Source organism: Diceros bicornis, chromosome 13, assembly GCF_020826845.1.
Source record: "Diceros bicornis minor isolate mBicDic1 chromosome 13, mDicBic1.mat.cur, whole genome shotgun sequence".
Lineage (NCBI taxonomy): Eukaryota > Metazoa > Chordata > Mammalia > Perissodactyla > Rhinocerotidae > Diceros > Diceros bicornis.
In genome coordinates, this window is record NC_080752.1 from 39,807,989 (window position 1) to 39,868,936 (window position 60,948).

Genomic DNA, 60,948 nt, shown 5'->3' on the forward strand with positions numbered 1-60,948 from the left:
AATGCAAATATAATCTTTTAAGGATTTGAGCACAAAACAAAAATGGGCACTTCGTACAATTCAATGCAAATTCCAGCTTAACTGCTGAGAAGAGGAACCGCTCCATATTGACTGGAACAATCCTACCTTCTCCAAAATATTGAGAACCATTCCAAATGGGGGAAAGATTTTTTGAATCTCAGAATAAAAAAGCTGTCTACCTTTACTAATATGGAACAATTGGTTTTAAAATACCTAATAGAGCCTTTTTTCAAAACAGACATCTCACTTACCTTTTCAGTGTATTTCCTAAAAACATTAAATACAGACGTAAGGCTTAGCTGGTAATTTCCATGAACTCAGTTCTTTTCCTCTGACTGTAGTGGAGTTGACACGACAAAAGCAGGTTTTGGGAATGCTAGAAATGAATTCCTACTTCCCCTTGCATTCTTCAGATTCATTTTCCCCCAAATTTCTGCACTGGTTGGCTTCCATTTCAGCATCAGTCACGAAATCTTGAAGGTCAGACACAGTAAACAGGGAAGGACATAAAATTAAGTGATACGGGCGTAGTTTTGAGTCTCACAACTTTAAAAAGGATGAGTCATACCTTAAAGTATGTGGAAATGAATTACACGTCCTGTTTCTTAATGAAATTCAGCTCTTAGTCAAGATTACCTAAAGGTATTAGTTTGCTATAGCCTAAAATTTTGTTTGTTCCTTTAATAAACATTGGGTGAAAAAAAGATGTAATTTCCATGAAGACCAAACACAAGTTGATCAATTTAGTCTGAGTCTGCATCCCTGATTTATTTTGTAGTATAAACGTGTAAAAGAAAAATAACTAACAAAAGGAATCAAAAATACAGTCATGAGCCACATAATGACGTTTTGGTCAATGATGGACCGCACATACGATGGTGGTCTCATGAGATCAGTACCACAGAGCCATGGGTGTAGCAGGCTATACCTTCTAGGTGTGTATAAGAACACTCTATGATGTTTGCACGACGAAATCGCCTGACGACGCATTTCTCAGAACCTATCCCCGTCGTTAAGCGACGCATGACTGTACTGGCAAATTGTTCTAAGTGATTTTCTCATTTGTCAAATGTGAAATGGATATTTTATTTACATACCACTTACATCCGAAAAAAGTGAACTTGATCTGAATATCATTAGTACAAACTTGAAAAGATAAGACTTATTCCATTCAATTGCTTTCTCAGTTACTATAGGAAATTAGCATTAAAATTAACTTAGTAAGAGAGAGAAAAAATAGTGAATAATTCATGTGGAATTAACAACCAGGAAATGTCTTTATGCTTTGCAAAATAAACTGAAAACCTAAATTTTCTACACTTTAAGTAGTTAGCAAACAAAATTCTTTTTATTTGCTTCCTATAAATCATTAAGTAGGTTTGCTGTACTCACACACTGACACCTCAATTCCCTTTCACACCCAAAGTGACAGAACTAGGTCTGGAAAGGAGAGTAGCTAGATCAGGGGCACTCTGAGGCTGATAAAACTTGCATTTTAGGGGAATGGAAGAGAAAGCTATTGGTATGCCATCAGAGTCTGAGCATTCTGACCATACATCAGGCAGTTATCCTTGCTGAATGGTTCTGGAGTCCAAGTGACACATTCTTCCTCAATGTACTCATTCCATCACTGGCCGGCAGTCCGCCCTGGAGACCATTTACAAACGTGCAGTGTGCAATAACCATTATCTATCTTAGCAGCTAGAAAGGCAAAACAAAAGTTAGCATACAAAACTACCTTTAGGGACTATGGTAGAATACTAATTCATGAATGATAAACATAATGACTAGAAGCAATTTTTTTGCAAATACAATGAACATATCTGGTCCTGAGGAGTCTGTTTTTATGAAGAAAAAAAACCTCAAAATATCTGTCATTCAAAGAATGGTCAAAGTACTGTCTTTCTTCTCCACAACTTCTACTTTTGGATTGTCATTCCAGAAGTGTAAGAATATAAAATATTGTGGTTAGATGTTCACTAAACAGGAAGGAGAGCCTGTGAATTTACTGATACTGCCCAATTAAATAATCAACATTGAACTCAATATGCCTTCAAATAAAATACTGTTTGTTGCAAGGTTGAGATGCATCCTGGACTACATTTGCTAAACTAAGAGCCAGGAGTTGGCAACAACAGACTTCTGCTCTCCGATATCCAAATTTGTAATATTTTGTTGTTGTAACAGCCAACAACAATTCTTATTTACAAACCTTAAATTTCAAGGTTTGTATTTTGAAACTGATCATTCTTCAGTCTTGCATTACGAATTTTCATAGTAAATCTTACCTTTAAGGTCAGTGGTAACATCTATACTATGAACCACTTCTACTGTTGGTACTTCAAATCCTCTAATATAGTCTAATATACTTAATCATAGCTTCAGTGACATCTCAATTGTCCCTATAGACTCAAAAGAGGAGGGGGGAAACTGAGAAATCATTATGCCTGTTTCACTATACCAGTTGAAGAGATCTGGAGAATTAACTATTTTTGTTTTTCTTCATGCCAGGTTTATAAGAAGCTGACCACTGGACATGAAAAAAAGTGGAAGTTCCAGCACCAAGTCTTCACAGGTATTTTCATCATTCATTTGAAGTAAATTCCAAGGATATCAGCTGTCCCACATATAAAGGGGCATATAATCTCTCACTTCAAAGTTAACTTACTCTGAGTTATTCATATTTGTGTTCTTCTCTAACGGCGTAAATAATCAAGAACCACGACTTATGCCCTCATGATAATAACCATGTCTCTGGCCTACAATTCCAGCTACATTTTTAAGTGCTTGCATGGTTCTTTAAAATATTCATTTCAAACATATAAAATGAGTAACATTATTGTTTTATTTAGACAAAATATTCAGTGTCTCCTCACTAAGGTGGGCTCAATAACCCATCTTTCAAAAAAAAAAAAAAAAAAAAAAAACTTGACTCATACATATTTTGAGTATAGCTGCTGGCTTTGTCTCAACACTTCTGCTCAGTTCTTGTGCCTCAGTTCCCAATTCAGGGACAAAGCCAAGGGCAAAAGTGAACTTGTAGGCTAGGCCTTGTTAACAGTGAGGCAAAATGGGCACCAACTTTAAAGAGGCAATCTCTCCCAATTTGGGGATGCGCTGGGCACAAGAGTAAACAAAGGGTCAAGTGTAAACTGTGCCCACCAAATGGAGATTTCTGCATCCACAGCTCATGAAAATACATTTAAAAAGATTATAATAATGTGTTAAGATGATTTTAGTTGTGAAATATTAACTATACCAAGTTATATAAGGAACTAGAGAAAAAAAGTCTTGAGCATAATTTCAACTTTTCTATATATACATTCCCAACAACCTAAAGCCATCAAAATGCCTTTCATGAAGCCTTATCCTATCCATTGGCTGATGATGGTGAAGATGATCAGACTCATTATTCCTTTGGAGATGCTGTTGCTCTGGACTGAATGCTGTTAGAGCCATTTCTGCTACCTGGATACAGAGCACCCGCTGTAAATTTGTGCCTCCGGGCTGGCTTCCCATTCTTCCCCAACTGCATGCTTTAAGGAATGAAACACTCATTTCATGTTAGTTGTAAGTAAACCACACAGGAAGCAAATCAGACTACAAATTACTTAATACTTATTTATATCATCTCCTACCTCCCTAACGCTGACCTCCCACTCCATTCCCTGCAACTTCTTCTGTTTTCTTTTTTTTAATTTGCGAAAAACTTTTTCTCTGCATCACGCTCTCCTCCCAACGTTTGTGGGTTTTTTTTTTTCCTCCCACTTGCTTTGAAAAAGACATTGAGCTAAGCTCCTGGAAATTTCGGGAAAAAAATCAGTGTTGAAACTAGAGGCACATCTGTAGTCAAAGTAAATATTACTCTTCACATAAATTATCACCTAAAGGGTCAAGGAACTGCAGACAGTTTATCTGATAGGCACTCTCTTCCCTTTCTTCTTGCCCTTGGTTCCAAGAGTGAACCTTAGAAATCCTGGTCACTGGCAGACTGTCAGGGACAAAGAGAGCGGCGGCTACATGTGAAAAGGAGGACTCCACCTGCCCCTCAGGTAGAGATGCGGAGCAGAGACTGGAGCTGAGGCAGCTTCATGAGCCAAAGGCTATAAACTTCTAACCCAAACTTCAAAGAAAAAGAAATCCTACATGTATCACTCTCTCTTAATCACTGGCAAATCAGTTACTGCGCTCTCTCCTTTCATGAAAATACTAACACATTAAGTACTCTAATACCATCATACACAGCTCCACTAATCACTCATTTTCCAATCTAAATTGAACTTTCAGGCAACTTTTAAAAAAATGCTAACACAAAGAAGGAAAGTTAAAAAATCTGGATTTCAATGAACTTTGCCAGTGACTGTTACACAACCTAGAGTGTCAGTTTTAAAAACATATGGACATAATATTTTCAAATGTCAGTAGCCACACTCGTATCATTTAGCTTCTCTCTGCTTTATGAAATAAATCAATTCCTGAAAATCCACTGAGTAAACATAAAACTTTTACATACCAGATGAATTTCCTACTGACAACAAACTAGTTTCAAAGATGCCTTACAATCTTTATTTCTGATTGCTCTCAACCAGCAACTTCTCCTTCCCTCCACTAGCTTTTTTTTTCAAGTCAATTCTTTAAAGGACTAATGGTTCTACCTGATACCTTCGGTGAAAATCCCAATTTGATCTTGCTAAACTAGGTTACTATAAATGAGAAGTAAAAAGTGGAATTTGGGGGATGTGTTCTTGTTCTCAATCTTTCCTAGACTGCCATCAGAGCTTTGTTCTTAATGATTTGATTATCAAGACAAAATAGGAAAAGAGAGTATGTATTATGCATATGCAGAAACTCATTTTCTCACTGATTTTGCAGAAGAACCTAGTCCTCTTCAATCATTCACTACAAAGTTCTACTCCCAGTAAATGGGCTTTAAGTAAACTTCAAGTAACTCCAAGTAAAAATAATATTGCAGATATCTAATTTTCAAAGAACACTTGTTTAACTGAAAAATTAACGTTAACATTTTTGGTGTCACTAAATTAACTTTAAAATTTAAAAATGTGTGGCACATCTTGTTTATATATTAAAATAAAGGATATTTTAAAACAACTTTATGAAGGAGATAAAGAAATACGTCACTTCCAAGGTTTTTTTGTCTTCTACAACTTCTAGTCATAGAAAAGAACTTACAAGGACACGCAGGGTTCACCTTGGCACACTTGTTTCAGATATGTGAGAGACGTGATATGGGATTTAAATCCAATGAGGGTGCTGGGAAAATAAGAAAGCATTTGGGACAAAGCAGCAGTAAGGCCTGATTCTGATATATCTAAAATGTGTTTTACATAAATATTTGTTATTCACTTTATAATTAAGTAATTCAAGTCTTCTGCATAAAATTTCACACAAAGGGGAGATACTTTAAGGTCTTCAATATTTCCTAACGTAACATGAGACTACCTTTTTTGACCTTAAAGATTAAGAGAACTGATGCTACGTTTATAAAAATAAGAGAGAATCAAAACATCTATAATCGTTTTGGCAAAATCTATACCACTTAAATTGTTTTGTAAATAATTTTCAGATTGAACGTGGCAAGTATGCAACTAAACAAGGAAAAAGATTTCGTAACCCTAATGTTAGAAAATGTTCCATATGATACTTTTTACCTATGTCCTTCGTCAAGTCTGAGTGCTCCAATACATGCTAGTGAAAAAAAAGATCAAAATTAGCATTAGCACAAGGATTTTCAGTTAATACTGCAAATAGAACCACCAGGGAAAAAAAGGCCAGAATAAAGAAAACCCAAGTATGTGACTGTAAGAGAAACCCTTGAGATATAAAAATCAAACTAGATTACTTACCAAACCTCTATACTATCTCCTGATAAATACCCAGGAAAAAATGTGGGAGATCTAAAACGTATTATACATGGGCAGAGAGAACACTTTAACAGCCCTCTCCCTAAATAACATAATTCAAAACGAAAGATTTTAAGACAAGACATAGGTCAATGAAGTATAATTATTGTGAAGTTTTCTATAAAAATTTTAAACTTATGAATATATTTCCAGACTTTTCTGCTCCTAAGGATGCTAAAATCCTTTGAAAAGCAATAAAAGCAAAAAGAAAAACAAAAGCAAAACTTAAATATGGGGGGGGGGGAATCCAACACAGAACATGAGGTAGAGGGAAGCTGAGGGGAGGAAAGGGAGAGAGAAAACACCAAAATTGAAAAACTAAATAAAAACCCATTCTTTACAATACTCTGGGGCTCTATTTTTGAACAGACCAGTTATTTACTATTTAAATCACAGCTCAACTACAAAACATTCCTGCATCTCAGTGTCCTCATCTGTAAAGTGAAGTTGTGAAGAAGATTCAAGAACACCTGAAAAGCACTTTGAACAGTACTTGACACATAGTAACTACTTTACAAATGCTGGCTATTAGCATTAAACACCAAGCACATATTCACTTAAATATTTATCAGCTATTATTTTAATTTTTCAAGGGCAAAAGCAGGGATCTCCCTGGCGGGCTCCCTGAATACAGGCTGGAATTTGAGTCCAGATTTTGACAAAAGTATCATACTTAACTTTCAGAATAGCTTCAGGTAAATTCTTTAAAACGCTGTCTTTACACACAAAGTAGCCAACTAAAATATAAGGTAGCACCCTCTTCTTACCTGGCATCAATGATCACTACTGATATTAGGAGGAAATGGAAGGCAGTATGCTCTTATGTACACAGTGTGTCTGCATCCTAAATGATGGTGAATTGAATGATCAAATTTACTGTGGGGATAATTAAAGCCAACAGGCTATACTTATAAGTATAAAACCAACTTAACTTCTTTTATTCCTTTCCTCTACAAAACTAAAGCTATTGTATATATAAAGAAGCAAACATTTATCAATCACAAAATGTGGAAAAGAAAATATTCTATGATGCTAAGGGCAGGGCAATAGAAGCATACAATAGCAAATTAAGTTTTACAAATTTAAACATTATATTCTAGAATAAACCTTTTGCTCTTTTTAGTTTGTAATTCAAAACTTCCCACAATAAATCTAACCTAAGAAAATGCTTTGTCTCTAGCTCTTAGAAAGCTAAATATATATTTCTGGAGAAAGATAAAAATGAAAAAAAGTAGAAAGGTAAGTTCTTAGTTCTCATACTTGCTTTATCACAAACTAGCTGTACAACCCTGGCTATATTATTCAACCTCTCTGGGCCTCAGTTTTCTTACTGGTAAAACAGGGATACAACTGCCCAACTCAGGGGTTACTGTGAATATTAAAGATAACAAAACGCACTTAGATTCATGTGTCTGGCACACAGTAAGAACTCAATGAATGGGAGCTATTCCTTGAATAACCTGAGAGGAGTTAGACTAGGTATCAAGTCCAAGGCAAAATATCAAGAAGCCTTCTTTTGTACTTTAGTTTCCTCAGGAAGAGACAGCTAGAGCATAGAGGTCATAAAGAGGCATGTCTAACAGATTTTGTCTAAGGGAGCTTATTACCATGATTAAAGCAAAGAACTCTTTAAACATTTTCACCCATAGTATGGATGACTACAGCAATATGGACATACACTGCAAAAATATTACGGTACTTTTGCTTTCAGAAAACACAACAGCATGTGAAAATCTATGTATTCACTTGTGTAATTTTTAGGCCAGGACTCGCCAAGTGGACTGTTTTAATACCGTCTGCTCTGTGTACTTGCAAGTAGAATTCTCACAACTGTGAAGCTGGAGATTGCTCCGTTAACAGTTAAGAGCGGAAAGTCTTCCCAAGTTTCCTTTGAGTCATTAGGTTCAGTCTCAAAACCTGACTGAAAACTCATATCCAAATGATCAATTTTGACCCTTCTGCATTTTCTACTTACAGATTTTGTTATCCACAGCATCTAAATAAAGTTCATTACAAATTTGCCAAACTGCCACTTAAAGTGATTTCAAATGCTCCTTGAAGTGGGCCACTAGTAGGAGTCTAAAAATCATTTTGTATATAGCAATTTTGATAGCTCAACCATATATTCCTGTTATTTCGTGAATGATGCCACATCCCAATCCATGTCTCTTAGGAAAACGGAATAATCTCCAAAGTAATTGCTATGAAGTAATGGGTTAATGCAAGGTAGACAAAGGCAGTGTAACTTTCCTAAGGCTAACAGTAAAGGTTTAAGTACAATCACAGTTAGACAATCACAGTTAAGTACAATCATAGTTAGGAATACAAGGTTTGAAAGGAAAGATAAAATAGGAAGTATATGCAAAGTCTCAAAAGAGAAATATACGAAAGGTCTCAAATTTCAAGAATTTAGATTTGACATCATGATGTAATGGAAATGTTGGTGTTTGTGTGATAATTATTACGGCAATTCTGTAGGACAAATAAGAGAAGTAAGAGAGATTAGGCAGGAAAATTAGGAATAAATACAGGAATTAACTTGTAGGGCACACAGCAATACTTCCTAACCTATAAGTCTTGGATTGGGGGGTACATTAAACAGGCCAAATATGAATTTTCTCCCTAAATAGAACATTAGGTCCATAACAGGAGAAGACTGTCTTTAATCCACTGCTATGTCTTCAGTACCTACAACATTATCTAGCATAAAGGTGGCTCTCTAAAATCAGTCTAAATCTGAATGTGAATGCTGTTGTAATTAATAAAACATAATTCTCTTAAAAAGTATTGCTGAATTTCTAGAATCTTTTAATTCAAGTGTTCCAGTCAACTGAAATACTAAAGTACAGCTATTAGTTCTCTTGGCTGGTCTTTTTTTCTACACTGGTTCCAAGTCATTCTCCTATAAGATTAAGAACTGCCAGGGCCGGCCCTGTGGCATAAGTACACGTGCTCTGCCGCTGGCGGCCCGGGTTCAGATCCTGGGTGCGCACCGACGCACTTGTCAGGCCATGCTGTGGCGGTGTCCCATATAAAAGTGGAGGAAGATGGGCACAGATGTTAGCCCAGGGCCAATCTTCCTCACCAAAAAGAGGAGGTTTGGCAGATCTTAGCTGAGGGCTGATCTTCCTCACACACACACACAAAAAAAGATTAAGAACTGCCACTCTAGGATAGTAAATTAACGACTAGAGAAATTAAGGAAAAGACATCATAGAAGAATCAGCATGACTAGATTAAAAGAAAACCCAACAGAAGCACTATTAGGATTGCAACCTGTAGGATCAAGAGATGCTCCCAAAACATATAATTCTTTCAAGGCTATGTCTATAAGGTTTAGTTCCCTTTGCCAGACGTTCCCTCTGTATCCCCAGGGCCAGCACAGTGCCAGGAACACAGGTACTCACTAAACGTTTGTTAAATGAACACATGCTGGTGACTGTTTTTCAACACCATCAAGTTTCATGTGATCTGGAAGCACATAGGAGATTAGAGAGTGAAAGATCAGAGTTAAGAGAGATGATTTGGGAGAATATAAAATCCAGTAGTCCTCACAGTGGTTGAAGTTCCTAAAGAGGGACAAAAGACACAAGAAGGAGGCATTACAGGGGACAAGAAAATATACGGAATTGTGGATCAAACAGAGCCAAGAAAGCTAGACGAGTTTTCAATGTTTACTCAATTGTGTCAAAAATAACAAAAAGATCAAGGATAATGATCAGGAGGAAAAAAGCAACCCAAATGGCCTGAAGATCACTGCTGCCATTAGCAGGCTGGCTTTGACTAAAGAGCAATTAAAATGATCTGTAATTAAGAATCTCCTAGGCATAACACAGCTAGATGGAACCCCAAAGCAAGCAAGGGCACCTTGGTTCATCAAATATCTATTTGGAATTCTGAAGCTGGTCTTGCAGCTGAGTATAACTAGAGCCAGCCTTTAATACCGTCTAGGCCGTTAAGTCCCAGTTCTGATATTGCGCAACTGTTTATTTACCAGCCATGTATGTGTGTGTGTGTGTATACATATATATATATATATACACACACACACACACATAGGCTGTTACTATCAGAGAACAGAGTTTTCCAAAGTTAATAGGCAATTAGGATGCCATTCAAATTTGCTTATGCATACTACAGGCTTCTTTGTCCAGGAATCAAGGTGACTGGAAAACTATCAGGAAATAAGTTCGGGTTCCACTCTATTTTTATTCTATGACCCTAACCTAGGTAAATCACGTGAGTTATAAAGTGAAATGGAAACAATAATGCCCCACTTCCAAAACACACACAAACAGAAAGATAACAATCGGGGGTAATCAGAAAAGTATACATATTAAAAAAAAAAAAAGAAAAGAAAATCAACACTACACAAAGCCATCGTTATGTATGCAACCAGCATACCTCATGACATTCCAGCAGCCACTTCAAAGACATAAAAGAAAACCAAGGAAGGTACAAAACAGGGCAACTAAGAAGTGCTTATAAAAAATAAAGTGGCTTTTACCTTCAAAGGGTAAAAACTCCAATCTGGAAAGAAAGTTAAGATGATAAAATTGAATCCCATGTAAAATCATAATGGTTGCAGATGAGATAACACAGCCTGGCTCCATTTTATTAAAAGTAATTTAAAACAAATCCTGAAACACTCTAATTAGATGTTATAAAACTGGTAAAATCTCAAATCACAAGATGTTTAGTAAACTTGTGGCAGAAGAGTACAAAAGAGTACTACTACAAAAAAAAGAGTAGTTTGAAAAACTGTAAATAGGTTTCAGAAGGACATTGTTCAATTAATGGAGGCTGCACTGATAGCACATTTATATACAAAATGGAAGTTGCTGAGCTGTTCAAAGGCTATCATTAATCTTACTATCACAACACAAAATTCTTATCCTCTTATTTCTATAAAACTAGTCCTCGGCCCCACCTACAGTTCTGAGCTGGGGAAACCACTAGTCTAACCAACTAGTTAGTAGTATCCCAGTTATTCAATATTTCAAAGCAGCCTAATGACATTTACCTGATAAGACTGCATGGAGCAAGTAAAATCCAGAAGGCAGTACAAAGTGATGGTTAAAATGCGAGCTCTGGTATCAGACCCAACTGAGTTCAATAACGGATTGGCCAATTCTAGTTAGGGGGCCTTGGATCAACAAATCTGTGTTTTGGTTTCCACATTTATACTTTACAGGGTTGTAAATAAGTATAAATAACTTAAGACAATGACAGCTCATTGGAAATATCCAGTATTAGCTCTTTTGTCAAGTTTATTTTTGACTGAAATTATAACCAGTTCAATGTGTTAACCTCAGTTCTTTCCTCCTGCCTGACTAAAAGTTTTAGCTGGCAGTTATAGGCCTTAGAACTTTTTCAAAAAGAAAATGTTCATGGGTGAAAAATAATAGACTGAGAGCTGAAAAGGATGGCAAGTCACTGGGTTAAAACACATATTCTTATGAGACATATAGTCCTGAGATTTTCCAAAAAGGAGCTATTATCGTCTATCTTTTCTTTCTAAATCACCTCAGCAGTCACTCCTGTCAAATGTCTTAATGTCCTATAACACTGCTAACAATAAAATATATTATCAGACACTAGATGAACCAGTTTCACAAGACATAATGGAGTAGGAAACAACCTGATCTCATAAGGAAACTTATGAGTTAGAAGGAATGGAGAAAAACGTTATTTTTAGTAAATCTATTCGGTTTGAACGAAGCAACATCTCTGTGTCTGTTTATCTTCAGGGAGGAAAAAAACGTTTCAAAGAACTGCTCACTAAATCCAACAATGACCAGGGATTTCTCACTTAAAAGCTTAAAGTTTTCAGTAATGGAAAAATAGATAAAAATATAATGAAACCTACCTCCACATTTGTTCTTTCAGATTCATACACACTCAATCACTCAATCTCCCTCTATACATATGTTTTTTTTTTTTGGTGAGGAAGATCGGCCCTGAGCTAACATCCATTGCCAATCTTCCTCTTTTGGCTGAGGAAGATTAGCCCTGAGCTAACATCTGTGCCCATCTTCCTCTATTTTGTATATGGCACACCGCCACAGCATGGCTTGATGAGCGGTACGTAGGTCTATGTCTGGGATCTGAACCTATGAACCCCGGGCCCCCGAAGTGGAGCACTCTAACTTAACCACTACACTACCAGGCCAGCCCCTCAATCTTTATATTTTCTTTAATTAAAATTTGAACTGTACAGGTGAAAATTATTAAAATCAAGTTACTTTGCTCACATCCAGTAGACTCTAATTTTAGTTAGCTAAAAAAACCCCAAAACCCATGATATATGTATCTTACAAACTCTTTTGCTCTCTAGGAGTAATCTAAATCATACACATTATTCATGTATTCCAATTACAAGCTGAATATCTTATTAAGAGCACAGAACACCTTTTGAACTTCCAATGGTGTTTCTGGAAGATTTGTTTTGATGATTATCACTACTATTTATAAATCTGTCATTGCCTCCTGGAATCTTCTCTAAATTCTTTTGAGAATAATAAACAAAAAATTTAAAAAAAAATTAAAAAAATTTAATGATCACGACTTACTAATTTTGTCTTCCTAACTCCTGACACAAAACACTCAAGGGTTGTGAAATGAATGGATGACATCAGTGCTAGGTACAGACTAGACTTAACCTTTTCAATAAATAGCTGACTTTTAGCTGACTATCTAAATCTGGTTAATGATGTACAAGATCAATCCATTTAATGATATCCCTTCATGGGCATTAACAGGTTGATCAAGATGTGACTGTACTTTCTGAAAAGAAAAAAAAGTTTAATTACCTTTATAATACTTCTCAAGGACAAATCCAAAATGGGAATTTTTGGTAATTCCTACTGTCATAAAAAAAGCTCACACTGCAGAAAAATAAACTAGCAATTGTCATTTTTTTTTGCAATCCTCTTTTTAAGATGAAAAACATGTTACACTAATAAAAACAAGATTAAAGTTAAGAATTTTCAACACCACAAGACAGAATAAAGCCTCAATTTGGGTTTGCTATCTTATTAGAATTATTTAAACATTTTTCTCAAATGTTTATTGATAAGCAGGATCACATAAATCATACACTGAGAATCCACATAAGTGTTCAGCTGCTGGAGTACAGATACTCAAACTTCTTTCTTCAAGGCTATTACACTATACATCTAAAGACACAAATATTCTACCCTAGAATCTTTGGGTAAATTCTAAGAAGCACTTATCATTGCTTTGACTCATTTTCCAGATTAAAATATAAAGCAACACAAAAACTGTGATATGTGTTATTTTTTTAGATTTTTAATTTTTTTTATTGCACTAACAGTGGAAAAATACAGAACGCTTCACGAATTTGCGTGTCATCCTTGCACAGGGGCTGTGCTAAGCTTCTGTGTATCATTCCAATTTTAGTATATGTGCTGCCAAAGCGACCACTACAAATGTTATTAAGAGAGTAATGATAGTGACTTTTCAGAAAATATGGGCCAGATCTTTTATTAATGTAATATTTCACATCATTAATAATCTTCCTCTGGCAGACATTTATTTTTTTTTGTGAGGAAGATTAGCCCTGAGCTAACATCCTTGCCAATCCTCCTCTTTTTATTTATTTATTTAATTTTTTTTGCTGAGGAAGACTGGCCCTGGGCTAACATCTGTGCCCATCTTCCTCCACTTTATATGGGACACCACCACAGCATGGCCTGACAAGCAGTGCATCGGTGTGCACCTGGGATCCAAACCCGGGCCGCCAGCAGCGGAGCGTGCGCACTTAACCGCTAGGCCATGGGGCCAGCCCCTCTGGCAGACATTTAGACTACACCAAACAAAACTAACCTGAAAATTTTGTTAAAGAGAGCTAGTTTTCTTAGAGCCAGATCAACTGATCAGTTATAAACTCAAAGAAATGACTTGAGAGCTTAGGCAGTGAACAATAAGCCTTCAGCTCTTCCCTAATATAGCATGACATTACTGTCATGGTGACCTTAAATTCAAGACTAGTGAGTACTGAGAATCCCTGATTCTACTCTGAAAAACCCAACTACTTTAAGCAATGGACCAAATTACACAGAATTCTAGAAGCAAGATGTTACAATCCTTAAGAATTAAAAGGTTTTTAACAAAAATACTGATATCGGTTGACCTATATATTGTTTTCCAAATGGCTCAGATTTTCATCCAACAGAACAGCAGAAAATACCCTGAATAATCTAAAGCCATGATTATTGCATTTTAAAAAAATGTTTTAAGACCACCTTTCTTTCTGTTTCAGGTAAGATAACATTTTCTGTAAGAGTGCATAAGGAAAGTAGGTTCTCCATACTACCAATTTTAGGGCTAAGTATACCGGCTTCTTTTATGTGTAATTCCGTATGTTGCGCGCGCGCACACACACAAACACTCAGGTCTGAAAAGTGAAGCCCTTTAACAAACTCGTCCACTATGTCCTTGAAAAATGTAGAAGGACTGAAATCAAATATTAGATGATGGGGATGGTTTAATATACCAATACTTTAATAATTTTTAAACACTAGATAGAACTAGATAGATAGAACTCAGGTATGAAAATAAATTTGGATTCGGTGAATAAAATATGCAGAAGTGAAATTTTAAATTTTTAAGTCACTTGGAAAGTGGCACCTCTTTTCAAATCAAGTATAAGCTTGCCTAGGTAAAAAAATGGCTTTGAGACCAAAATTCAATGATATTCTGGCCGAAATTTTTATAAATGAATGATGGAAGAAAAGCAAAACAAACGACAACTGAACTGTCAACATAACACACAGACATATATAACACCTCAGTGATACACTTTAATCTAGGACAAAATTATTTTACTTTAAATTCAAATTGGTTGGCTTTATTTCAGGCATAACAAAGAGCTTTAAAGTAAACATAAAATTTAACATTTAGTTCTAACTTCACAGAATTAGGCTAATTTCTAGTCTAGTAGTTAAGAGCATACACTTGGATTCAGGCAGAACAGGGTTTTTGAATTCTGGCTTTTCCCTTTATAGATAGGTGACCACTAACTATATATAACAAATCACTTAATCTCAATCTCTGAGTTCCTCACATGTAAAGTAGGGACAAGACCATCTACCTTACAGGATTGTTGATTACATGATACACAGAATGTAAAGCGATTCCTTAACACAGTGCCTGGTACACAGTATTTACACCACAGTTAGTAGGTATTGTTAACCTACCGTGAAAAAACAGCTTGGTGTAAGAAAAACAGCAGAGTATCTGTCTTCAATACTTCACATATAATGTATTTTATTTTTCAAAATAAAGTTTCAGCGTTGAAAATCAGATTATTTTATCAGTTATCAGGAACTACCTTTTAGCCCCTCTTTCTATAACAGAGATATCTGCCATTTCTATTCTCCAAGAGCATTTCCCATCTGTTCATCTTAATGCCATATAAACTGTCTTCAAAAAGTCATCTTTAATGATTTTTTCCTTTAATTTGATGTAGCTTTTCACCACCCAAGATTTACTTTGATCTAATTAATGAACGTTATAACCTTTTTTTCCAAAGTCAGAAATTTCAAATAAATAAATAAAACCACATAGGTATTTTTAGTAACCCATTAAGTTTCCCTTTCTGAACGTTCATAAGTTATTTTTATTTTATCTTCTATGACTCATCGTAACCTGTTTTCCGATCTAATTCCTGAACACACATGCCATGACAAGTTCCTCAGCGATCGCATCTTTTTTGCTTTTTCCTTCCAACTGTTATTTTCCCCCAATTCCCTAAAACTATTAAAGCCTGTTTTTCTAAATTCATTTCATTTTCTTCCAGACTATGGTCCTAACCTTTCCCTGGGACCCTAAACACTATTAACATTTGTGGTGGCCTTTACCAAAGTTTTTAATCTCCAATTAGATCCAACTAGATCGTGCCAATCATTGCAAACATTTTATCTTTTCCACTAAGGTCTGCTATGAAACTCCCCCCAAATGTGAGATAATCTATGACCTTGCTACTCCAAGTGTTGTCAGGGATATTGGCATTATCTAAGAGCTTGTTAGAAATGCAGATGCTTGCGCCTCATCTCAAATCTACTGAATCAGAATCTGCATTTTAACAAAATCTCCAGGGATTCCCACCCACATTAAAGTTTGAGAAACACTGATGAGTGGTGAATTGTGATCTGAACAGTTTAACCAGAAAATTAAAATAATCACCAGGAGTTCCTTCAAAATTATTTTGATAAATGCAACAAATGGTCTCATCTTTTTTTTCCTACATTTTGGAAAGTCAAATAAAAATAACATTACAACTAACAAACCTACCTACACGACTCTTCCATGATTTAAAAAGAAGTTTCAATAACAATATTTATTGTTGGTTGTATTTAAATAGATCAAATTGTTTCCCACACCAATTCTACATAGCTTATATTTAAATATGATTAATCTGGTAAGGTTATACTTCTTAAAAGGAAGCATGGAAAGCTTCAATGTGACAAGCCAATGCTAAAATATTTAGCGTACCATCTAACCAAAAATATTTACCATACAATAATTTGCCAGACGTATACCCAAGACCTTCTGACCAAATCAATTCACGTACTTGAAGAATAGAAAACTATATAAACACCATTATAATCAATAGGTTCAAATGAAACCAGAATTTGTTTTGGTAATATTTTGATCAATATAAGACACAAAATTTTCAAAATAGTGATTTAGCTGATAAAAATTTGCAGATTTAAAGGATTCCTGGTTGAAGTATGAGACTAATCCCCCAAGCACACCTGTACAGGAATGTTTCTGTCTCCTAATCTATTAAAAAAGTGCTTGATATAATATGATATCTTCAATAATGCAGTATTTTCATATTTAAGGAAACATTTTTCCCTTTACATATTTGAAAACTGAGGTTGAGTTCCTTTGTTGGTCAGTTACTATACTTGACAATATTGATCCTCATCTTTACGCCTGTGGAAAAGAATTTTAAAGTGATCAAACCTCACATCATTTTAAAAGGCATGACTAAGTTGTCTCATTTTATGACTAATTTAACCTCCTGCCCTCTTAATAAATGGACAGCTAGGCCTGAAAATCACCTTTTGGGAATTTTAAGTAAATAGCTGAATAAAACACTACTCTTGTTTATTAGTTTTTGGAGGAAATGTGTATACATGATCGTGATTTCAGTGACAAATTTCAAGTCTAAGTAAATAGAAATGTGACTTTTTTCACAGCTATAGGCAGAAGATATTCCCCTATGTGAATATAATACACTCTACAGGAAAATACCTAATAAAATCTTGTTATTTCTAAAAATAAACTAAATAAATTCAGAGCTTTAGGTAGAGCCCTAAGACACTAATAGAGCCTAACCTTAAAATGATTGTCAAAAGCAATCTCCCCTGATTTTTGGAAAAATACACCAGTCAGTGAGCTGTCCCACCCCCACACAGTCCCACTCTACCCTCTGCTCTGCCAACACCTAAAGGTGCCCAAGTTTAGATATTTTCGCTGTTAGAACATTCCTTCCTGTCTCAGAGAGTGATCTTTGTTTTGGGACAAAAGGAAAGCAGCAAAAACAGTAAACTCTTTATGGAAAATACTGACCTACAGAAGTATTTTGTCTACTCTTCTTTTCTTAAAACAATAGGGTAATCACTTTTTCTTCCCCATACCTCACACTTATTTAACAGTCTTCATTCAAAAGAGTCAAGGCAGAATATATTACTACTCCTTCTAAATAGTTTCTTACTCAACTTGTTTATGGATCATTAGGTCTCTACCACCTTCCTCGGAAATCTTTTTTGTTATTAATGGTACAGTCTGCAGAGGAATGAGCACATTACTTCAAGGAAATTTCCATTCTGAGCTGCTGAACTTCTACCTTTTTGACTGGTAAGGAACTAAGTATACCCTCAAGGAAAAGAAATCACCAAAAAAACTACTTTATTAGGGCTATCTTCAAGAGAATGGGATCAGTACGAAAACAGAAACCCTTAGAAAGTGTACTTTAAGAAATAAAGTGAATGCTCTTTATATGGTACACTTCTTGTACATTGGAGATATTTTCCGATGATGCATCTAAACGCTTCAACACAGCCGTCCTCAAATACTCCCTCATTACTTCTCCTTCACTTGCCGGCATGTCATGTTAAGGGGTCAAGGACACTGAGGGAATAAAATGCCTACTGAAAGCACTGTACAAGTGTTTCCCTTTGCCCACTTCTGTATGTTTTCTAAGATCATTTCCAATGTGGATACGCCACAATTTCATCAGAAAATCTCTCATGGCAGCCTGTTACGCCAAAGCCAATATTCCTATCTGATGCCTGTGGACCCAGCTCTAAGCCCAATAAAGCTACTTTCTGGCACTTTAATAAACCCCCTTGAGTTCAGTCCTTTTATTTTTATTATCCCACTCCCTCACTACTTTCCCTTGAACAGGTGCCCAATATCTAGTATTAAATTTGAGGACAGGAACTCCATTTGACTACAAAAGTCTCAATTACAGAACTACTGAATCTGTTTTGCACAATTAAACCCATCACACCCCACCCAAAATCACCAACACAACATTTTTAACATGTTAGATTTTATTAAAAATATTTAACATTGTACAAATATTCCAATACAGTTACGATGCCTGAACACTGTACCAAAAGCATGATTTTTATTAAACTGCTGATTAAATGGTCTTGCAAATGTTCCTACTCATGTTACTGTATGCGTATCAGCAATGTAATGTTTGCAGGAGCTTTCAGCTCAATTATAGAAATAGCCTTTAACACAGTACTAAACATCACAATAGGATTCATTAAAGTACAATTCTACTTATGTTACTGAACAGGCTAGAGAAGTCCCTTTTGTCCAACCACCATAAATGAGAAATCAAGATAAGCAATGTTCAAGGGATCCTAACAAAGTTTCTACATAAAATGAAAGCTCTTATTTATATCAGAGGAATTTAAGTTTTCCCCCACAATGCCTCCTCCTTTTCTGATCCCATGAAATGTATTTTGTTGGTAGTGTATAAAAGCCAACAAATTTGCACTGCATTTTCCTTAACTTATATGAATTCCAGAGAATTACTTGAGTGTTCCTACTGCTTACTACAAAACTTTCAAAGGAGCACATCATGAAGTGCAATCTTTAAACTTCTATACCCTGACTTTTCTATCACTGATACATGCACAAAATGTGTCACAGAAGAAACAAGTACCTTAACACATTAATGCAACCACTGCAATTCTTAAAGTATCCTTTCGTTGTAGAGATGTACAGCTAGTCTACAGCAAGCTTACAGATAAGGGTTTATATTCATGACACTGACTAGCACATGTTTAACCTCTAGGAGATTCTTCCTAGACTGATACACCCAATCAATAAAGAAGGCATAATACTGAGGAGGTTCTTCAGGCATGAAAATCCATAATTACTTTTAATCAGTGCTTATGCTATATGACAATTATTTTTCATATGGTATGGTCATAAATGCCTAGTTATTAATTCAATTTCCTCAATTAATATTTTACAATCATGGAATCCCCTACTGAGTACGAAAGATTTTAATCTTTAGCAACTGTCTAAAAATTGACTCTTAATTCTTCCAGTATCTACTAATCCCACCAGCTGTCCTGGGTTTCTGATGAAACACTCAAGTTGCTGATAGATTTGTGTTTCTGCTATGTTCAAGGTCCTAATATTTTAGCCATGTAATTTCCTTTTGACCCAAAGTCATTATTATCAAATGTATCTTTAAATTGAGTCCACTATTGTTTATCAAACTGCTAAAACTTTCAAGTTTCATTTTACAATGTTAAGACTTCTTTTGGAGAATTTTTAAAAATAATTTCAACACCTTCCTATTTTTACTAATATTAGTGTGCAATAAACATCTCTTAAGATGCATTATATGCTAATCTATCCAATAAAAATGAAATATAATAATGTAAATATAATGAAGGTATTACAGGGATTGAAATCACAGTAAAATAAAGCAAATTTATTGTCTCTCCAACAGACTGTATTTAGAGTCTATCTTGATCACTTAAAATATACCCTGAGTATTTCACTACTTCATACTTGCAGGCCCTTCCTGTTAATATACCGATCTGGGAATAAAGAGTATGAAGTACTTATTACATGTTCCTATCAAGAACAGAATTATTTAAAGGTTTATTGTTCTACAAGGCTGACATAAATGCCCACTTATAGTATGTGGGCATTCTCCCACACTTAAATGCCCCACTACTGATAAAAAAAAAAATAGGAAAAAAAAAGTTCTTACCAACAATTCCACTGGTTATCGTCCCCAGCGAACCCCACCTAGCAAGTCGACATCATGACATGTCAGGTCAGGGCAGCCTCAACCTCGCTTCCCTGATAGTCAGGTGATAAAAGGAAGGAGTTAAAACAGGAAAAGTACACTTGCAGATTTCTGGATAACATCTGAAAATGATTAAAAAGTAAAAACAAAACAAAAACCCAGAGCTTCTGGTAACCTCTAAATAAAAAATATATATGTATATATACTTAAAAAGAAAAAAAAAAACTTTTCTAGAAAGATTAACAGTAACTACTTCAAATTAAATATTTATATTCAAATTACTGACCAATACATTAAATATGCAATATTTTTAAAGCATGGTGTTTGTATTTTAAAAATAAGAACTAATCACAAACTTCTAATGCAAAAGTAAACATGCCTGGTTAATGATTTGTCATTCTGGATTCTCTAGTCAGTCACCCAATCCACCGTGTTACTCAGAACTAAGTTAACAGAAGCTCCCATTCTTAGAGAAAAATAAACACACTTATAAATCCAGTGCACTCTTTCTATAAGGCTTTTTCTTAGCTGCTCACTTAAGAGACTCCATATAATAAAGGACAACACTAACATTAACATTTCTTCCACATACTTCAGTTGGTTTTAATATCGGACAGCTCAGTATAATAAAATTCTCTTTGGAAAAATCAAAACAGCAAATTTTAACATATTTAGATGTCTTTATAAATGGCAAGTAATAGCCTTATAGCAAGTATTACTGGAAGGGTTTGGTTTTACAAATAATACACAATTAATAAAACGTAGGTATGATTATCCAAATGGGCAGGAGGCAAATGATGTAATGAGTTTCAAGAATATTATATGGCTGTATGCTAGAAACGGAATTTTATGTCCCTTCTCTTTTGGAACTTAAAATATGTAATTTATTTTGATACATGCTGACCTTTTTAAAAAGAGGGTTCACCTCCTAATTCAGATTTCAAAGTCAAATGAGAGAAAAATTATCTACTAACAGAAAGCATTGGGCCTTCTTATGCAGAATAACCCCAGTAACTAAAGAAAACTGAAAAACTATGCTGAACTCTTTTGTTTAAAAAAACTAACTACAGAACCATAGTAACTCAATTTCCATATCAACTGATCAAATAAACTTGGATTTATTAGAAATATGGCAACTTATTACAACTTTTTTGCTTTTAAAAAATTAAAACACCGTCATATAAATACATACATTTAAGCAACTGCTATAAATGAGTGATCAAATAAAAATTAGCATTCCATTAGGGGAAGGGGTATATTTATGTCAATCTCAGGAGGGTATCTAAAAAAAAGAGATCTACCTCAATATAAAGTAAATATATTTCCCAACAAACCTTACTGTAGCAGGCTCATAAGTGAAACAAAGTGAACTAGGTTGGGGAACAAAAAAGATGGCAGGAGAACAGGAAATTAAATTTTCCAGAACTCATAATTTGTGCCTCTTTTAAAAAAACACATAAAGCAAATCTAGACCTCCCTCAATTGACATTTTTCAGGTTTATATATTAGATTGTTAGATTTATTTCTGTGAAAAGTTGAGCTCTGAATCTATTTTCTCTGAATGCCGCTACAGCAGAGGTTTACAACACATCAACAAGAGAAAAGCTCTAAAGTGAGATTTAATGTTTATACAGTTGTTTTTCTGTTAAATAAAATAGCCACAAAAAAACCTATAAAGTAATATTAAAGGAATATTTCTATAGATGTATTTTTAATTGATAAGAGTAAAATATAACTTGCAATTAAAGGAAATGATTTTGACAGGGAACCCAAGTTTTGTTCTTATGTTTTCGCTAGGGTTTATATTTTAGGATGGGTGAGGGAAGCATGATAAATTACTTTTTCAGTATCACTTCTATTCCCATTCCTAATTTTCTTCATGATAACTTTGTAGCTGATACCATCTAATTTTTAAGAAATACAAACAACTCAAATTTTATTTGTAGACCCTTTCTTTTTTCAAAGAAAAATCAGGGTTTTAAGTGTAATTTATAGCTATAGCTTCAAATCATACTTTCAAAGTTCAAAAGCATCATTTAAAGAATGTTTGGTGTCTTTACTTGCATACATGGGTGTAAGAAAAACAACTGGATTTAAGCTTTACAAAACAGATACCCATGTTAACTTGAAACTACTATAAAACAAACATATAATTCCTTTATCAGTTTCCAAAAACATAATAGGAATTTAATAAGGCCTGTTAACTTACTATGTAATGAGAGTACTTTTACCGTACTATGTAAACGAGAGTACTTTTAAAGAGAAATGAGATATACTGACTTTCATAAGCAAATATTAATTTTCTTATTCAAGATCAAAAGAGAAGCCATGAAACCCAAAATACGATCTAACCAAGCTAACAAGGAATTAAATGGCTTATGATTTTGAAATCGAATATTGCTGTCATAAAAGACACCAAACAGGAACAAAACACAAAATAAAGGTGTGTCCATTTTAATTATTCCCCAATGGCTTATTTTTATAATTTAAAAACAATTTAGACCCACCTAAGAATAAAATGGAAGGGAAAATTTTATGGTAATTGGAAAGTGACCCAGACTTATCTGCACTGTAAAAGTTAGGATTCTTTTGTTCCTCCTATTCTCAAGCAAAAAAGGCATTACAATAAATCAGAATCTCTAAAGGAAACAGGGAAATAGATATTAAGGCTTGGCCAACAGAAACTTTAGCCATTAGGGATAGTAAATAAATAAATAAATAAGAGGTATTAACAGAAAGTCAGAAGTATGACTACTGGATATTTTTAAGCCTCTTTTATAAGGCATGAGTGTTTCTCAAAGCAAATTTACATAGCAATAGGAAACTATATTCCTAAACCAGTAACTGAAGTGGTAGTCATGATCACGTATACTAAACTGAAGTTTAGTCCGCAGTGCAATTGACGCCACAGTATTAACACTTTTTCCTGTTACATACATTCACTTATCCAGCAAATAAGGTCTTCAGACAACAAATTATCCTCTATAGAAAGAATGTGGGTCAAAATAAATTGCAGTCTGCTTTCTCAATCCCATTTTATTTAACGCAAATTATCCAATGCCTGCAAGAACGTTCAAAAGCCTTTGAACCTGTTTTTAATAAAAATAAAGGGTAAAATTTCAAAATTAGAAAAGACTATGAGAGAACACCAATCAATGAAGTGCTATTTGGAATAAATACTAGAATTTAGACTAATCCTCAGTCTGACAGCCACGATACATATTGGAATAGACAAGAAATTTTGCCTGAATTTGATCACTCACATAGGCAGTTATACTTGGAAAACAATATTCCTTGCAAGAATTACGAATAAAATAATGTTTTAGGACACAATTGAATTTGAAATAGGTAATGTTTTGAATAGATTTTTGAGTTTTATTGAAATCTTACATGAACAAGAAATTGGAAATACAATCACATCAAAGAACAAATTGTCACGGCTTTGACGTTTAAGCCAAACAAATTTTGTAGGGCAGATTTCAAAAAGGTGTGAAGTTATAACAATTTAAAAACACAGTTAACCTACTTCTAGGAATGCAAAACATACAATCATAGGTTATTTTCAATACAAGAAAACTTAAATTTGTTTGCTTTAATTTCTTAAAACTACTAAGACAAAGCACTAGCTTGTATTTTTATTTACAGCATACTCCATACTCCTATGTGATCTATCCCAAATCCAAAAAATGACACTGTCCAAAACCAAAGGTTCTGCAAAATCATGATTTAACAGTGTGCTCAGCTTGTTTTGAAGCTAAATGAAGCCTGAAACGATAAAAGCATTGTAACCCCAGAATAAGGGAACTCTGCAAGCCCAATAATGTCCAAGAGCATTTATGAAAAGAGAAAAAAATAAAAAGACTTGAGTATATACACAATAGTGATTTCTTCAGCCCAATACAAATGGCAGCAAATTGCTACTTAAAGATGAAACAGTTAAGCCAATTTTTTTTTTTGAAGAATGTAGATCTAGAGCCAATCGTATCTTGCCAATATCATTTTCAAGCCCTCACTTGTCTATTTCCACTGTTGCCCATAAGTATCCTGATAAAATTCTTGGTTGTCATTATTGTAACCATAGTTACCAGAATAGTCACCACCTTGCTGAAGCGGCTGCTGAGCGATGGGTTGGGAACCCCAGTTCTGTTGGTTGTTGGTCTGACGGCGCTTGGAATCAGGTTGGTTGTACCCATCTGCCTTTCTCTTGCCTCCTACATTGCCCCCACGATTGCCCCGAGCTCCACGGGAACCACGGCCTCTCTGCTGTTGTGCAGGACCCCCTCTGCCACCCCTAGAGCCTCTTGGTGGTCCCAAAGGTGCCCCCCGCTGTGAATAGCCAGCTCTACCTCTTGGAGGTGGTGCTCCCCGCCCCCTTGGTGGTGGTGGAGCACCTCGCCCTCCCCTTCCTCCTCCTCTTCCTCTTACTGCATAGCCATCATCATAGCCGTAGTAGGGATCTTCATAGCCTCCACGATAGTCGTGATAATCATAACCATAGTAATCATCATAGTAATCTTCATAGCCATAGTAATCTGGAGGGTAGCCATATCCACCTCTCCCCCCACCACGACCCCGACCTCTAATTGGAGGTGGCATTCGAGGAGGAGGGTGATAGTAATAATCTTCATACCTAGCAACAGAGGGAAGGGAGAAAGAAAAAACAAATTAGCTTACTTCAAGACTCTTCCTGATTTTATTAACCTGATCTCTGTTATCAAGTTATTCTCTGTTCAAAGAAGTATTTACTAAAATGCAAACTCACGCAGTGCTTCTGGAGGCTTGTCTAGCAGCTTGGCGCTCTTTCCTTTTCTTGTCTGGTGGCTTTGCAAGGACTATTTCAATTTCTTCCCCTTCTATTTCTTTGCCATTCATTTCATCCATGGCCTATACAAAGTTAGAAAAATAAATTTATTTTACAAGTGACAGTATTTTAAAACCTAACTATATAAACACGTCTGTGCCATTTAATGTACTTAATAAAACAATTTACTTCACAACTATTATAATCTGCTTAAGATGAATCTAGCCAGAAAGTAATAAAGATGAATCTAGCCAGAAAGTAACAAAAAATGTACTTGTTTTCCTCGATCTTATCCTCTTATACATAAATTACATTGAGCACAAATCCTATGTCCTATTACTATATTTAAAAAGGGAAAAGCTGCCACAGCTGCCTATTGCGGCTCCTTAATTCCAAAACACAACTCAAAGCTCACCCACGCCAAAGAAGCAAATCTACATCTGGGAAAAATGCCAGTATTAACACAAACTTTTCAGGATTCAAATTTTTAAATAAACACATGGCATTCAACATGTAGGTCTTACTCTGCTCTTTCCTAAAAATTTTAAGGATTTGAAATAACAAATGAGGTTATCAGTAAAATTCAGCAAGATACTGACCAAAAAAAAAAGCCTAGGTTTCCCCCGTTACACTTAACCTGGAACATATTTTGCCTGACCAGTTAAAAGCACAGAGCCCAGAAAAGGCCTGGACTAATGAAGACTCAAGTACTCACCTGGAAAGCAGCAATCACACGCATACTATTGCTCTAGTCCTTCTACCTAACAGCCTGCCTGCCATACTTCAAGGTTCAGGTACATCAGTAACAAAACATCAGCTCCTCACCACAGCTTTTCTGTTAACCTGTACCACCTTTCCCTTTCTGGAGACACACAGTAAAACGCTCTATCCATAAAGTATCTAGACAGAGATTAAATCAGTCTTCCTCTAGATGCTAATTTCCCCCTTTTACCATCTTAGCTTTTGGCTCCTTCAGCTAAAGAAACTAAATGAGTCTACAGAAGCTTCCTGGTATAAACAAAAGAATGAAGCATCTACTCTCTCCCCTGGCCATCCTAAAGAATGTGATTCCCAGTGGCTGAGCTAGAAATTTCATAATTTCATAGACTTCTTTGGCAAACCACCCTACTAGTTTTTACAATTATTTTCAATTAGGGACAACCAGTTATTTAATACCAACTAAATCAAAAGAAATATTTAGAAGGTACAAATTTATTAGTTATCTGTGTTTCATACCATGGCAATTTCAGAAGGCAAACACTCGATTTTGTTCTAACCTGTGAATTTTATAATCAATTTTGACTCATTGTATCGATGTCTCACTACCATCAAAAAGCTAACTAATAAATTCTAACTAGTCAAAGATTCTATAAAGCACATTTTTTTTTTTTTTTTTTTTTGGTGAGGAAGATCAGCCCTGAGCTAACATCCATGCCAATCCTCCTCTTTTTTGCTGAGGAAGACTGCCCTGAGCTAACATCTATTGCCAATCCTCCTTTTTTTCCCCCCCTTCTTCTCCCCAAAGCCCCATTAGATAGTTGTATGTCATAGCTTCACATCCTTCTAGTTGCTGTATGTGGGACACTGCCTAAGCATGGCTGGAGAAGCGGTGCGTTGGTGTGCGCCCGGAATCCGAACCCAGGCCGCCAGTAGCGGAGCACGCGCACTTAACTGCTAAGCCACGGGGCCAGCCCCTCTATAAAGCACTCTTAAAGCAGTATCCCAGGCAAAAAACAAAAACAAATAGTGCTCCAATTAGAGGTGGCACTAGTCCACTGACAGAACACGTAGAAAAAGAACCAAGTCTCAGTCACTGAGGACTTTGGATTCATCTTCCCAATTACATAAAAAGGTTATTATTAGTGTTTTGTCTTCTTTTCCTCGTCTAGGAAAGGAGAGAGGAACAAGAGGAAGAAGAAACTGGAAATTTCACCCATCGAAGATGGTGCTGATCAGTTATCAACAGAAAGCATCAGAGTGTTCAGGTTTTCTGTTCTAGATACCATATGAAAATACTTTTTTCACACTTTTCATTACTATCATCAAGGGGTAAATAAACTAATATATGCAAGAAATATCTCTAACAACTATCAAAACCAGCAAAACATAGTCAATACTATTAGAATTCTAAAACCACTCAAGAAAAGCAAAACTATGAAGAACAACCATTCCCTCAAACACATCTATTGAATTAAATATGCTGTACTGTATGTAAAGTCACGTACACTGCTCAGTTTCTTTTATAGGTCCACAAACTAAACAAAGTAGTCATAATACATTCATTACCTGTTTAGTATTTACAGCAGGTAATTACTATACTTTGTAATATTTCCAAGGCATCATGCTATCAAACTTGAGGCTTACAAAAACAACAGATGAAAAATAACTTGCCTGAGATCACAAACCCAGTTAGCAATAATCAGGCTTGAAATATGGAGTCTTACCTGTTATACTACAACCACTTCACAGGGTTATTAAAATATTAAATAAAGTTCAATAAATAAATTCTATTAAAATAAAGTTCCAGAGTTTGGCAAAAGCTGAAAACCATTTTTATTTCAGTTTTTAAAAGTCACTTTATGTGTTTAGCAAGTTTCAACAACAAAATTCAAATATCAAGAAGCAAAATTTCAAAAATTCTACCTTAACAGCTGCTCCTCTGTCTTCAAAATGAACAAATGCATAATCTTTCAACTTCTTCACTCTTTCAAGTTTTCCAAATTCAGAAAATGACTTTTCCAATATTTCTTCTGTAACTGTAGTAGCCAAGTTTCTCACAAATAAAACTTTCACCTAATACAACAAATACACAAAATTGGCATTGTCTATTTAATTTTAGCTGAAGCCTTATAGTAAAGTATTTCTTCCTATCTTCATGGCATAGGCTTTTCTTCTCTAAAATATTAAGTGCTATCATAGAAAGATGAAAACTGTCAAGAAAATGATTCTGATATTAGTCACCAATTTATATAAATTACTGGTTCCTTCTCCTGCCCTGTCATTAAAGTACATAATACTGTGAATAGGACCTTCAAAGAACCAACACATAATTATTACTAAGCTAATTTACAAATTTCACAAGGCCCTAAGTTCCCCCTAAAACAACAAGTTTTCCTACTTTTTTCCTAGAACTGGATAAGCTGATCCTAAAGTTCATAAGAAAAAATAAACAAGCAAGAATAATCAGGAAAAAAACAATAACAAAATTCAGGGACTAGCCCTACTAGATATAACAAACTACAATGCTTAAATCATTGAATCAGTGTAGTGTTAATCTGGATAAAGATAAAAGTTGGATCCGTACCTCACACTATACACCAGAATAAACTCTAAACAGATAAAAAATTTAAATTAAACAAAAAAAAGGGAAGAGGGTTGGGGGAGACCAAGTATTAGAAGAAAATAAGGGTGAGTCCTCTATATAACACTGCACTGGGGAAGGCTTTGTGACAAAATCTCTGAACTATAAATCGATAAACTATAAAGGAGTGATAAACTCAACTACTAAAAATCAAAGGCTTCTACATAACAAAAAATTCCATAAGCAAAGTCAAAAAAAACAAATGACTGGGGCTGGCTCCGTGGCGCAAGCGGTTAAGTGCGCGCGCTCCGCTGTGGCAGCCTGGGGTTCGCCGGTTCGGATCCCAGACGCGCACCGACGCACCACCTGTCAAGCCATGCTGTGGCGGCGTCCCATATAAAGTGGAGGAAGACGGGCATGGATGTTAACCCAGGGCCAGTCTTCCTCAGAAAAAAAAAAAATGACTTACATCATAAAGAGTTCATCTCTCTTTCATATCAGAGAATAAGAAACTAAGAAAAAGCTCAACAGAAAAACTACTGAATAGAAAAACAGACAAAATTCATGAATACATGGTCCATACAAAGAAACAGAAATGGTCCTTAAACATATTAAAAACTTAAACTCACATACAGTAAGAGAAGAAAATCATAACAGCTTTGAGATACTATTTGTTGTCAGATTTGCAAAATCCAAGTTTGACCATACAACATTTTGACAAAGATGAGGAAAATAGGCCTCGTACTTTGCTGGTGGGAGGGTAAAACGGTATACCTCCCACAGAGGGGAATGTGGCAATCTTAATATATTACAGATGCATTCACCCTCTGGCCCACAATTCTATCCTTGAGAATCTATCCCACAGATATATCTACATTTGTATCAACTGACATGACAGAAGTTTATTTATTACAGTATTGTAATAACAAAAGATCAGAAAAAACTCAGTGTCCAGTCGGATGAATATATTATGGTACATCCACAGAATGGAATATTATATAGCCACCAAAAAATGAGCAAGAGCTCTAAGAGGTGACATGGAAAGACTGCCAGAATACACCGTTAGTAAGACATGTTTTTTCCCATTTTTACATCTCCAAAACAGGGATCTAAGTTACAGTCAACGTGATAGGCAAGCACTACGTCATAATTTAACTGGCAAAATTTTATAATTTCTTAGTGATACATATAATAATGGTATCTTCCTTAGAGCTGATGAAATATGCATCAGTAGGTTACCAGGAACAATTTGAGTAATAAGCAGGGAAAGAATATGTACTCATATTTGCCTGTATTTGCTTAAGGAAGCACTTAAAAGGATAGACTAGAGACTACTAAAACTGGACGCCTATAGGGGACCAGGGGCATATGGCAGATGGAGCTAGGGGTGGAAGTGGGACTTCTTCGTCTATCTTTCTATATAATTTCAATTTTTGAGCTGAGGAAATATATTACCTACTCAAACAAAAAAATTAACACACTCACTGACCAAATTGTTGCCTCAGGTAAAAGAGTATATGAATAAAAGGGATTTGGGGAGAAGATATTAATTCAAGGGGGAAAAACATCCAACATCTTCCACCTCTACCTCCCTTTATTTTTCTCCATGTTGTCAATATTGAGGTCTCACTCGACATTAGACAGGCCTCCATTGATTTACTTTTTTCTTTTTCACTCAACATGGATCTTTTATTCTTTTCTGAGATGAAATCGTAACATACTATATAAAAATTACTTGCTGAAATGTGTTAGAAAGATACATTTAGGCTCTTAGGTTCTGCTTGATTATAAAACTGGCCCAACTGGGCAAAAAAATCTTCAATGAATTGTAACATTGATAGAGTGAAGTAATAGCAGAAGCCTTATTCTTTAGGGTAAACTCCCCTTCCCTATTAGAAAACAATAAAGGAGTCAGTATTATTCAATCAAGTTTATTCAATCAGTATTGTTCAACTCTACAGAAAACTTCCTTTTCGTTCTGAAACTCCTTTTTTGTGTGTGTGTGAGGAAATCAGTCCTGTGCTAACATCTGCCAATCCTCCTCTTTTTGCTGAGGAAGACTGGCCCTGGGCTAACATCCATGCCCATCTTCCTCCACTTTATATGGGACGCCGCCACAGCATGGCTTGCCAAGTAGTGTGTCGGTGTGCGCCCAGGATCCAAACCCTCGAACCCCAGGCCACCGCAGCGGAGCGCGCGCACTTAACCGCTTGCGCCACCAGGCCGGCCCCTGAAACTTCTTTTTGATCCAGAAAGACTAGTTACTAGAATAAAATCTTGAGGTTTTCTAACTCTATAACAAAATTTAGAATGAATTTCAATCTGAAACGTTACCAGAATGATGTGAAAAGTGGTTGATAAGCAAATTACTAGCTACATTTCAGATTTTTCTGGGGATTTTACTCCTCTCTTATAATGTGTAATATATCTATAATGCTATTTTAAAAATGCTTTTATAGGAAAAGCAATACAGGCTACACTCAGTTTCTACATGGTAGATTCAAAGTTGTAAGGGATCTTAAGATATCTATCCAACCCCAGCAAAATAGATAGTATCCAAGTCCAGTAGTTCACCCAAAGTCACAACTGTATTAGAAGAAAAAACAAGTAGAATAAAATCAAGCTAATAAAAAATAAAAATTAAAAAATCAGGGCTATTTAGATTTCCATTTCTTTCCCTGACACCCATCTAACTCAAGGAATATGAGAAAAAGATATTGAGCAGCACATCTGAGAACCTCTCTGGTTCAGTCTCAATGGATCTTCTCTGCTTAACTCAAACATGTCTTTGCCTACAAATACTTTATCATAATAGTATAAACTAGGGCTCTCCTCCAAACTAATGACAATGAGGACTGTCTCCTCAGAATCTGGAATGAAAAGCTTGAGGAAGACTTCTCACTCCAGAAGAATCCAACCACTAATTTATGCCCATCCATAGAGCTGATGGCTCCCTGAGAAGAAAAGAGACATACACTAAAATACTCAAAAACGCACTACAAGTAGCAGAGATGCAACTCTGATGTGTCCCTTCAATCCCAGGGGTCACCCAAAGGAAAGCCTAAGAACCAGGACTCATGGCACTATCATTTAAGAGGCAAAGATCCTGGCAATGCAAGTATAGGGCTTAGGAGGAAAGTGAGGGCCCTCTACAAGACTTGCCATGCATATTTTCCCACTACCATGTTATAGCAAACATGATAACCCTTTGCCTTTCTTCATGGGGACAATACTCTAAGGGAACTTTTTTAAAAGATGAAGAAGATTGAACCTGTGCTAACATCTGTTGCCAATCTTCCTCTTTTTTTTTTTCCCTCCCCAAAGCCCCAGTACATAGTTGTGTATCATAGTTGTAGAGTTGTAGCTCTATGCTATGTGGGACACCACCTCATCATGGCTTGAGGAGCGGTGAGTAGGTCCGCACCCAGGATCTGAACCGGTGAACGATGGGCCGCCGAAGCGGAACACATGAACTTAACCGCTACGCCACCGGGCCAGTCCCTCTAAGGGAACTTGATCATTAAAAAGAAAAGCTTTAAGCAAGAAAAATTGGCTATAAATCTAAATAAAATATGATTCATGGTCACGTAATAAAAGTCATAGCATGGTCGATGAAGATTATAATTCATAATCTCCAAAACATTACTTCTCTCTTTACTCAACAAGACCTTGTCGTTTTTTTTTCTTTTTTTTACCTCTGTATCCCTCACAGTGTCTAGCACTAAACAAATTCTCAGCATGTATAGAAATACTTAATTGAAGGGATTTCATTTCTGTTCCTTTGGCACATTTAATCTACAGGAAAAGGGATGGTTAATGGGAATTCCTGGATACCAAGACAGGCTGTTAAGTTTCATGTTAAAGCAGGTCCTTGTGTAGATAGCTAGGATCAAGAGCTTCAATTTATATTTATTGTTAAACTCGAAAAATTTGAGCTTTATTCTGAGTATGAATTTTAAATGTTAACTGCATCCCCAATCCCAAGGAATTGCATTTACCTTAGCCATGACTTCTGGATCTGGTTCTTCCACAGGGTCAGCCCATTCAACTGTAACTACATTTCCCCATACTTTTACTTTTCCACTCATCAGCCGGCGTCTGGCTTGTGCTGCTGACTTGTGATCCTCATATTCAAGGAAGCAGAACCCCCGATTCTTCTTTTTGTCATCGGGTTGATGATAGAGAATAACGTCCACCAAACCCTCTGTTAAACCAACAGCCAGATATATAAGCCAAAAGCATCCACCACACATCTAGTGATTAGGCAGACCTAAATCCACTTGCCGAAGAGCAAAAAATAATTGAAGAAGTCTCAAAGTGATTCACTAATTACCTAGTAGACAAAGCAGCATTATTAGACACAGGGTTTGGAACAGTATTTTACGTTCCCTTTTAATTTTAGGGGTCCTGAAGGTACAGCCATAAACAACAGGTCCAACTACTGTATTTTAACATAAAAATGTTTTAGAGTGTTTGACATAACATGACTTTATAATTTATGACAACACTACCTAGGAGCTTAAAAATCAAATTATTAATATAAATCCAAGAGAACTAACATTTAACCACTAGTCATGACCAAAAACCATCCTTGGATCTAACTTAAAAGTTACTGTTTTTACCATGAATGAAAATAACTGCTAAATACTGGTGTTCCTCTGGTTTTAGTCCTGTGCCCTCATCTTTCCACACATGCTCTTTCTAGGTAATATCAACTAGTCCCTCCTTTTAAATACTATCTATATCCTTAAGAATGCTTAGATTTTATTTCTGGCCCAGATTTAAAGACATTTCAAATTTAACATATCCAAAACTCCACCACCACTCCCCAAATCTGTCTTTTCTAGACTCTTCTATCTCATAAGCAGTACCATCTCGCAAGCTCTCAAGCCAGAAACTGAGGATTCATTCTTGATTTCTTCCTTTATTTCATCTCCCCTATCCAATTCCAAGCAGATCTACTTCTTTCCATTTCCACTGCTATCACCCTAATCCAATCTTCTATCTGAACTACTATGACAGCCTCCACTAATTTATTGGCTTCTACTCTTAACCCTCCTCAGCCATTATCCACATAGCAATAGGAATAATATTCCGTAAACATGAAACAGATATTATCTGCTACTAAGACCTTTAAATACATTCTTATTATACATACAATAAAATCCAAACTCCTTACATGGTCTACAAATGCCCTGCCTGCTTCATCTAATTCTACCTCTAATTCTACCTTTTAACAACACTGGTCTTATCTCAGTTACTTTAATACATCACGTTCTTTCTTGCCTCAGAGCCTTGGCATGTATTGCTCTCTTGGAACAGGCATCCCTTTGCTCTTTGTATGCTACATCCTCCTCATTCTTCATGTCTTGGATGAAATGTCACCTTATCAGAAAAGCGAGCATTCCACAACCAATGAAATAGGGACAGTAGCTATTCTCTAGCTAAATATCTTTTATTTCCCTCTTCACAGTGCTTGCCACAATGTGTAAATATTTCTTTAATTTTTTGTCTTATCTCCTTTCTCAGAATGTAAGCTCTTCAAGGTCAGAGAAAGATCTCTCTTATTCACCACTGTACCCCAGCACATAGCACAACACCAGCACTTAATGGGTACTGGATAAATGCTTGCTGAAGGAATGAATAAATGGATATGAAGCAGAAAGGAGCTGGTAGGTAATAGCAAAGTGATGAGGTCAAAGAACTGTGTGCTATTAGGAGTATTTGACCAACACAATTATGATGGATAGTGGCAGTGGTTACAAAGTGGGAAGCTAGAAATCGAGATTTCAGAGTGAGTAGAATTTCTGGCGACAAGATCCAGAATGAGATCTGGATGTGCGGGAGCTGAAGTAAAGGACTGGACTGAGGTGATCAAAAAACTAGGAAGCCACGGTATCGGATGGTTCTTCCACACAGATGTTAAAAGTACTAAGAATAAGTTAATTGAGGGCAGAAGAGGAAGACTGTGAGCCAGAAGCAATCTTCAATTAATGAAAGACTGAAACCAGAAGAGCAATGGATGACAGCTTGAAGGAAGGGGAAAGGATAGTGCGTCTGGATGACAAAAATGTAAAGGAACAGAGGTTTTTATAAGGGGAAGTAATGGTCTAAAACAATGTCTTTTAAATCGTAGCTAGCATTAGTGGATCTCCATCAGCATTTAAAAAATGAAATAGAATAGGTTATATGTAATAAGTGCAAGTATGGTTTTTGTAGATTTTGTTTCAGTTATATATAAATGTACATAGACTTGTGATATAAAATGTACTTCTCAATCAACTCCATGGATTTAGAATTGGCAATTTTGAAAAATCTGATCTACACAGGACACCAAGAAGGAAGAAGATAAGAACTCTCATCCCGTTGGCCTTAAAGCACACTGAGCGTCAGGGCGGGAAAGCCTTCATTCAAGGGCTGAGAGCAAAGGCTCTGACAAAAGCCAAGGTTCAATTAAGGCAAAGAAATGAAGGGGACATTCTAAGAAACTGAGGTCATGAGGGAACTTGCTTAGTCCAAACTACTACAAAGCAGAAAAAAGGCAATTTAATAGACACTGAGTAGACATTTAAATTCTTAGATTAATATACACCTCCTTTTTTTTGCACTTATAAATAGTACCACAGATTTCCCCAAACTAACTTCTAAATACATTTTTGTTTTACCTGTGACTTTACTGAATTCTTCCAGAATGTTTTCTTTAGTCTTATTCTTCGGAATTGATCCAACAAAAAGCCTGTTGTTTGCCACGGAAATGCACACTCCAAGGTGTTTACCAGGGCGAATTTCATAGCTGTCACACTGCAAGGAAGAAAAGAACCAGATACCCCACAACCACCCCAAACTCAGGACAACTGATCTCAATCTAAAAAATGCAACAATTTATGGTCAAACATTCCCTACTTCACAAACTCACTGAGTTCCCTCATGCTTGCCATAATAGAAATGTGTCTTTTTAAACTTGTTAGTCTCTCATTTTAGTTTGGTTTTGTTAACCTTCACTGCTTCTCCATACATAAACGACTCAGTTATTCTCTTTATTTTTAAAAATATCTTATTTCATATTTCAATTTTATCTATCTGAAAAATTTTTTCCAGAGAATTTCAGAAAAAGTATCCAACACTGATCATTCAGGGCCCTTGGAGATGAAATTAGATAGAGATAAGTCATAGGCAAAACAACAATATATAAAGAGTAATAACTATGTTTAATCAATGGAAAAGAAATTTAGAGGAATTTCACACTCTACACAAAACACAGAACTCTAAATGTAACATAGAAGCTTTTAAAGTGCATATCAAACACAATACTTTCAAAATTATATGAAGTAATAGGAATAAAAAATGTTTTATTTAAATCACTATTGTGAGGGTTTTCTTGATGAACTTTAGCTTATGTTTTAACATAGCTTCTTATGTTATAACATTACTTACCCATTAGTTTACTAAAAGATGTGGTTATTAAAAAACAGAAACATCCACATGTTGCCAGAAATGAGGAAACAAAGCCTTGAAAACTTCTCAACATGAAAAAAATAAACTGGAAGGAAAAGTCCATAATAACTAAAATCTGAGTCAAGCTGGAAATGGACTAATTTAGAGGCAACTAATGAAACCCAAAGTCCTGGTAGAGGTCACCGTTCTAGAAGGACTAGAACCAGACTAAGTGACGCCTTTAGATGTCTGGCAAATGAGTGTGCCAAAAAACGATTTTGTTATTTTAAGCTATTGAGATGGCTGTATCTTAATACAGTAGAAGTGAAGATACCTAATTTGCAGCACTTTGTAACTACTACTACTACTCTGAAATAAGTACCAAGGGTAAAAGGCCCTACAGAAAGGAAATTACTAGAAGACTGGTTATAAAATAGGAGAAAAAGATTAAAGACAGAGAAGACTGAAGGGCCTGGAAGCAAAAAGAACAAGAACACTCTTAGAAAATGAGTAAATTGTATGATTAGGTATGACAAACATAAAACAAAACAGATTTACAACCATTTCCTGAATTGTGTCCTAAGTCACTGTAGCCCATTGTTAAGTTCCCCAGAACCCATCCCAGCCTTCATTACACTTTAAGAATCCTATCCTAAAGTTTAACAGCAAGAATTGACATCCTTTTTGTCTAAAATCAAAAGAGAGAACTGCAGAAGCCAAATATTCAAATGAAACTTTAGATACTGATCACTCTGATGAATAACTTCTTAGAACTATGGGAGACTTTCTCTAACACATTATTTCTTGGGTATTTTCATTTCTTCTTTACTTTTATAATCAGAAAAATAGAGAAAAGGTCACATATCAACTCAATCAATATAAAAACATTCAAAGCAAAAACTGATAAAAAAATGAAACAACGTTGACTGCAAACATTTTTTAATTGAAGTAATTCTCTCAAATAATGACTTGCTAGACAGTGGGTTTCTGTTTATCACATACCAGTTTAACAGCTTCCTGCGCAGCTTCCTTTCCACAGAAGGTGATAAATGCATACCCTCTGTTCTGACCGGACAGTGGATCCATCATAAGACGCAGATCCCAAATGGGACCAGCCTTTTCAAAAAGGGGCACCAACTCATCTTCATATAAATCTCTTGGTATTTTACCTACAAAGACCTGAAATAAAACCTCTGTATTAGAAATCCCAATGTAAGCATTTGATTTTAGAGCCCCAAAGCCTGTCTTTTTTTTAAGGGGGGTAGGGGCACAAAGATGGTTACGGAGGAATGGGGATAATTTGAATCTCGTGGAGCTAACCCTAATTTTTATTATAATGACCTTAAGGTCATCCACACAGAACAATATTCTATATTGAAAAATGGAAACTGTTTAATAAGAATGTGCAAAACGTGTACTAACTCTAAATTTTGAATTTTTATAATGTCTTTTTCTCATAAAAATAGAATAAAGGGCATGTATGTATCTTCATGGAAATATGATGTCTGAATTTTTATAAAAACAACTGAATCAAAGATTGATGTGGTCTTCTTGCCATTTTCTCAACTCTAAAATCTTTACTAAGGGCGGCCCTGTGGCTTAGCGGTTAAGTGTGCGCGCTCCGCTGCTGGCGGCTCAGGTTCAGATTCCAGGCGCGCACCGACGCACCGCTTCTCCAGCCATGCTGAGGCCGCGTCCCACATACAGCAACTAGAAGGATGTGCAACTACGACATACAACTATCTACTGGGGCTTTGGGGGAAAAACTAAATAAATAAATAAATAATTAAAATAAAATATAACAAAATAAAATAAAATAAAACAAAATAAAATAAAATAAAATCTTTACTACTTAAAACTCCCGTGCTTCAATCTGTCCCTTTCTCTATCAGAATATTACATTATAAGGTATGAAAAAAATTCTTCACCATTTGAAGATCTGGTGTTCTATCTTAATTAAAATTATATAAGTAGGATTAAATTATAATATGCAATAATGATAAATTAGAATTAAACAATCAGAAACCCTCTCAGTATTTAATATCAGACTACAATTTTTTTCAGGTTTTCACCATGTCAGCAACTTCAAAAACAACCTTTTCTGTTAAAACATTTGCAATCCACACACAAAGTCTTAGAGAGTACAGTGTTTGCATGAGAGATGAATTTTTCTAGTGAAATTCATCTACATCAACATTTCATATTCCCAAAAATGACCTGATTAGTAAAATAATAACAGCAATCCAAAAGATGCCAAAATTATTACTGGATATTAAATTAAGTTTCCAATGTTAAGCTCTACAACAGTTGTGTTATCTCAAGACAAGCCCTTTCAAAATAATCAGATTCACCTTCATTGCTGTCTGGTAAAATCTGAGGTCTTCTTTTGAATCTCTAGCACGATTCTCACATAATATCTCTTCCAATTCTACCTCCTTAAATTCTCCAACTCTTGTTCACTAAGTCTCATTCTAAGGACATCATCTGGGAAAGTCACTGGTTTCCTCATATTCTTTCCTCTCAGCCTTAAAAAGCTCTCTCAACATCTATTTATTTTCACTTTCCTTATACCTCACAGAAAAGAGATTTACTTCCATTCCAAGGTTAACTCCTTAACCATAATAAATAAGTTCATTTCTTCTCATCACCTTCTTTAGGAAATAACTGCAAACCTTTATTTCTCCAACTCTCCTATTTTGCTCAGTACATCCTTCCCTTTCCACTGGTTCCTTCCTCTGTCTTCAAACATACCAAATCTCCCATACAAAACAAAACACAAACAAAAACTCCTTACTTTACTTTAGCCTACATTTTATATATATATATATATCTTTCCTTTCACTTTTTTTTTAATAATTTTTTTGATTTATTTATTTTTTTCCCCCAAAGCCCCAGTAGATAGTTGTATGTCATAGTTGCACATCCTTCTAGTTGCTGTATGTGGGACACGGCCTCAGCATGGCCGGAGAAGCAGTGCATCAGTGCGCACCCGGGATCCAAACCCAGGCCACCAGCAGCGGAGTGCACACACTTAACCGCTAAGCCACGGGGCTGGCCCTCCTTTCACTTCTAAATGCTTTGAACACATAGCCCATCTGTTTTTATCTCACTCATGCAGTTATTCTTTTCAACTCATCAAATAATATGCTTAGTACTGTGAAGCTACAGACAAGTATAAATAAGACATCTGAGGCATCATCTGAGTGATGTCCCTACAGAACCATCTTTCTAGTGAAAACTAACTCTGAAAAGCACTTGGCATCTATGCTCTCTTTAACTCTCTAAAATTGGCTTCTTCCAGTTCCCGTGTTCCACTTTGGCGGCCCAGGGTTCGCATCCCAGGCACAGACCTACACACCGCTCATCAAGCCACACTGTGGCAGCGTCCCACATACAAAATAGAGGAAGATGGGCACAGATATTAGCTTAAGGCCAATCCTCCTCAGAAAAAAGAGGAAGACTGGCAACAGATGTTAGCTCAGAGACAATATTCCTGAGCAAAAAAAAAAAAAGAAAATTGGCTTCTTCCTCTAACACTAAACTGTATGCCCAAATGTCACTAATGGACTTCTAATGACCAAGTTCAAGTCTTTTTTTCTCAGTCTCATCGGCCTTGCCTTGTCAACAAGCATTAACAGTAGTGATGCTACCTTCTGAAAATTCTCTTCCCTTAAGCTTTCAGAATCCTCCACTAACCTGATCTTCTTACCTTTAATTACTTCTCTGTCCTTTCCATAGTGATTCTTCTATCCACCTTATAATAATCTACCTGTTTCCGAAAGTTATGGCTCTATTTCCTAATCTGCACTGTATTTTCTTCACTTTTAAAGATCATATCCATTCCCAAAGCCTACAACTATACAGTCATCTTTCAGATCTACATCCCAAGACCTAATTCTATTATCTCCAGCTGTCTATCAAACATTTCCGGCTCTGGGGTCGTTGTGCAGTTCTTGCAGGAAGGCTGCATTGCAGGGTGGCTTCCGCTCGCTGAGGCGGCACCTCGGGGACGATGGTGGAGGGAGATAATCGCAGCACCAACCTGTTGGCTACACAGACTGCAAGTCTGGAAGAGCAGCTGCAAGGATGGGGAGGAGTGATGCTGATGGCTGATAAAGTCCTGCGATGGGAAAGAGCCTAGTTTCCACGTGCTATCATGGGGGTGGTTTCTCTGGTGTTTCTGACTATCTACTATCTAGATCCATCTGTTCTGTCCCATGTTTCCTGTTTTGTTATGTTTTTGTGCTTGGCTGACTACCTTGTTCCCATTCTGGCACCTAGAATTTTTGGCTCCAATAAATGGACCACTGAGCAACAGCAAAGATTCCATGAAATTTGCAGCAATCTAGTCAAAACTGGATGCAGAGCTGTGGGCTGGTGGAAATGCCTCTTCACACTAAAGGAAGAAAACCCTAAAATGTACTTCGTGAACCATGATCGTTTCTCTTGCTGCACTTGCTTAGGCAGGACAGCAAGTCCACAACCTTCTTCTCACCTACCTGATAGTGACTTTTGTACTGTTGCTTCCTTGACTAAACAAACATGGAATCATTTCAAAGTACATTGGAATGGCCAAAAGGGAGATAAACAAGCTTCTCAAACAAAAAGAAAAGAAAAATGAATAATGCATCTGCTTTATTCAGTGTGATTAGTAGCGTATACATTGTCCCTGGGAACAGTTTATATTATGCTCTCTGGATACTAAAAAGTTACAGAAGTAGTTCTTTGCTCTCCCTCATTCTGCCCTTAATTAGTAGAAATTCAGACTCGCCAAGTAAGGCTTTATGCGTAGTGTCTTCATGTCAAGTGTAGCAGGGTGCATTCTCATCAGCTGGCCTTCTACAGACGACTCATTTGTGAGTACGACTTGTTTTGATTTTTCTCACCCAGGGTTAATTGAATTCTTACTTTTAGGCAACTTCCTTTAAAATAATGTAGTGGTGAACTTCACCCTTTAGTCCAGTTAACAGTGACTCTGGATAATTGTTCAAGTTGGTCGTTGCTTTAGCTCGATATAAGGTAGTGGTCTGAGGCTACAGGAAGCTGGTTCTCCTGTCTGAGTTGGTAGTTGCTTTAGCTCGATACAAGGTAATGGTCTGAGGCTACAAGAAGCTGGTTCTCCTGTCTGAGTTGGTCGTTGCTTTAGCTTGATACAAGGTAGTGGTCTGAGGCTACAGGAAGCTGGTTTTCCTGTCTACTTCCACAGTCTGCTTACAAAACTGTCTGGCACATGAATATAGAGACCAAGTTTACCATTTCTGATGAAGAGACCAATTAAGATTCTTCCTCATTCTGTTTCTATACCATGGGAAAGAATCCTCGTGGAATAAAATGAGATCAATTCCATGCTCTAGTATGTGTTGGTTTCTCCCTTGTGCAAAACTTAGCAATTTGGAGGAAACATTGATCCTTCCTCCCAAATGGGGACTCTCACAGGCTTTGAGCTCTTGTCCTCTTGCACTTAGACTTCAAGTTAGTAGATCCTTCAAGGCTTTTTAATAGCAGGCTTCCAAAAGTTTGTATTTAGGATTTTTAGCATACTTTTAATTTCAGATTTTCAGCTGACTAAAACTAAAGTACATAATAGGTTAAGACTCATGTCTTTGACCTTCACTCCGAGACCAGCCAATAAAGGACAAAACTTTTCCTGTGTTTAATCAAGATTCATTTCAGTAGAAAATAACCTTATCCTACTAATTTTTCAAGACCAGAATAAGCCTTTAAAGGTGAGCCTCAAGATTCTCACCATATGGTAAGCGTTGGTTGCTTTGGTCTCCACAGATTTGGCATAGGAGGTGGTGACTATGCTGGCCTCTGACTGGTTTCCTAGCTATTTCTCTGAAGAATGCAAGGGCTGTTGGTGAGAACAGATTGTGGCCATGACAGCTGGCCTCTGGTCTACAGAGATTTTGTAACTCCTTGGAAAGCGTCTTAGAATCATTTTCCTTCTCAGAAGCTAGAAATGTAGAGTAATTGAAATCTGTAGGAATGAACCTCTGAGGGCCGAAAATGTGACATATTTGCGAACAATTCTTAAACTCTGATTAATGAGCTATAATATAGTTTTGTGAATTTACTGCACTGATGCTGTAAAATCTGGACCTTGTGAAATACCTGTCCCTAAATAAGTGTTTTCTCCCCTTCAATATTGCTGTAAACAGTGGCACCTATGTAGCATATATTTGGTTTTCTTTTTTAATGTTTCATATGAAAACTACAAATTACCTTAATTTACATGTGTTTCCTCATTGTAAATAAACCTGTCTTCCTATCCAGATTTTTTGTGTATATGTGTTCTACCAGTTAACCACTTTTGAGATTTTAATCCTGTATTATTTCTTCTACTTTGTTTTGTGTAAAAGGGGGAAAATTTTTAAAAAGCTGAAATTTAAACATTTCCTCTTGGTTGTCCTGATTTTACCTCAAATCATCAATAAGTCTAGCAATGCAAATTTTTGTTTTTTGAATATAGGTGTATGTATAGATAAACGTGACTATGTATCAGAATAATACTAATAGTGGTTATCAATGCACGAATAAACTGTTCTAATTTTATTCTTTTCCCTTAATTATATTTTCTAAATATTCTATGATAAAGATATAATACATTTGCAACAAAAGTCTCCTCTCCTTTTTCCAAAAATCAAAATGACTAAAACCCACCCTTGTCAACCAGCTCCCCTGATTTTCCCCATTTCAATTGGGAGAACATAATTTCTGCTCCCCCTCCTCTCCCAAAATGACTGAGGAACTAATACTCCCATAAACAGAAATCTGGTATTTTTAATCCCTCCCATTCTCATCCACATCCAACTAATCTTTTAAGTATCAGCCTGAAGTTGTTCCAATGCATAATGCCTAGCCTATACAGACAACAGACAACTGGCTCCCTCCCTACTCATGGAACTTGTCTAAACCTTTCATGAGCCATGGCATCGCATATACCTGGGACTCACATACCACGTATTCTTCTAAGTTTTAGAGATACAGAGAACACCACAGACAAGATCTAAACATTCATGAGGTTTACATTCTACTGATAGAGACAGACAAAAATAAAAATAAATAAATGATTTCAGGAGGTGTTAAGGGCTAAGAAAAATAAAAGCAAGGGGGCCCAGGCCCGTGGCAGTCGTTCAAGTTCTGTGAGCTCCGCTTTGGCGGCCCGGGTTCACAGGTTCAGATCCTGGGCACAGACCTACTCCACTCACCAGCCATGCTGTGGTGGTGTCCCACATACAAAAACATAGAGGAAAACTGGCAAAGATGTTAGCTCAGGGCTAAGCTTCCTCAAACAAAAAAAAGAGGAGGACTGGCAATGGATACTAGCTCAGGGAGAATCTTCCTCAGCAAAAATATATAAATAAAAGCAAGGAGGGTCGGCCCCATGGCTTAGTGGTTAAGTGCACACGCTCGGCTGCTGGTGGCCCAGGTTTGGATCCTGGGCGCGCAGCGACGCACCGCTTCTCCGGCCATGCTGAGGCCGTGTCCCACATACAGCGACTGGAAGGATGTGCAACTATGACATACAACTACCTACTGGGGCTTTGGGGGAAAAAATAAATAAATAAAAATTTAAAAAATAAAAAAATAAAAAAAAAATAAAAGCAAGGAAAAGTGATAAATGATGAGGAAGAGGTTGTATTTTAATTGGGAGGGCCTCCCTTAGGAGGTAAATTTGAACTGAGACCTAAGAGAAAATTAAGTAAAAATCTGAGGAAAGAGCATTTCAAGGGAAGGAAACAAATACAAAAAGATGGGAGTACACTTGACATATCTGAAGAACAGCAAATAGACCAGTCACTGGAATAGAAAGTCCACACAGAAGATAGTGTTAAGAAAGAGAGAACAGCGGTCAGATTAAGTTAAACCATGGTTGGGAGTCTGAGTTTCATTCCAAATGTGTTGGAAAGACATCAGAGGGTTTTGAGCACACAAGTGACTGGGTATGACTTATGTTCTAAAGGGAATATTCTGGTAGCTGGGTAGAAAATGGATTGTATGGAGAAACAGGTTCATCAGTCAGGTTAACTGGACAATCCAGGCAAAGGATGATGGTGGCTTGGAGCAGTAGGATGATAACTATGAAGGTAGAGAGAATGCGATAAATAGTGAGTTTTAAGTTATGTTGGATTAAAACTTACATTTTAGTTACCTTGAGAGCAAGTTTCTTAATCAGGGAATCTCAATATCCTCATCTGGGAATAACACCAGCAAGAGGGTTCAATTTCCACTTGAGAGCTGACATCTTGTTCTTCATTTTATTCCCACCATTGAACACAGTGCCTGGGACATAATAGCTGCTCATCTTTGAATCAGTGTATGAATGAACATCTACCTCATACTGTTAACTTATGCACTAGATGCCATCCCTTCTTCCCTACTCAAGGACACCTGGTCCAGCAACAATTTTATCATCAATTTCCTCCTTTATACATGGATCATTCCCTTCAGCACACAAATATCTTATAACTTCTCCATTAAAATTAATTAAAACAAAAATATATCTTGACTACAACACCTTCCAGCTATTGTGACACTTCTCTGCTACTGTTTTTAGCAAAATTGCTCAAAAGAGTTGTAAAATACTTGCTGTATATAGAAATTCCAAAAAAATGCTCCAATTCCTCATCTCCCACTCTCTTGAATCTTCTTCAGATCTGGTTTTCACCACCATTCCTGTCAAAGTCACTAATGACATCCATGTTGTCACAATTAAGTGTCAATCTCAGTCCTCATCTTACTTGGAAAGTTTGATATAACTGACCATCCTTCCTTCTGTGAAAACTTTCTTCACTTGACTTCTGGGATAACACACTCCTGGTTTTTCTTTTACCTCACTGGCTCTTTCTTCTCAGTCCCCTGTGCTAGTTCCTCATCTCCCAAACTCTAAATGTTGGAGGGCTCCAGGGATCAGATCTTAGACCTTTTCTCTAGCTACGCACACTTCCTTGGTGACTATATCGAAACTCGCAGTTTCTAAATACCACCTAGATGTTTACGCCTCCCACATTTATAATCTCCAGCCAGAACTCTCCCCTGAACTCCAGGCTCATATAAGCAACTACTTACTCAACAGCTCCACTTGGAGGTCTAAGAGACACCTAACTCATAACATGTCCAGAACTGAACTACTATCTTTCAATCCTGTTAATTTGCTCTTCTCTACAGCCTTTCTCATTTCAATAAATGGCAACTCCATCCTTCCAGCTGCCAGGTCATAAGCCTTGAAGTCATCCTTGGCTCCTTTCTCTCATACCCCTATATCAAACCCATCAATAAATCCTGTCAGATTTGTCTTCAAAATATCCAGAATCTGACCACTTCTTACTAGTTTTAGCTATACCAGCCCGCATTATCAACTCTATGAATGAGCATTCATTAACAGGGCATAGCACTAAAAAAAGCTACTGATAAAAAGTGTCCTGAGATAAGAAATACACAAGGATAACTGATATTAATTTTGAAATGTGTTTTTTGGTGTGGCTAGGCTCTCTGGCACAGACTGGTCAGAGTATTTTTATATTTGAGGATAATTGATTTTTATTTATTTATTTATTTTTTTGGCGAGGAAGACTGGCCCTAAGCTAACATCTGTGCCCATCTTCCTCTATTTTGTATGTAGGATGCTGCCACAGAATGGCTTGATGAGCGGTGCGTTGGTCTGTGCCTGGGATTCGAACCTGAGAACCCTGGGCCTCGGAAGCGGAACACGCGAACTTAACCACTATGCCACCCGGCTGGCCCCCGTATTTGAATATTTAAAAACTGATCTGGGAAGTAAATTCTGCTTTAAATTGTTTCTATTAACATAATGCAATGGTGCTTCACAATTACATCGTTCACCATATATATTTTCTCCCTATCCATTACAAATACATGTAAGCAAAGAAAGAGCACACGCAGTGGCGTTATGAAAATATATCTGACACACAACTAAGCAAGGAAGCTAAGTGTCAGATTATTATACTACTTATATAACACTTGTGCCTATATTTTTAGAACCAAACAGGTTTGCCTCATTAAGCAACCTAAAGAGAAAAACTTGTATTTTCAGGAAAAGTAATTTATTGATTGATTAATCACTTTACAGAAAGGATTCATAAGAGCAAGCTCCTTGTACTCTAAACTATCATTTGAATGTTAGATGTTCAACTTATAGATTTTCCATAATAATACTGTTTTACTTTAAAATAAACATCAATATATCTGTGGTCAGCAAAGTCCCCAATGTTATAATCACTGGGGTCCATGAAGGAACAGACTAAAAACACTGGTTCATCTGAAAAATAGAAGATGGCCTCATTTCAAGATCAGTTTACATTAAAGAACTTATAAAGGCTAAAAAAATAAACAGTATTCAAAAACTAATTCAACATCACTCCTTTAAAAGTTTTTAAGCTCAATTTTTAATTAACTAAAAGGAAATAGAAATGTTTTCCTTTTATTAACTTGCTAGTCCCTGAGCCATTCTGGCTCCATATGAGCTGTTCAGAGTAAGCACTCAGTCATGTGCAGGTAAATCCTCCCTCTTCAGGACCAACAGAACCTAGTGAAAACCGTAACAACAGTTCTTTCTTTACTCACTAGGCATCAAGGCTTGGAAAAACTTTTGGCTATTTACCATCTATCCATCAAGTACTGCCACAGTAATAGAGGAAACCCTCTGAGACTCTGAAAGGAACAGAAAAACCAGGCAGCTCAACAGAATCTTCTGAGTACCTACTGGGGTTCTTCCATTATCCAGCTCCTATTTGCTAATCTGCAAACACAGCAGCTTTTCCTTATACATAATTTAATTCAGGTGCTACAAAGTCATATATTTTTAGGTTTCTGCTAAATACACTGCTCCTGTAACACTTAATAAACCAAACAGCCAGTAACAGTTAATAAACCAAAGAATTAGATCTCAATCTACCCCTTCTTTTGAATTCCTCCACAGAACATTAGTGCTATGCTCTTTACACAAATAAGAGCGTATTATACAGCCATGATCTCTATGGATATGACATTTATGTCAACGGAAGCAAATTAAAACAGAACTTGCTTCCCAAACAATTTTACAATACCAGCTGAAGAATATAAAGATACTATAACCAGACTATGTCTGAGAGCCTAAGCACACTAAAAAGTACATTTCAAAATTAATACCTATCATTCCTATAAATTTCTCATCACAGGACAACATTTAGCAACAATGTTTGTTAATGAGCGCTCATTCGTAGGGTTAATTTGCAGTAGATTTTATCCAAAGATGAAATCTGAGTCTGCTCACAACTTAATATTGTCAGTCTTAGGCAATGACCCTAATTTCAACTTCCTCAATCAAGAGCTAAAAATTTTTAATAACTGTAATAAAACATAAAAGAACAAAAACCTAAACCTCACAGCATCAAAAGTGACACCAATTAAAACTAATTTATTAAATCTATCAGCAATCTAACATGTTAAAAACCTCCTATTTTTCTGATTTTTCAAAACTTGAATTTTCAACAAGTATAGACCAAATCTCATGAAATCTTATCTTATGGAAGGAATCAAAAACTTTACACGAGGACTTTGTTGTAACAAATTGCTTGACAGCTGTGGCTTAGGTTGGTGATCTCATATAGGGGATTTTGCTGCAACAATATTTGCTGTATGTAATGATACTTAATATACAGGAAAATGTATCTTTCTCCTAAAGAGGCAATGCAGTGGAATAAAGAATAATGCAATACAATAAAATATAATGCAATAAAAGAACTTACACATATTTTCCAATTAGCTTACCAACTATTTGTTTCTACTAGGATACTCAAAATAGTTTATTCTATTAAATTACTCATATGCTTTCAGTGAAATCTTAAGAGTACTAGCAAACTCCTTCCTTACCTATATAAAGAAAAGATAAAATAAATCTCTCTCCATTATTGAGCTCATTAATAAAACCAATCTAATGGGTTAAAAAAGTTCACTTCTATAATTATGAAATAGATACAACCAACTAATTTTACACCAGACTGTATTGGGCATTGCAAAGAACATAACAGTTTTATATAGACTTAATTTTTATTCCTAAGGATTTTATAACTAGTTGAAGAAAACAAGACTAAAAAAAACGTAATTGGTAAATATTAACAGGGATTTCACATGCTGAATGGTATACTGCAAATAATTTTTTTATTATTTTTTAATTAATTACTTTATTTTTTCGTGTGAGAAAGACTAGCCCTGAGCTAACAGCCGTTGACAATCCTCCTCTTTTTGCTGAGGAAGGTTGGCCCTGTGCTAACATCCATGCCCATCTTCCTCTACTTTATATGGGACGCCACCACAGTGAGGATTGACAAGCGGTGCATTGGTCTGCGCATGGGATCTGAACCTGCAAACCCCAGGCCACCGAAGCGGAGCGCACAAACTTAATTGCTACACCACCGGGCTGGCCCCACAAATAAATTTTTGAAGTTGTATTCCCCTCTTGGAGGTGTCTCAGGCTGCCTCAAGAACAAGGAAAAGGCACAAAGGCAATTCCATTTTTATTCATAAAAAAAAAAATAAAATGCTGGGGCTGGCCGAGTGGGGTAGTAGTTAAGTTCATGTACCCACCTTTGGCGGCCCAGGGTTTGCAGGTTCAGATCCTGGCGCAGACCTACGCACTGCTTATCAAGCCATGCTGTGGTGGTGCCCCACATATAAAAAGTAGAGGAAGATGGGCAGAGATGTTAGCCCAGGACCAATCTTCCTCAGCAAAAAGAGGAGGACTGGCAACAGATGTTAGCTCAGGGCTAATCTTCCTCACCAAAAAAAATAAAAAATAAAAAAAAAATCCTGATGCTAAGAACAAAATTTAAAACCATTAGAAAAAATATATATGCTGTAGGAGTTCAAGTAAGAAAGCTAAACTATATTTCCATATTGTTTAAAAAGCAAATAAAATATAAACGTAGGTTTGAATGGGTTCACAACATAAGCAGAACATTAAAAATGAAGGATGGCGGGGGGGCAGTAAATGAGAGGACAAAAGTGGAAAAAAAAGGCTGAAACATTATTCACTTGTACACGATGTTTCAATGACATCTGCCCCCGGAAGGAACTTAGACGGCTCAGAGTCCCAATTCTAACTTTGTCAATAATTATATAACATTAAGTAAGTTACAGTAGTTTTTTAAGAGACTCAAAACAATCACATGTAGCTGACTCAGGTATCATGAAAAATAAAAATGCTTAGAGCCCCCTTTAATAATGCTAAACATTGGGGCCGGCCCCGTGGTGTAGCAGTTAAGTGCGCGCACTCTGCTGCTGGCGGCCCGGGGTTCAGATCCCGGGCGCGCACCGAGGCACCGCCTGTCAAGCCATGCTGTGGCGGCGTCCCACATAAAGTGGAGGAAGATAGGCACAGATGTTAGCCCAGGGCCAGTCTTCCTCAGCAAAAAGAGGAGGATTGGCATGGATGTTAGCTCAGGGCTGATCTTCCTCACACACAAAAAAAGCTAAATATTAAGAAATAGAATATTAACTATAATACTGTTTAAAAGAGGCTCACGGAACAAAGACCAATGGATGTAAACTCCATTCATTTTTTTTTTTTTGTGAGGAAGATCAGCCCTGAGCTAACATCCGTGCTAATCCTCCTCTTTTTGCTGAGGAAGACCGGCTCTGAGCTAACATCTATTGCCAATCCTCCTCCCTTTTTTTTTCCCCCAAAGCCCCAGTAGATAGTTCTATGTCATAGTTGCACATCCTTCTAGTTGCTGTATGTGGCACGCGGCCTCAGCATGGCCAGAGAAGCAGTGCGGCGGTGCGCGCCCGGGATCCGAACCCGGGCCGCCAGTAGCGGATCGCGCGCACTTAACCGCTAAGCCACGGGGCCGGGGCCCTAAACTCCATTCTATATACAGAGAACACAACTAGAATTAGTTCTGATATAGATCTAAAAAATAACGCTAGGGCTGGCCCTGTGGCTTAGCGGTTAAGTGCACGCGCTCTGCTACTGGTGGCTCTGGTTCGGATCCCGGGTGCACACTGATGCACTGCCTGTCCAGCCATGCTGAGGCTGCGTCCCACATACAGCAACTAGAAGGATGTGCAACTATGACATGCAACTATGACATACAACTATCTACTAGGGCTTTGGGGAGAAAAAGGGAAAAAAAGGAGGACTAGCAATAGATGTTAGCTCAGGGCCAGTCTTCCTCAGCAAAAAGAGGAGGATTGGCACGGATGTTAGCTCAGAGCTGATCTTCCTCACAAAAAAAAATAATAATAATAAAATAAAATAAATTAAAAAAAAAATACAACAATAAAAAATAATGCTAAAAGGCGATGTCTTTATTCACAAACTAGAAATAATAATCTTTGCTTCTGGTTACCTGAAAAGTAAGTTTTAGCTTTTAGGAGGGTATCCTTGATAGCAGTTTGAGCAAGGCATTCTTGTTTCCTTTAAAGTTACTCAAATAGGAGTCTGAGTAAACCTTTAAGATTTCTTAGAATTCTAATATAAGTAGGGAATACATAATAATACCACCTAAACCAATTATTATTTTTTTTTATTTTTATTATTATTTTATTTAATTATTATTATTTTACTTTATTATTTATTATTATTTTATTTTATCATTATTATTTTTATTATTCAAAGAAAAAAACCATAACCAATCATTTGTCAAACACTGTGTGCCTACTATATTCCTGGCATTATGCTAGGCACTAAATATAGACAGTGGAGACACCAAATCAGACAAGATCCCTGCTATAACAGACCTTACATTTTGGCTCAGTTTTCTCCATTTAAAGGATAAGAATAGGCTAGCATAAAGGCATATGAAGAAGAAATCTTTATGAAGGCAAAGATGCAGGAGGAATTGCTTCTTTGTTCAAGGATAGACCAATGTGCTCAAGCTTTTATCTGATTCCACATCCTTCCCTTGTGCAACCCACTCCCACCGATAAATCTCTCAGTTAATACTGAATACTTTCTATGTGATGGGGGGAGGGTCGAGGAGGGAGGACAAGCACTGCTCAAAATTACTGACAGAACAAAACAAAAACAGAATACAGCAATTGTTTCTCCTTAATAACCTCAGCCCAAGCACCTTAAATGGTGTGTTGCTAGCTGCATGGTTTGAGCAACCAGTTCCAAGAACTCTACATTCCTTTACAAAGTGTTTGGGTATCTACCAGTCACATGATTCTCCTTGCTTATGATGGCAGCAAAATACAACTCGATATCCAAAAAAATAATAATAGCTACACATTGAAAATAATCAAGTATTTCCCCCCATCATACAACAGACAGAATAATTTACATACTGGTAAGATTTCGGCAAACGGCTGAAGAACACTTACTTCTGTTCCAATTCCAGGTTGCACGCCAGAGTACACACTGTCTGGTGGAGGACCACCATACTTCCTCTGTCCTGTGGTTACATCCAGAGTATAACCAGTTCTCTCAAGCAAGGCCTAAAGATAAGTATACATCTGTTTATACTCAAATATTAAATCACACACACACCAGTATACTAATCTTTTCCAAAAGGGACCCCAATGTCTTAGCCTATGTATTTTAGTTAGGTAAAAAAATGTCAAAACTCACACTGGTACCTCTCACATATGTTGCTCCCACTTTATTTTACTGCTCCTTTCCAGACATTTAACGGAAAAAGTTGTAGGCAAATTAAGTGTCTAAGCACACACTACTTGTTTGTTATGAATGAGAACAGAAAAAAGGGGCAAGGATTAAAAATTCGACATAAGCTGACCCCACGCTACCTATTCATGCTTATGTACTGCAGTATTCCTCATTCTGCATCCTGCTCTACTTTAATTAGACTTCTTTCCTTACTTGTTCCCTTTATATACCATACTTATATCTACCAGTGATTCTTTTCAAATAAAATGTTCTGTATCCTTAAAACATCAGAAGTCCTACGTCCTTCATGTAGCTTCTCTCATTTACTATTTCTCACATCTTCCTACTCAGACTTTCTATTGTACTCAAATAATTTAACCTTTATATTGTTTGATCCTTTTGTTTTGTACTCCTGCTATACCATAAGATCCGTAAGAACCAGACCATTTCTCATACAGCTCAGACTCAAAGTACTTGGCAATTACCAAATGAGAATACTCAGGTTTCAAAAAACAAACTACCCTATGTTTCCTGATTACCAACCTTCCTCACAACATTATATTAGGTATTATGAGGAATCATAAAAAAAGAAGATAATGTCCTGGCCCTCAAGCATTTGTATTTATATGAAAGGCCTACAGAACGAAGACATAAGGGAAAAAAGGAAATGCAATCTACCTAGAAAGGGGAGAATTTTACACTTAAAGTTTTTAAAATTATACAACGTCAAAGCAACAAGAGATTTTAGACATCATCAAGTTTCAAGTTTGGTGGTTTTCAAAAATACCTTTGGAGGAACCCTGGGATTCCAGAGTCACTTTAGGTCCCCCATTCTTCTACCTTTGACTCAAATAGAGCTGCTCTACTTTTAAACATAGAAAAACACGTAATATATAATATATACATAATATGTATATTACATATTTACAAATTACTTGTTTAATACGTATTATACACATACATATTACATATATAATACACACCTTAACAAGACCAAATAGTCAGCTTTAGGGAAATAACATAGGCCTATTCAATGAACAGTAAGAAGTTTCTTTAAAAACAACTATTGTATCATATAAAATTTTCACATATTAAATTATTTAAAAAATATAAAAGGGGCCAGCCTGGTGGTGTAGTGGTTAAGGTAAAATTAAGCACTCTGGGGGCCTGCCCGTGGCTTGGCGGTTGGGTGCGCGCGCTCCGCTGCTGGCGGCCCGGGTTCGGATCCCGGGTGCGCACTGACGCACCGCTTCTCCGGCCCCATGGCCGTGTCCCACATGCAGCAACTGGAAGGATGTGCAGCTGTGACATACAACTATCTAATGGGGCTTTGGGGGAAAAAATAAATAAATAAAATTATAAAAAAATTAAAATAGGGGCCGGCCCGGTGGCGCAAGCGGTTAAGTGCGCGCGCTCCGCTGCGGCGGCCCGGGGTTCGCTGGTTCGGATCCCGGGCGCGCACCGACGCACTGCTTGGCAAGCCATGCTGTGGCGGCGTCCCATATAAAGTGGAGGAAGATGGGCACAGATGTTAGCCCAGGGCTGTCTTCCTCAGCAAAAAAAGAGGAGGATTGGCGGATGTTAGCACAGGGCTGATCTCCTCACACAAAAAAAAAATAAAATAAAATAAAATAAAATAAAAAAAGCACTCTGCTTCGGCGGCCCAGGATTCATGGGTTCAGATCCCAGGTGCAGACCTATACCACTCATAAAGCCATGCTGTGGCGGCAACCCACATACAAACTAGAGGAAGACTGGCACAGATACTAGCTCAGGGCCAATCTTCCTCAAGCTAAAAGGGGAAGACTGGCACCAGCAGTCAGCTCAGGGCCAATCTTCCTCACCAAAAAAATAAATAAATAAGAATGGGGTTATGCCATTTTACAGATGAGGAAAAAAGGTACAAAAGAGCTCTATATAAACCAGTTATATGAGAGAAACTACAAGTTCTTATTTCCTGTCTAAAACATAAAACTGTACAAACCACTTTAACATTAAATAACTATTTCAAATGGAAAAGTCTATCACTGCAGCAAAACATCAATACACATTTAACTAAGGAATTAGGTTCACTGGTCTTTCACTAAAAGCCCTATATTTACCTTTCAGAGCAGTTTATCTAAATAGTAATAACAACAATGGCTCACGTTATATAGTTCTTGCTACATTCCAGGCATTATTCTAAGCGCTTTACATATCTTAATTCCTTTAATCCTCACTGCAACTCTATAAGATAGGCACTATTACTATTCCCAGTTTACAAATAAAGAAACTGAGGTAAATAAAAATTAGAAAGGAGGAAAGCAGGTATAAAAACCCTCTTTATCAAGAGAAAAGGAAGTCCTTGGAAAGAAATCGAACCAAGAGACATGACTGGATCAATCCAAAAAACTATTATCAGAAGCATCAATAAACATGTATCCTTCATACCCAGAACAAAGAATGAGGGAGAGTTTGAATCAGGGTTTTTCACCAAATATACAAGTGAATCTTTGCCCCCCAAATTCTTCCTATGTAATTTTCCATAAATTATTTCATTTCTAAACACCAGTTTCAAAAAAAAGTGGAACTATAAAAACTGTTTCTAGGAAACATGAAAAGAAGCATTAGCTATCATCATTAAATTTAACTTCATTACAACTATCCAAGTCAAGTTTTACCTTGATCTTTGCTTCATCAGGTCCCTTTGTGGACTCTTGCACCTTGCTCCCCTGTTTCTCCCTTTGCCTGTAGGTCTTCATAACTCCACATAAAAAAGCACTTTTGTTCTAGAACAGGCAAGTAATTCAATGAAAAAGAATCACAGAAATTGTTGAAGGATCAAATACATAATTAAATTTAAATTTCAGAAGACCAGAATTTTAACAGAATATTTACTCATTTATTCATTCAACAAGTCTTTGCTGAGTGGTTACTATGTGTCAGAGCCTGGAGCAGACAGCCAAGGCATCGCCTCAGGGAGCTTACCTTCTACACTGGCAGTCTTCCACTTGTTGATATTTAAATGCATCTGGACTATCTTCCCCAGATGTTCCAAAACTATTCCTCCCACCTACATTATTTTCCTCCAAGATAATAAAACAGAACCAGATAACCCAAAAGTGTCTAAAATCTGAATAATTTAAACATGTAAAAACCTAAGAATAACAATCAGCAAACTTTGGCTTTGATTTTAAGTTTTTAAAAAAGTAACTTACTGCAAACAAAGGAGTGGGGGGAGACCTTTACTTTATACTTGTGTTTCTGAAAACTCTTTGCTGCAGGCAGGCCTTTTATTCTTTAAACTAGTGTTTTTAAAGAAGCAGAGGTAGTCACAAACAAAAAATACCACTTCTCCATAGGAAAAAAGTAACGCTAAAATAATTTCAGATCATTAGTTGCTCAAAGACGATTCTGAGTGACGGCCTTACCTGAACATGTGATAAGTCACTTTCCTTGAACTGCTGTAGTACAGACAGAGCTCCTTCTTCATTAAATTCCCTGAGAGCATCAATTGCTCTTTCATCAAGATCGACATAAGCTACCAAGCCTAAAATTAAATTGAAAAGGGGTAACATTACTGCAACAAAAGGGATAATCTAAACTGTGCTACCAATGTTTAATCAAGAATTGTAATATTCAATGCTATCACTAACAGACTGCATTTTCATTTAACTATATGTATATAGGCAGCTATACAAACACTAGATAGAAAGGTGAAGAGTACAGATATGAAAATAGATAAAATGTCAACACCTACAAACATGAATTTCAATCTCCATATCCCACCAAAAAAACAAAAAAACACAAAAACCCTAACCCCATTTCCCACTCCCCAAAAGGTTTAAGTCCTGGAAGTTAAACCTGATGTACACACTGTACTACAGATTAAGCATTAATGTAACAAATTCTGGTTTATGTTAGAGTGGTAAGAACACAACTGTATTTCCCAAGGATCAACCTTCAAATTATATGGACTGTTGTAGCTGTTGCTAACCACACAAGAGGTGGGGGGAAAAATAAGAGAGAACTACTTTTACTAAATAACTCTTTCCACTCTCTAAAAAATGGCTTTCCCTCCTTAGCACCAAAGATAAAATGAAATGCATTTTTTATCTGAGCATCTACTTTGCTGCAGTCAGAATGTGGAAAGGCATAATTTTAAACTCTTCTACAAATGCAGATGCAGCTGGATTAATCAATTCTGAAAGTCATATTTTAAGGCATTTTTTGTTCTTCCAAAGTGTCAAGCTGAGATTTAAAGATGCTGTGGCATTCACAACACTGACAATTTTTTTCAAATGGCATTAAGGACTTTACTGTGGACTTACAAGTAAACTACACAGAAAATATATGCATTGCATTCTACATATGTAGTATATTTAACTGCACACAGAACATCTACTACGTTTAAAATATAATTTCTTAAGTTTGTTATATTTCTCTCTCTATATATATAAGGAATATATTTCAGAATTGATCCAATATAAAATGGAAATATTTGGCAGATTAAAACCCCCAAGTCCATATTAAACTAACATCAAAAGTGACTCCATTTTGGTAAAGCCAAAAGAACTTTATTCCATACACTAAATATATTTTAAATAAATGTAATGCCACTTGCAAAGTTACTTTAAAAAAATGTTGCCATAATTTGTTTTAAAAGCTCAAAATGAGCATGCCTAAATAAATGGAATTTCCTTACTTGAATATTCCATACCACCACCCAAAGCCACAACTCAGGACACTCATCAATCCATTCTGTCAATCCAACCCTACACCCAAACCATCAGCCTCTTATCAATAACAAAACACTCTACAAGAGAGCATCTCTAAGCAGATCACTGCCAACTCTCTATGGCAGAATGTCACAAAAAGTTCCTGAGGACTGATTTTCGAATGGGACCATCACCCAGGAGTCACTTTTAGAAATCATTTTTATGTCTAAATTTATTGAGCTTTCCAGATTAAAAATTTTTTTTAAAGGACAAAAAAACAGATATTTGTTACTACGGTACCTAACACACATTTGTAAGATAATTCTATTCTCTCTCCCAGAGTCTGGATAGGCACACAAAACACAGAGGAAGAAAGTTTCCATCTTTGGCCCCAAAGGGGGAGGACATATTTACTTATGAACAACACTCCCTAAGGGTAAATATTTCTCTCCCTCTTTAAAACTTCAAACCACCTACAACCAACTGTATTAAGATGTTCAAATTTGCTGACACACTTAACCATGGGACTTCTAGATTAAAAAAAAAAAAAAGCAGCTATTACAAACCAAACACTTTCAAATTACTGAGAGATGTGGATTTCTGTCTACTAGAAACTAGACAGGCCACAAACTCTCAAGGAGTCTGACATTTATTATCATTTCAGACAATACAGTCTAACTACTAGTCCTCTTATGCCACCTAATCAGACCTAAGCTGATTTAACAATCACTTTAAGAAGCTAAAAGTAGAAAAGTAAAAGCAAAATGATGACTAATTTAGATTAAGAAAAAAATTGTAAAATTTAGTATGCTGAAACATACATTTTAATTGGTAGTAAATGTAAGACAAATTGATGTACTGTTCTGAAACAACTAAGACTGCATATTCAACACTAAGGAGGCTTCAAAATAATGAAAAAAGAATATCAAAGTCAAACCCAATATGCCCTCAATGAAGGGAAAGTAACAAACATTCAGCTCTACATAGATCAGAAACAATAAGTATTATTTAACCTTAAAAAAAAAATCTATAAAATTCAAAGTGGTTTGCCCTCACTTTCATAACCAGTCAGAAACAAGAAATGCATATTATACCTGTCTGAAATATTTCATCAAGTCTTTCTGCCACCTTCTGTGGGAGGCCTGCCTCTATCAGTGTCTTGTAGTGTTCTGTGTGAGTTACACTGGAAGTATCCATTGGTTCTTCCTCTTCTTTTAACTGTACCGCATTACCATTCACCTGATTAGCCATTTTATTATGCTGCTGGAAAAAATTCAGGAGCTATATTACATTAAGCCAGAAATAACTAGTTTGTAGGACAATGCATGATTTATCTAAACTAATTTGTATACATGCTGCTAATAACGTCTATCAAAATAATATTTTATGCCTTTAGTGATGTATCTGACCTAAATTTGCAATAATAATTCTGCAAAACCATAGAAAATGTACATGGAAGCATTAGATCTTTAAGGAACTTCATGTACACTAGATTAAATAAAGGCTTGAATTTACTGAAGGTAGAATCACTGATTAACAAAAGCAGCTGTTGTGTCCTGACGAGCATATCAACAAATCACAAACCCTAAAAAGACCCTCGGCTCTCAATTCTTAAACAGTTTTTAAAAGTTTGGTTTAAAAACAGAATGAACACCCACAGACCACTTAAAGTTTTAAGGACTTTCAAATTTTCCTAGCTCTGCTTCAAATCTCCAATAGGTGTGAAGTAAATGCCCTGTTCAACATGTCTCTAGTTCAACATGCTGGTGGTTTGGGTTTCCTTCGCCTCACTTAAAACTAAAAAACTTGACATTAATTTTTCTTCTAAAATTAACTTGCTATTCCCATTCACAGATTTAAAAGAAAAAATGACCAAGTTTGAAAGTTAAACAATTGTTTTAAGTCCACGTAAAATGAAAAGTGACCTATAATTGAGGTCGCTTCTTTAAAAAAAAAAAAAAAAAGATGAGTACTTATTGAATTTTTCATATTAGTAAAATAAAGCTCCAAAAACATATTGAAGAATGGACTTCTAAGTTCTTCCAAATAGTTTCAACAAACATTACCTAATTAGGATAAACTTAGGTCAGACGTCTCAGATTAACCTACCCAAATCATTTTGCATGTTCAACCTGTTCGTAATGCTGAATTGGACCAACTCTCTGAAAAGAGCTTAAATAATAAAACCAGACAAAGCCAGTCTCTATACTGCCTCAAAAGACAGGGCATTAAAGTGTATTTGTCTGTGGTGAAATTATAATGTGATGAAGATAATAAGCAGCAGAATGAAGACATTGCAACAAATACTGAAATAAAGGACATGAGGCGGATCTCAAGAAAAAGCCTACTTTTCTTGACGAAACTCAAGATACCTAGTCAGCTATAGAGAAAAATACAAGTTTCCTAAAAAGCACTAAAACCCGTAAGATAACCACACTGCCAGATTGCTTAACAAACACTGTGCAAACGCACCAGGTGCAGTTTTCTGACTTAAAACAACTTCTTATTTCAAAGTCCACTGATACTTAGTTGAAGTTCATGAAAAAGTGAGGAAGACCGAGAGGAAGGAGGTAATAGAGCAGGAAGAGAGGAAAATGCAGAAAGGGTTATTCTTGAAAATGAGATAAACAATATCATGACTTCCTATAATTACAAAACATTAAGACTTGATAGCCCACTAATGTCTATACAGACGCAGACTCTGGTTAAACTCTGGGTGGATAAATGTTTCTCAAGGCAAGCCTCAAATTCTGATGAACAGGCAAAAATGAAAACATTCGAAACTGGCATACTTTTCATCAAGAAACTACTTACAGTTTAAAATGAATACGTTACTGATTAATACAACCTATTTCTATAAAGATGCATCCTCGAGTCCAAAATCTCTTTGAGAACCTATAGCTCCGTTTTCCCATGCTCCCCCACCCCCAAATACGACCACAAGATCATCAGAACTCAAAAGTTCTCAGTATCACAAGACCCTTAGGGTATTGCACCTGGGAATACTATTAGTCACAGAAAGCAAGCAAATTTTTAAAAGAGAAGTTCAATGAACATCTGTTAAGGTGGTATTTTTTTAAAGTATGTGTAAAGCAAAAAGACAAGCTGGGTATTAAGCTCAAGATAGAAATATTTATGACTACCATTTCATTGTAAAGGCTCTCTACAAGGTGACTCTGACATTGGTTGAAATTTTCAAAAAAAGTTTATAAACTTTAAGAAAAAAACGTAAAATAATTAGATTCCAGATACTGAAACTTTTCAGATCAAGGGAACAGCTCTATCTTCAAACCGAATACAATGTGCTCATTTTAAAAAGACTTTTATGTCATACGAGACCATTTAAAACCCTCGTGTCAATTCCACGCAATGCCACACAGCCAAACCATATTTCTGGATGCAGCAAATGTACTAACGTGACTGGAGTCGTTTGAACTAAGCATTTCTGCAAAAAGTAGAAATTTAAATAAGATTTACAAGGGCTGCTGGGAGATTTGGGAAGTCAGCACTAACCCCTCCCTGACTTTTTCTGAACATCTTTGTGCAAACTCACCATCTTAAGAGACGGGCTTTAAAAGAACCCACGACATGAAAAGTAACGGTTATCTAATGGCTGAGGAGTGTCAAGCCCTCATCCTACGACTGACTCATGAGACATAAATTCAGCCTCTTGAGGACAGCAGAAATCTCAAATAGGTAGTGTGAAAGGACTGAACCTTTCAAAAACCCCTCCGCTTTAACTTTTAAATTTTGGCAAGAGAATTGCCTTTCCAATTCAGCGCGCCTGTGACATTCTCAGCACTAGGTTCTCGCGGGCGCCGCCGGCACCTAAGTTTCACGGCCTCTAGTAGTCATTTTTTCCTTCAAATCTCGGCTCGCAGCACGCAGAATGGGGGAAGGGAGGGAGGCTTCCTACACCGATCGGCCCTTCGGGTCCTGCTCACACGAAACTTTTCCCCCGGCTCAGGTGACCCCGGCTTGCATCCCGCCCTCTGCCCACCCCACCCCCTCGTGCCCGTCCCGAGCATCAACACGTCCCACTCGCGGCTAGGCCGGCTGGGACCGGAGCGAGGCGGCTCCGGCGGAGAAGCAAGGGGCCGCGTGGGGCGGAGGGCGGAGGCGGGAAAAGCACAGCCGAGCCCGGCAGGCCGCGCGGAGGGCGCCCGGCGGGCCGGGGGTTGGAGGAGCGGGGAGAGGACGAGCGAGGGCGCGGAAGCGCCTCGGCGGGGCTAGGCCCTCAGCGGCGCGGCCGGACGAGGCCGAAGCCGCCCCCGGCCCGTCCCCACCCCCACCTCGCGGCCTCGGAGCGAGAACGAAACTGGGGACCAGACGCCGGGCCCGGGCCGGGCCGAGTCGGGTCGGATCGGGGCGCCTGGCCCCTCCCCCCACGGGCCGGCGCGAGACTCACCAGGGCAGAGCTGGGGCCGGCGGCCGGGCCCGTGAGAATCAGCGCGAGGCGCTTTGAAAACGACTAGAAATGGCGCGCGCGCCACCCCCTCCCCCCCTCATGGACAGAGACGCGATCCCGGCAGCACGCGGGGTTTCCCGGAACTGCTTCCAGGGACTCCGAGCGGCCGGGCAATCACCTCGCGCGGCGGCCTGAGGGGCAGTTCAGGCGACCAATAGTAGCGAGCAGAGGCGCACGACGCCGGATGACTCGGGAGCCAATCGGTGAAGCCGTCGGCCGAGCCAATGGGGAAACTCAGCGCCGCCGGCTGGGGTGCCTCCGGGGCGGGGGCAGGAACACAAAGGGGTCTGTGGTGAAGCCCCGGGTAGAGGCGAGGCTGCGGGGCCCCAGGCCCTGGGTGGCCGAGGCTCCTCCCTCCTCGTCTGCCGCCGA

At 37.0% G+C, this 60,948-nt stretch overlaps 1 protein-coding gene, 1 non-coding gene and 1 pseudogene across 4 annotated transcripts; 1 reads left to right on the top strand and 2 right to left on the bottom strand.

Annotated features, from left to right (window-relative positions):
• Positions 1–13,281: 13,281 nt before the first annotated feature.
• On the bottom strand, positions 13,282–13,388 carry LOC131413258 (U6 spliceosomal RNA). Its single transcript, XR_009221922.1, has one exon. It is a non-coding gene; the product is annotated as a U6 spliceosomal RNA (small nuclear RNA).
• Positions 13,389–23,614: 10,226 nt separating this feature from the next.
• On the bottom strand, positions 23,615–60,616 carry HNRNPR (heterogeneous nuclear ribonucleoprotein R). Of its 3 annotated transcripts, none has more exons than XM_058553195.1 (11): positions 60,517–60,616; positions 57,203–57,368; positions 54,822–54,940; positions 54,072–54,179; positions 51,129–51,242; positions 36,804–36,980; positions 35,033–35,168; positions 32,366–32,571; positions 27,710–27,859; positions 25,028–25,149; positions 23,615–24,895 (listed from the first exon to the last, which is right to left on the bottom strand). In XM_058553195.1, the coding sequence occupies exons 2-11, from the start codon at positions 57,357–57,359 to the stop codon at positions 24,283–24,285; spliced, it is 1,902 nt and encodes a 633-aa protein (XP_058409178.1). In that variant the 5' UTR covers positions 57,360–57,368; positions 60,517–60,616; the 3' UTR covers positions 23,615–24,282. The 3 variants fall into 3 exon arrangements, with proteins under 3 accessions (XP_058409178.1, XP_058409177.1, XP_058409179.1); XM_058553194.1 differs by having other exon boundaries at positions 57,203–57,371; positions 60,517–60,615; XM_058553196.1 differs by lacking the exon at positions 57,203–57,368 and having other exon boundaries at positions 60,517–60,607.
• Positions 39,727–40,454, top strand: LOC131412940 (ADP-ribosylation factor-like protein 6-interacting protein 1; annotated as a pseudogene).
• Positions 60,617–60,948: the final 332 nt, after the last annotated feature.

Excerpts from the sequence above, each read along its gene's own strand:
- HNRNPR (XM_058553195.1), bottom strand. The coding sequence starts at position 57,359 with ATGGCTAATCAGGTGAATGGTAATGCGGTACAGTTAAAAGAAGAGGAA. Across the intron at positions 54,180-54,821 it reads GTGACTTATCACATGTTCAG|AACAAAAGTGCTTTTTTATG; the intron begins GTAAGGCCGTCA and ends TGCCTGTTCTAG. Across the intron at positions 27,860-32,365 it reads ATCCAGAAGTCATGGCTAAG|GTGAAAGTTTTATTTGTGAG; the intron begins GTAAATGCAATT and ends TTGTTGTATTAG.